Raw genomic sequence first — 72,089 nt, forward strand, 5'->3', positions numbered from 1 at the left:
CAGCACTATAATGTACAGCACATTACATTACAGCGCTATATACTGTACAGTACATTACAGAACAGCACTATACTGTACAGCACATTACAGAACAGCACTATATACTGTACAGTACATTACAGAACAGCACTATACTGTACAGCACATTACAGAACAGCACTATACTGTACAGGACATTACAGAGCAGCACTATAATGTACAGCACATTACATTACAGCGCTATATACTGTACAGTACATTACAGAACAGCACTATACTGTACAGTACATTACAGAACAGCACTATACTGTACAGCACATTACAGAACAGCACTATATACTGTACAGTACATTACAGAACAGCACTATATACTGTACAGGACATTACAGAACAGCACTATACTGTACAGCACATTACAGAACAGCACTATATACTGTACAGGACATTACAGAACAGCACTATACTGTACAGTACATTACAGAACAGCACTATATACTGTACAGTACATTACAGAACAGCACTATATACTGTACAGCACATTACAGAACAGCACTATACTGTACAGCACATTACAGAACAGCACTATATACTGTACAGGACATTACAGAGCAGCACTATACTGTACAGCACATTACATTACAGCACTATATACTGTACAGTACATTACAGAACAGCACTATATACTGTACAGGACATTACAGAGCAGCACTATACTGTACAGCACATTACAGAACAGCACTATATACTGTACAGGACATTACAGAGCAGCACTATACTGTACAGCACATTACATTACAGCACTATATACTGTACAGTACATTACAGAACAGCACTATACTGTACAGCACATTACAGAACAGCACTATTTACTGTACAGGACATTACAGAACAGCGCTATATACTGTACAGGACATTACAGAGCAGCACTATACTGTACAGCACATTACATTACAGCGCTATATACTGTACAGTACATTACAGAACAGCACTATATACTGTACAGTACATTACAGAACAGCACTATACTGTACAGGACATTACAAAGCAGCACTATATACTGTACAGTACATTACAGAGCAGCACTATATTGTACAGCACATTACATTACAGCACTATACTGTACAGGACATTATACAAAAGAAACATTCAACAAAACCAGCTGTCAGGGCTGTATTAAAAGCTGCTGCTGCCCTAGGCACTAAACCTGAAGACGCCCCATCTTCACGCACCTATTGGCGATACCAGACCTGACCACTACCACCATACCCCCCACCCCCCTGGAAAAGACACCAGATTTACTGGCAAGTCTGAACAGGATAAGGGAAACTAAAAAAATAAAACCAAAAAATTTTGTTTTTTCTGTCCCTCTGCTCCCTGGTGCTGCCCCCCTGCAAGGTGCTGCCCTAGGCACCGGACCACGGGTGCCTAGTGGTAAATACGGCCCTGACTACTGTACTATATATGCAGTTCAGCCGTCTTATACAGCACTGTATTGTATGTGAAGCCTCACCAGTGATAAACCCACCACGTACAACCCACCATCCACACTCACAAAAAGTTCAGATACTGAGCAAAGTTTGAACTCTGAATGTTACTTCCGGGTAAATTTTTGTTTGAATTCTGCGGTATTGCTGTACTTCAAGACTGGGAGCACGAAAAGTGTTTGAGAACCAAAGCAAACCTTCCTTGAAAATACAGTTTGAGTTCCAAGCAGTTAGCGAACCGAGGGACCACTGTATAATAGATAAACACTGGGACTCTGAGGGTCTACGGTTTCTCCATACAACTTCCTAGGACGTTCAGCTATAATTGTGAAGTGTGTCACTGCACACACAGGATGTATGACCACCCCTTGCTTCTTCCGGCACCTTCTAATGTCCATGAAGGTCTAAACCAGGGATGGGGAACCTTCAGCCCCCCAGCTGTTGCAAAACTACAATTCCCATCATGCCTGGACAGCCAGAGCTTTGACTCTTTTCTGCAATATGTCTAAATGTTTTTGCGTAATGACAGGGACACTTTAGGCTAAACTGGTGGTGGACCCCCGGAGTACTGAACCACTAATGTTTTACAGATGGTGTTCCCAAAATGTAGTACCTGAATTGTTGACATGGCTGGCAGACTTCATGCAGACACATACAGTAAGGACAGACAAGGGTCAAAGGCAGGGTCAGGGAAAAGTCCAGGTCAGATGCCTTCTGCCATGATTTCATGGTGATCCCTGGGTAAAACTTGATTTGACTGCAACATGTGAAAAGGCTGAGAAAAGTTTTCTTGAAGAAAGTTTTATGAGAGGGTTTAGTTGTCCAAGACATTGGTAGATCACAAGTTTCAAACATATTATTTTTGGTCAGTATTTTTTCCAAAACCAGGAATGGCCCCAAAACACAGAAAAAGGGGGCTAATGTTCCTATTAGGGTACATTCACACTGTGGAATCTACGCAGAGATTTTAAGCGGATTCCGCCTGGCAGCCTCCTCTTGAGGTCCTGCCCGTACCACAGATTCAATAATATTTGCCAGCGGATTCCGCCCAAAGAGTTAACATGTCAATTCTTTGGGTAGATGGCGGAATCTGCTTTCAAATATCATTGAGTCTACTGGTCCCCAAAGAGACTTCAATCGAATTCCGCCAGGGAGCCTCCGCTTGAAGTTCAGCCTGTTCCATAGACTCACTGATATTTGCCATTTGACATGTCAATTCTTTTGGCGGAATACGCCGGCAAATATCAATGAGTCTATGGCACGGGCAGGACTTCAAGCAGAGGCCGCCTGGTGGAATCCACTTGACGGCTCTGGGTGGATTCCGCAATGTGAACGTATCTATATGGTCTCTCTGTGAGTCCCACTCTTGGTTTTGGTTAAAAATACTGACAGACTATGTATGAATCCAAAGGTCTGGACTAAAGAGGTGCAAATCTCGAGCATGCTTGGGTTCATCTGAACCCGAAAGTTCAGCATTTTATTACCGGTGGCTGGAGAAGTTGGATGCAGCCCTAGGAAGACCTGGAAAACATGGATTCAGCCTATGGCCTTTGGCTGTATCTATATTTTCTAGGCAGCCTTAGGTCTGCATCTAATTTATCCAGCCACCGGCAGGCGCAGGTTCAGATAAACCCAAGGTTTGCTCATCTCTAGTTTGGACCAAAGAAGAAATTTTCAGTATATTCTCTGCTCGCCAACTTTATACTCCATTGCTTAATGTGGGTGAGGTGCATCGATAGTCATTGTGTGTGCTGCCACTCACCTTGAGAAGACTTTGTGTGTTTACACTTGTAACCTGATTTAGGATAATTGTGGAGCTCTTTAAATAAATACGTCAGAACAGGTTACTCAACTCTCCAAGTGGCATAAAATCAATATTTGATAATGTTGTGTTAAAGGGTTTCTTAGGCACCGTACAAATAACACAAGATGCACATGGTACAAGGATGCTTTTAATATATTGGCTCTTATTTACTATTCTCATTGTTTTTTTCAACTGCCAAATATTGTTTTTCCCAGATTCACTTTACAATGCATAAGCTGAGCTGTGATTCACTGGACAGATCCAGTGCTTCTTATTTAAGGGACAAGAATGAGGCCAATGCACATACTGCTGAAACCACCAGGCGCTAGGGACTTCAGCACTAGTGTTAAACAGTGTTGATTTACTGAACCAGGGCCGGCGTCAGCACCCGGCTAAGTAGGGCAAATGCCGGGGCCCCCAGCTCCTCTAGGGGCCCACTCCCGTTTGTTACTACATTTTTTTTGTTAGTAAAAAAGAAAAAAAAGTGTAGTAACAAAGGGGACTGGGCCCCTAGAGGCCGCATGTGACAGTTAGGGGCCCGCCGATCCATACTGGGGCCCCCGAGCACCTGTCTTCCATCACAAATCTTCCCTACAGCCGAGTAGGAAAGAGGACCTTTGAGTCTGAAGGACCTTTGATGATGTCACGGGTCATGTGATTGGACACATGACCTGATAGAGGGCAGCAGGTAGGCTCTGCAAACTAAGTGTCCTGTATGTGCTGGTTCTTCTACTTGTTTTGTGTATAGAGGTCCTGCTGTAATATATATATATCCTGCAGTAATAGATATAGATATATTACAGCAGGACCTCTATACACAAAACAACTAGATATCTGTATCTATCTATCTATCTATCTATCTATCTATCTATCTATTTCCCTATCTCCTATCTATCTATCTATCTATCTATCTATCTATCTATCTATCTATCTATCTAATCTATCTATCTATCTATCTATCTATCTATCTATCTATCTATCTATCTCCTATCTATCTATCTATCTATCTATCTATCTATCTATCTATCTATCTATCTATCTATCTATTTCCCTATCTCCTATCTATCATATGAACATGGTGAGACCTCTAGTTCTCCTATATTCAGGCCCTGCAGTGATATACAGTGTGTGTGTGTGTGTGTGTGTGTGTGTGTGTGTATATATATATATATATATATATATATATATATATATATATATATATATACACACACTGTATATCACTGCAGGGCCTGTATATAGGAGAACTAGAGGTCTCACCATGTTCATATTATAAATATATATATATATATATATATATATATATATATATATATATATATAATGCTGGTGCTGCTAGTTCTCTAGTATACAGCTCCTGCTCTGTGTGTGTGTATGTATATACACACACACACACACACACACACACAGAAGGAGCTGTATACTAGAGAACTAGCAGCACCAGCATGATATATATATATATAATCCTGTGACTGGGTCTGACTCCTCCAGAGTCCTGACTACTGCAGAGATCAGGAGATACAGGAGGAGAAAGATATGCAGCAGCCGCATGTTTCTTCTGCTGCAAATCTTTCCTCGCCTGTATCTCCATGATTTGCTCCTCAAAGGGGCCCGCCGAGGCTCTGTCGCCCAAGGGCCCACAAAAAGCTGGAGCCGGCCCTGTACTGAACTGTTCTGGTTCGGCAGTGCTGCCAAGAAAACATGGATGCAGCCTCTGGCCTATGGCTGTATCCATGTTTTCCAGGACTCCCTAGGATGGCATCATATTTCTCCAGCCACCGGGAGTCAAATGCTGAGCGGTCAGAGATTGCTTCTATACCCCGGCAGCCGGGGTGACAGGTCTCCTTTAAAGGGAACCAATCAGTAGTATAACGCATATAACTAATGGAGATGCTAAGGCGTTCTCCTACTATACTCGGTGTGGCATCCCAGGGGGTATATAGGAGTAGGGGTATATATAGAGAGGCTGAAACTGGGCCATAACTAGTCACAGCACTCTGCCTGTCTTGGCAGGGATGATTAAAAGCAAAGAGGCTTCTAAAAGGCCTCCTTGCCTGTCAATCATCCCTGCAGAGCATCACTTTTTTTTTTTTCCAGAAATAGCACCTCTCCTATCCTCAGTTTGCGTGTGAGTTTTGCAGCTCAGTTCCATTGAAGTGAATGAGGCTAAATTGCAATACCACACACAGCCTGTGGACAGGGTTGGTGTTTTTTTTTTTTTTTTTTGCAAAAAAGTAGCTTTATTTTATAAATCCTGGATAACCCCTTCAGAAGAATACAACAACCATGAAGGAAAAAAAACATTACGGCTGACAATGTGCTTTTAATTGTTCACAATCAGTGTATAGGCGGGTGATATAATGTAAAGCACTGAATAATAAAAATGTCTGACCGTATTGAGCATTATGCAATATTGGCTAAATTACTAAGAAAGCTGAACATATATAGTAGTGTCATAAGGTGAAAAGCATTGTTCCTGGTGTGCCAGACTACTTCATAATACTACTAAATGCATTGCTGACACCTTCATAGCAGAAGAGCGCTATACACAAAGGGGGTGGGCTCGGAATATTACTTTATAATAGGAAGTGTCAATCTCCCCTCTCCTTATATCACCACTATTATAATTGGGCCTTTGCTAATCACATTTTTTCTACCAGCTCTAGTCTTGCCTTGGCTCCTGATGAATTATGCATGAAATACGGAACATGGCAGGAATATACTAAACATATTTTGTGATACACTTGGAGAAAACTTGATAAACTGTTATTCATAGGCTACCTGGCATCTTAGAGAGCGTTATTGACTCACGGGGATGGCAGCGAATGCAATATTGCAAAGTGGAGGTTAAGAGGATATTGCACCTTGAAATAATATTGATAAATAATATAGAAACGCATTATACTTCCACGACTCAAGGTTCATAACAAATGCTGCAATAACCTGGGGAAAATTACCAAAAATATCTGCAATCACAATCTTTTCTTGAGATCCCAAAGTATGCAATTACAATGCTAAACCGGTATATTTGTGAAAGCAACCTCTTACTATACCAACAGCAACTGATGTTATATACCTATACAAGGTGGGCATTAGGATGGCTGGTACACTGTGCGGTATTCTCAGTGCATGCCCCCTACCATTATGGTGTACCCTAAATAGCACTACCCAATCAGTAACCTATTCTGGATAGTTGTCTTTCCATAAGCCTTGTGTCTGTGTCAGTACAGTAGCAGAAAGATTTAAACAGATTTGGAGCTCCATCATAATGATGCAAAAAACCTGTTGTGTGTGTTTCCAGCCTTACTTTGGGGTCTAAATGCAACCCCATTTACCTGCATTAGGTGTAAGGTATAGGGTTACCTGCATAGGGTAAGTCATAGCTCCCAACCGTCCCGGATCTGGCGGGACAGTCCAGGTTTTGGGGGGATGTCCCGCCATGGTGGTGAAGATCTAGTGATAATATTTCTTTCTTATGTAAGGTTAATATGTGATGTGGCTATGGAGGCGTAGCTATAGGTGTGCGGCTATAGGGGCATGGCACATTGCCGTGAATGTCCCTCTATACTCCCAGCAAAAGTTAGGAGGTATGGGGTACGTGCACACTATGGAATCCCTGCAGAAAACCCGATGCGGATTACGCAGCTTGCACGTTCATTGTTTGGATGGATGGCGGAATCCGCCCGTGCATAGAATGGAGTCTATGGCACGGGCAGAAATGCGCACAGCCGCCAGAGTCCGCGAGGGGATGTGAGTTGAGGAATCCGTGGCGGGTTTTCCATAGGGATTCCATAGTGTGCACGCACCCTTACCCAGAAATGCCATGTAATCCCAGCCTAGATCATTCCTCTTTATTTACCTTCCCTTTTGCATTTATTCTTGGATAAAAAAAAAACAAAATAAAACATCCACAAAACATTGTGAGTGATAGGACAAAGGGTGCGTTTACACAGAAAGATTTATCTGACAGATTTTGGAATCCAAAGCCAGGAATAGATTTGAAAAGAAGATAGATCCCAGTCTGGTTTTGGCTTCAAAGATCTGTCAGATAAATCTGTCTGTTTAAACGCACCATAAGGCTATGTTCACATTGCGTATGAGTCCGTCCGCATTTTGTACGCCGCCATACATGTGTGGCTGAAACTACGGGCGTGGGAAAAATCGACATGCGGCCGGATGCGTACGAACCGCGAACATACGCCCGTAGTACAGTTATGTTTCCCTAGCTTGTTTCGAAGCGATCTGAAACAGGTCATTTACTTGGAAATCTTCGCCCAGCCCCGTAAACCACACAGAATCTTTTGGATCGAAAAATCAAGTTCAATTTGGCTGAAATAAGTACTTCGTACGGGACCGCATGGAAATCCACGGCCGTGAGTTGAAACATTTCCGTCCTCAAACAATGTTCTTGTTCACTTTTCACGGCGCCGCATACAATCCGGCCGTAAGCTCATACGTAGTGTGCATTGTGCGGGCGTATATCGTATACTTTTAAGCGAACGCATCGACCTCAAAACTACGTGCGTATATTCGCGGTTCGCACTACGGCCGGATTCATACGCAGTGTGAACTTAGCCTAGGCTCACACACTGTTTAGTCTCTTTGTCAGCCTTAAAAAACTGTTTGACAGGCAAAAAACATCTGAAATTTTCAGACTATGTTCACATACAGTTCCTCTTGCCCTCTGCTGTTTTTTGAGGCCCATTTTAGGTATCATTTTTTTAATGAAATGTGAAATAGGGTATATATATGTAGGTTTAGGGAGGTGTACACAAGGTTTTGTGGTCATTGTTTTCAGTTTTTTTTGAGCCAGGGGTGAATTTAAGAAGAACAGGAGATATAAAGGAAGGGCTTATGCTGGGGCTACACTGTGAGTCTGGCCGCAGCGAATTTACAGTAAATAAAGAAGCGCTTCTTTATCTCTGAAATCCGCGCATCAGCCTGATTCCATTTAACTCACTGCGGCTCCTCCCCGGGTCCTGGGAAAAGCTGCGTCCAGTCATGGGAAACTGGCAGAGGTTTCCCAGGACTGGATCCAGCTTTTCCAGGCACCTGAGGAGGAGCGGCATGGAGTGGCAGTCAGTTAAATTTAAGCAGGCTGAAGCATTATAATGAAGCATTTCCTTATTACTACTCTTGAACCCAGGAACCTGTACAATTCTCTGTGCAAGATAAAGAAAGATTGGTCTTTGGGGCTTGTTCACACTCAGTTGTTTGAACTCCACTGTATATTAAAATCTGCATAAAATCCATTTCACATGGATTTGAATGGGAATATCAAGTCAAAGTAACTTGATAAATTGCTGTAGATTTCTCTCATTGTAGATAACTCTGCATGTTAATAACCTTATGGATTTCAGACACGGAAACCATGCAGATTTTGACGTGTAGTTTTCACCTCTTAAATGAGCAGTGTGAACATGCCCTAACTCGGCTCCTTAATAATTAATAAACAAGAATTGTTGTGAAAAAGGGGAATTTTATTTTACAAATGGCCAAAGTTTCCAACACCCTCAATTACAGCAATTCAGGGTTCCCCAGCCTGCGGCTTTCCTGTTGTTACAAAACTACAACTCCCAGCATGCCTCAAAATCTATAACTTAGCCTAACTATCCCCTCACCGTCCCACACTACATAGATAACATACACGCTCGTGCCCAATACAAAAATGGCGCGGGAGACCTGTCACGTCATCCGGCTCAGTCACGTGCCCATCGCCGCCTTCTCTAGAGCGCGGCTCTCAAGCAGGCTGCCTTTTTTTTTTTTTTTTTTTAAATAAACTTTATTCAATAGCGAACAATGGCGTCCCCGTTACCTTGGATATGGACGGAAGTAGTCCCGGGTCATGCTGTCATCCAGTGGATGGACTTCCTGTTATTGTGACCTTAACCTTGCATGTGGAGCGGAGGATTCCTGGCCATGTCTCTGGTTACAGACGCCTTTGTGTCGCAGATAGCAGGTAATATGCGCTGTGTGTGGCGGTCACATGGCGGTCACATGGCAGACAGGAGTGTAGCTCCCACCATCACAGCTCTCTGCGCTGCCTGTCACCAGAGGTGCACAGTATATGATTGGGAAGGCTTTCTATGGGCTCTCCATGCATGCTGGGAGTTGTAGTACCACAGGAGATCTGGTAAAGCTTATCACGTGTCAGTGACCACAGAAGCCAGTATAGCAGTGCTCCCCAACCTGTGGTGCTCCAGCTTTTGCAGACCTATATAAGTAGCACGATGGGAGTTGTAGTTTTGCAGCAGTTATAGCGATGCTGGTTGGAGAGCGCTGGACTATAATGTGGCCACCAGGGCTAATAGTATGAAAATCCTGGTTTTATGCTACAGAGCTGAAATCACAATTCTGCTGCCTGTCACTCTGTCACTCTGTGTGTTTCCTGTATATGATAAGACAGAGCGGTGTCATTGTGGCTGCTAGCTATTGGGGTTAACATGTATTTGCTTATGATATTGCACAAACTGCTGCTCTATCCTATGGAGAACGATGCAGAATAACATTTCAGTTAATTTATTTATCAATCTGCCTGACATTAAAACCCGCTGAGACCAGAAGTGGTTAACATGGATAACTAACTAATGCTGCGTTTACACGGAACGATTATCGTTCGAATTTTCGCATTAATGATTGCATTTGAGCGATAATCGTACTGTGCAAACGATCAAACGTCGAGCGAGAAATCGTTCATTTTGATCTTTCAACATGTTCTTAAATCGTCGTTCTCTGAAAATTCGCAGATCGCTTTGTGTAAACAGTCTTTCACCGATTTACCCTATGTAAAAGATGGGCTTAAGCAATCGCAATAACGATTTTTCTTACGAATTTTCAAACGATTTTTCTAACGATTTATTCGCCTAAACGCTGATCGTTATAAAAACTAAATCGTTGCTTTAAAATCGTTAAACGATCGATTGGGCGAATTATCGCTCCGTGTAAACGTAGCATAAGTGGTATCTATTAAAGCTATATAGTATGTCAGGGAGTTCTTTTGAGGGACAGTATGAAATGCTGGATGCTTAAAGGAGAAGTCAGGTGAAATTTTTTTATTAAAGTATTATATTGCCTCCCAAAATATTTATACAAATGACCAATATACACTTATTACGGGAAATGCTTATAAAGTGCTTTTTTCCCTGCACTTACTACTACATCAAGGCTTCACTTCCTGGATAAAATGGTGATGTCACTTCCTGGATAACATGGTGATGTCACTTCCTGGATAACATGGTGATGTTACGACCCGACTCCCAGAGCTGTGCGGGCTGTGGCTGCTGGAGAGGATGATGGCAGGGGGACACTGAGGGACACAGGGCACTGGAGGGACACTGAGCATCCCCCTGCAATCATCCTCTCCAGCAGCCACAGCCCGCACAGCTCTGGGAGTCGGGTCGTGACATCACCATGTTATCCAGGAAGTGAAGCCTTGATGCAGTAGTAAGTGCAGGGAAAAAGCACTTTATAAGCATTTCCCGTAATAAGTGTATATTGGTGATTTGTATAACTTTTAAGAGGCCAATACAATACTTTAATATAAATTTTCGCCAGACTTCAAGGCTTTGTTTACATGTGTCAGATGTGATGTACAGTCTGAGCCTTTAGTGTCCAATCTGATGACAGCCTGCATCCCATAAATCTGCCATGTGTGAATCCACCCTTACAGGTAGTAGTAGAGCTGGATAAAAGTGTTTACCATCTATCAATGTATACTCTAGATGAGCGAATTTGCAGTAATAATGAAGCAAAGTGCTTCTTCCTTATCTCTGCAATCCGCTCATCCACCGGCTGCTGTTTAATCCGCTCCTCCTCGGGTGCTGAGAAAAGCTGGATCCAGGACTGGGAAACTGGGAGAATTTTCCCAGGACTGGATCCAGCTTTTCCAGGCACCCGGAGCAGAGCGACATGAAGCGGCTGATGAGCGGATTGCAGAGATTATGAAGCACTTTGCTTCATTATTACTGTAAATTAGTTAATCCTATATATATATATACACCATGGATTTGCTGATGTCTGTCTATGTTTTCATGTATAAAGTAGCTTACATTTGATGTGTACATTGGCATACTGACAGAAAGTTTAGCTGATGTATATCACAGTGTATACATGCCGTGTCTATTGATTTCAGTTTTGTATACATAAAATAAAATAAATTAAATTAATAAAATTTGGCTGGGGAAGGGGGAAATTGATAATGAGTAGGCACTTACCTCTTCCTGTAACCGCTTTAAGCGGCAGAACCGGCCTCAGGACCCCCGCCAGAAGTAATTTTTCCCTGACTTGTGATGATGTCACGACTCATGCCTGTCCCAACTAATGGACTGGTCACTCAGCCAATCAGTGACTGGGGCGAAACACTGCTCCAGTCACTGCTTGGCTGAGCGGCCAGTCCATCAGCCGGGTCACAATGTGTGCAGCGCCGAGTTCCCAGAGGCCGGTCCTGCAGCTCACCGTGGCCACAGGAAGAGGTAGGTCTCTATCCTTTATCAATTTCCCCCCTTGCCCCTGCCGGCTGCCGGATTTTATAAATTGCTGGACTTCTACTTTAAATACAGGTTAGTTTAAAAGTTTAAATTTACTTACTTGTCTTCCTAGTTTCTGTAGGTCTATCCAGGGTCTTGCATTCCCTTATTTGTTTTGTATGCCTCCTATATTCCGTCATATTGAGAATCCATAATATGGCAACAAATATTGTATGGCAAAACTCAATGCGTGCTGGGAGGCAGTAGTGGATTATAATAGGGGCGTTTTTGGCGCCAGCCCGGGGCCCTGAGCTCCTGGGGGGCCCATGATCACCCAAAAAGACTTATACTTTCAATGGTGTACTGTCTCCTGGCTACACTTCCGCCATGATTTGCAAAAAATCACTGTTTTTTTTTATGGCAATTTTGCACAAATCAGGACATCATGACATTATCTATCCTGTACTATGAACGCCAGGCTAGTTACCGTGGGGTGGGGCCCAGGCTTGGTGAACAGACCGGGGCCTATGGTAAAGTTAATCCGCCCCTGCTGGGAGGTATTCTCCTATAGAAGTATTGCCTTTAGGAGCATACCAATGTATCCTGTCATTAAAAATAAAATTTTCTCATGTCACAGAGACATACCAAAAAGTTATGAAGAATGGGGTTCTTAGTGCTGCGGCCTTTATTGATCAGTGGAATGAGCTGGAAGAAGTGCGGCCTTCAGCGCTTTACTCCTTGGCTCACCACAATCTCCATCCAGCTCTGGGATCTGGATTTAGATTGTTGTGAGCTATGGGAGTAAAGCGCTTAAAGGGAATCTGTCAGCTGTAATTCATGTTCCAGGGGAGGAGGTGTTACAGCTTGCTGCACTTCAGGAGCTCAGGAAAGCCTCTTTGACTCTTCTTACCATATATTAAAAGCATTTTTTTTTTATATCCTAGAATCTCAGACATATAAATAAAAGGTACCATGTGTCTTCATGACGTAATAGCTACCTACCAGTGTCAGCAGTTTGGAATGTGAATTGGTCCCCGGTCGCTTCCTGGTGTCTGACGCGGGCCCGAGACAATACGTCTCACCTCCGCTCAGCCTGTCAGTGACGGAGGCCTTGTGTAATAGAAGGCAACGATCAGCTGACATGAACGATGTTGGCTGATTGTTGTCTTTCAGCATGTTGAAAGACAAATGACTAAGATAGCAACGATCTGCTGCCGTTGTTCCGTAGAATAGGAGTGGTGCCAGCAGACCTCTGCCATCTTCTATGGGCCACCCGGACGATCTATGCGGAGCGGATCTATGCGGGACCCGCCGCTGGAACCGGGGAGGTGAGTGGACGTCGTTACGCTCAGCCACCTCCTCCCTGGTCCCAGGAAAAAAATGCCCCCCCGCTGGAGTACCCCTTTAAGCATGTGCTTCTTCTCGCTTGTTCTATCGATCAGTGGGGAGCTCAGCACTTGGTAGTTTACTGGGTCCTACAGCAGATAGTTTGATCCACACAACTACCCACTTTTTTAATGACAGGGACACTTAAATGGGCACTATTGTTAAAAAAACAACAACCTTTGACGTGTCAGAGAGACATATCAAAAGTTTTGATTAGTCCGTGTCTGAGTGTTCAGACTGCAACCAATCAGGAGAACGAGCCAAGAGAGGTCTGTGCGCAGCGTATACAGTCCTCACTCCCAACCTAGACAGACTTTCAATGTACGTCTATAGGGTCCGTCTAGGTCGCAGACACAGAGTGGGGAGAGGAGTGTGCGGCAGCACGTACTTCTCCCTGCTTGTTCTACTGACCAGTCATGGTCTGAACACTCTGACCCCGACCAATCAAAACTTTTGACATGTCACAAGTACCTGACATACCCACACATCCTCTATAGCTGTTTCTCTCGACCCCATATACACATGCACACTTAGCTCAACCAAGTGTGCATCTGTTTTCATTAGGCATAGGGGAGTTTAGTAGCTATACACAATGCTTGTTCCGCAGGTATTTTTTTTTTAGGGTCATGAGGCTCCAGTACACTTTAGACAGTTGGCGAGTTCGGCTATCTTGTTCACATGTAATGTGGTCTTAACCAGTTGACTACCCCTTGAGTGGTGACAGGGAAAATACAAGGAGTCAGCATGGAGGTTCAGCATGTTTGACATCATCTACCAGGGGAGTGTCATAACAACCCCGTAACGTAGCTGGTCTCAAGGCCCTATTACACAAAACGATTATCGTCCGTATTCGGCCAATAATCGCCTTGTGTAATAGAAGGCAACAATCAGCTGACATGGAAGATGTTGGCTGATCGTTGTCTTTTAACATGTTGAAAGACAAATGACTAAGATAGCAACGATCTGCTGCCGTCGCTCCGTGGAATAGGAGTGGTGGCAGCAGACCTCTGCCATCTTCTATGGGCCACCCGGACAATCTAGCGTTCAACCAGGTAGCTCCCTGCCCCCCCCCCCCCCGTCTCTCACCTGCTCGCTGCGTGTAATAACTCCCGCAGCGAGCAGGGAACGAGTAGCAAGTGAGTGATGACATCGCTCGTTTGCTCCTCTACATCGCCCTGTGTGTATGGAAGCCTATAGGGAGTCAATGGTGCTATATAGAGACACGAGGGAGCATACAGCTCTAGAATATGGGACTTTTCTGTGCATGTACTTACTAAAACAAACCTGTCAGGAGAAGGCAGGGCGACAGATACTCTTATGTTAAAAGGGGTTATCCAGGCTTACAAAACACTCGGCTACTTTTTTCCAGAAACATCACCACTGGGGTGGTGCTGTTGAGTTTTTTTTTTTGATAACCTACTTTAATATCCTACTTTGTCGGTTGTCTGTAGTAACGTCTGCCCCCAGCATGTCCCCTTATGAGATCAGTGCCGGCGTTGGAAATATTTAACATGGATTGTGTGTTCTTGTAAATAGTTAACCTTTTTGGCTCGGCGCTGATGTCTGGAGTAGTTTGAGAATCAGCGGAGGAAATTGAGATTTGGAGTAATGTAATGGGGAGCAGTGAATGAGTCGGTTAAGCCTGGGCGCTATGAGAGTGGCTGGCATGTCCGGGCTAGCAAGTCAGCCAATCAAAACCCTCCTAATTGTGTTCTTTCTGGCTGCACGCTCTTATAATTTTAATGAGATATGGCTTTCTGGAGCCACTGAGTTCTCGACTGTGCGATCTGCTCTCTCGCTATTGATATTTTGCAGGAGCCCGTGCAGTAGTTAATCATCTCGGGGAAATTTCTCACAGTTTTACACATGGAGAAACAGAAATTTATGCTCAGGGAATAAAATACCCACCTCTGAAATTATCATCCTGCTCTTAAAAAGCCACATTAACAATTCCTGTTCTGGATTGAAATATTGAAAGCAGCTTCACCTGTGTTCATATTGAGCAAATCTCATTAGTAATTCTTATGGAGATGGACAGTGACACGATGTGATTGTGGCTAAGTAGACAGGTCTCTTTGGGTACTATCACACTGTGCCAAACCAGTTGCCAAACCAGCCTTATGACGTGTACGGCCTTTTATATGTGGTTGTCAGACAGAACATCCACGTAACATAGTCCAGTGTTCAGTATAAGGCTATGTTCACATAACGTAAGGGTCGTATTAATCACAGCCGTTGTTGCCCATTTGACCAACGGCCATGATTTATACGAACCTTACATCGTGCTGCCTTCTGAGGAATGCCGGCCGGAGTGTATACACATGGTATACACTCTGGCCTGCTCCCTAGCGGCACTGTGAAACACTGACATGTCAGTTTTCTGTGGCTACTATTCATTGTATAGCAGCCACAGAAAACCCTGTCAGTGCACACAGTGGAGCGAGCGGCCCCAACCGCACGCTCCATTTTGTGCAGTGGGGAGTTCTGATGCAGGCGCACACGGATACGACTGCATCAGAACTCAGCAGCGCTAAAGATCATCCGGCCGGGCCACGGAACATCCGCTCTCTTACAAGGTGTTAACATAGCCTAAAGCTGCATTCACAGATTCCGTGTTCTGCACGGAACACGGACGTGGAATGCCTGTAACGGACTCTCCCCCACCCGGGCAGCATCGGTGATAAGATGCCTGGAGCGGGGGTAACTGTACAGATATGTGCCGCGCTTTAATGATTCATTACAGAGTGGCGCATATCTGTACAGTTCCCCTGCTCCCAGCATCTTATCATGGATGCTGCCCGGGCGGGGGGAGAAGTCCGTTACAGGCTTTCCACGTTCCGTGGTCCATGCGGAACACAGTCTGAATGCAGCCTGACTTGTAGGTGCCCTGTGTGCCGCCATATGGTGCCTCCATGAACTACTGCAACATTCTGTAGTATTAAAACTTCTAGTGAACACTCTGTGGCTCCCCCATAGTCTCTTATATAGTAGCCAGCCCTCCCCCATAGTCTGTTATATAATAGCCAGCCCTGCTCCATGGTCTTTTATAGTAGCCAGCCCTCCCCAGTAGTCTTAAATAGTAGCCAGCCCTCCCCAGTAGTCTTAAATAGTAGCCAGCCCTCCCCAGTAGTCTTATATAGTAGCCAGCCCTCCCCATAGTCTCTTATATAGTAGCCAGCCCTCCCCATAGTCTCCTATATAGTAGCCAGCCCTCCCCAGTAGTCTTATATAGTAGCCAGCCCTCTCCAGTAGTCTCTTATATAGTTGCCATAGCGGGCCAGATGTAATTAAAACTCTGAATTCCCTGGCGGGCCAAAAATAATGGCACAGCGGGCCAGATTTGGCCGCGGGCCAGAGTTTGACATGACTGATATAGAACAATTTCTTTTTGTTGTTTTGCAGCCATATTGCCTCTCAGTTATGTGCAGGTGGATATGTCCAGTTCCAATGTTCTTGTTGTTAGTTGTTAAATGGTACTGTCTATATAAAACAACTCCTAGTGGACAGCCTACGTGTTAAAACCCATGATGGTCCGTTGTTTTCACCATGGGATAGCGTAAGCAGTGGACATGTACCATGAACAATTACCATTAAAACAGTACTTGCCGTTTAAGTTACCTTTTTAGTATGAACTGTCCTGTGTAAATGAGGACGAGCACTAAACCTGGCCATTATATTTATGCAATTTTCAAATGTTTTTCTCCTTTCATTTTCATTTGTCTATGACAGGCATGTCCAAACTTTTTTCGAAGAGTGCCAAATTTGATGAAGTGAACATGTGCGAGGGCCGACCATTTTACATGCTACATGCTATATGCTTTATAACACAGGCAGATAATAGCAAGCTGGATACCTTGGGGGCCGTAAAAGTTCGGAACGCGGGCCGCAAATGGACCTCCGGACGGACTTTGGACATGCCTGGTCTATGAGGAAGTGGGTGTAAACTAGCTGATACCATGTCTCACATACACTGCACAAACACCAAAAAACGCATCCCGCTCCCCGATATCTCTATAGCACACTCTTCGAAGCTGCAACAGCATGGAGGATATTATAGAGAAGTACAGAGCAGTGTAGGCTGTGAATCCAGCAGTGGTGTGAGATATGGCACTCGCTGTGTCTCTCTCTGCTTCTGCGTGTCTCTTTCTCTCTAGCTATTTACCTTTCTCTACCCCTACCCCCCTTACCCCTTAGACTTTTAATGACAGGAGGAGTTTGAATGTGGAGGTGATGTGTATTCTCTACAGCAAAGTCTGATGGAAACAACAGAGTGCTATACTATGATTGAGGCATCATAGTGATGGGGATTTGCTACGGCTTTGACAGTTCCTGACATGGACAGAGGTGGCAGCAGAAAGCACTGTGTCAGACTTAAAAAAAATACACCTCTTCCTGCAGGACATACAGCAGCTGATAAGTATTGGAAGACTTGAGATTCTTTAAAAGAAGTAAATTACAAATCTTAAGGTCTGAGTTTGACACCCATGCTTTAGATGATCTGTCTGTAATAGGTCATGTGATCTGCTTTATAGTCCTGTAAATCCACCTCCATCTTCCCCCGCCTCAGGAGATCCCTCCTTCTCTGGTTATTTTCTCAGCTTTCCAATTCTCCTTCTGATTAATTAGGAAAACATTAAGACGTAATAGATTCTGCTATAAAATAGTCTCGACTCCACGTTTTCCTCCCGGTCGGCGAGTGAACATTTAATCATCAATATATCTAACAAACATTCTTACTTCCAAACTTCTATTAAAATTGCTGAAGACTAATTTTCTCGGCCTTGTAAATCAATTTAATAAGTCCCAAAAACCGCAAGTTATTAGAAGACGTCTTCTACTTAGTGGGGTGAAGTATATAATGAATTTTCTATCCGTTAAATATCTAGGAACATGTATATTACCATCACTATGATGAATCGTCTTCGTCTCGGAAAAACAAATATTATCCTTAGGGTTTTTTTTTCTTTTAGTTTCTCACAAAGCGGCTTTGTATTTCTGTCGAGAGTTGAGAAGCCTTGACAGATCTCCTAATAATCCCGACCGCAGAACGTCTTCACCTCAGCCGAGCGGAGTTCATGTTTTTGGGTCATGAGTCCTATCTATCTGCATGCGGTGACCTCCGGTATTGTGATGTTTTACTCCATTGATTTTCGGTATCTCTTATAACATTGATCTGCCCTTTCACAGATGTGGGTGGACCTGACTGATGTTAGCCGGTGTATAATTACCGTCTTCCTATATGCTTCCCTTATTGATCACGACTAATGGAGAAGACACTTCATATCTGTTCTGTCTGATCAGACAGAAGCCGATAGCTATTGGACGTTGTTCACACGTCGTTTTCTGGGGTAGAAGTCTGGCGCTGATCCTTGAATTTTTATTTTAGGATTAGCACCGTTGTCTTTATGACCAAAATTCTGCACAGAAGTTTTTGCATGTGAACAGGGTTGTAGAATACTCATTCGCATTGGATGCACATTGTCATTGCCGCACATCGCTATTCCATGCAGTGATGCACGGCGGGTGCCCAATGATTTTAGGTTTGAACCTAAATAAACGATCAGCTGATGACGGCCGATTATCGCTCCGTGGAATAGGACCCTTAGACTATCCAGGCATGATAGAAGTTATAGCTTTGCAACAGTTGGCGGGCTGCAAGTTGGACACCCATGGTCTAGGGCACAGTTGTCAAACTTGTGGCCCTCCGGCTGTTGCAAAACTACAATTCCCATAATGCCCGGACGGCTTTGACGATAGATATTGTAGTTTTGCAACAGTTGAAGGGCCACAGGTGACACCCCAGTCTAGATAATCTCGGCAATATCACACGGTAGAAACCATATCCCCATGGTTTCTACCGTGTTCAGAATGTGCACCCATCCTTAGCAATCATCCTTCTATCTTCTACATCCTATATATGACATCTATATATTTGCTTTGTATGTTGAAAAGATAATGGGTAACAATATCTATCTATCTATTTATCTATCTATGTAGAATGGGTGGACTGCTATATTCCGAACATCCCAGTGATGATGGGGATAATCCTTTATAATGAAGTAATTGCTATTGTGTTGCCCCTAATATGTGATAAGATAACGCATAGGATGCTGGATAAGGCACCCGCTCTTTTATTTACCTGTGCAGAGGCCTAGAGGAGTCTCGTAGTCCGAGAATAAACCCGGGTTTGACTTCATTACAGCGTGAATGATAAGTTTATATGGAGTTATTATAACATTAATCAAGTTGATGGATTGGAAATATGACAGAGCTGTAGCAATGTGTAATTTCCATGCCTACTGTTCTGCAAATGTTGTTCACCTCTGCGCGCACAATTCAGAAGAGTGATGCTGCATGTTTTATGTGCCGCTTGTAACCCTTGCCGTGCCAGTCCAAAAGCAGAACGTTAGTCGCTTTAAGGCTGCATGTATACGTCTGGGGCAGGTCTATTTATTTCTTGCCTTATAATAGAAACCAAACCTATCAGATACATTTCTTGTTACAAAGAAGAATGTGTGCACCAATTTCCTAATTAATGTTTGATAGGTAAAGGGAACCTGCCATCAGATCCATACTGCCCAAACCACAAGCAGCATGAGACCAGGACTGTCTTATTCCAAGGATGTAATAGTCACTCTGAAATTCCTTTAAGGAGCAAAGCTTTAGTGGCTTCATGAAATTTACCTCCTTCTGTTTCTTTCACAGCTGTAGAGCCATGGCCAGAGAATGCCACCCTTTACCAGCCACTGAAAAGTGAGTATTTGTTTCAGTACATAAATGTATACTTGATGTTCTGCTTGTAGCAATTCTCAATGGGGTTTATTTAAGGCTTATAAACCATAGTGGCTGTTGGGAGAGACGTGGTCCATCCTGTGCAAGACTCCCCTTTCCTAAGCAAGCAAAGGAGTAAGGATTTGGCCCATGGTTTGTACAGACCATTCAGTTCTTGGTATATAGAAGTGAGTGGAGAGACCGAACAGTTTGGGATTGGTAGCGTTTTCCGAACCTGCACACTCAACATTTCACTCTCTGCGGCTGTAGAGGTTGGATGCCACCCTAGGGAGTCCAGGAAAACATGGATACAACCATAAGCCGGGGGTGGGGGGGGGGGGAGGGGGGGGTTTGGGGGGAGTCAGATGCTGAGTGTCCACAATCGGAGAATGTTGCTGAACCTGAACAGTTCGGCTTCTCCAGTCAACACTAGTAATAAACTTTAATTGACATTTGCCAGTCACATGGCCGGTAATGGTTACTGCATCGGTAACATCTAAAATGTCTGGTTAATGTTTGCTGTATAGGTAATTGGGGCCACATTCTGATCTTTGCCGAGACGCCCCCCTCTCCACTTTCTATGCCATGGCATGTATTTTCTGCACCATGTTTTTTTTTGGCTTATATGATTAAGAGCCCTAAAACATGGGGGAATTATTGACCGGACAGGCTTATATTGCCCTGTGTAATAGCACCAGCGATAAGCCAACAAATGGGCAAACACTTGTTCATTGGCTGATTTTGGTTTGGTTTTAACCCATCTAAAAACCATTGTTCTTTGGGTCAGTTTCTCCCTATGTAATAGACAATAGAGGACTGATGAATGATGGCAGCAAAGGGCCACATGAATAATCCAGTGATCACTTGTGGTCACTTTATAGTCAAATCTTGTTTTAGACTTGCTAAAGGAGCGCTGATCTATCCTGTTTATAGCTTGCATCATAGGGCCCCACAAAAAAAAAAAAAAAGATTCTTTCTTCAACACAACACGTGATGGGTCTGTTCGCATGTGTGGTCTGTGAGTCAGAACTAGAGAAGAGCAAACCTCGCGTGTGCTCAGGTTCTTCTGAACCCATACACTCTACATTTTATTACTGGTGGCTGAAGAAGTTGGATGCAGCCCTAAGACTGGAAAACATGGATACAGCCATTGGCCCTAGGTTGTATTCATGTTTTCCACAACTTCTTCAGCCACCAGTAATGAAATGCAGAGCATTCGGAGTGACCCTGAGAATGCTTGAGGTTTACTCATCTATAATATGTCCACACTATGGAATTCTCGCAGAGAACTCCCCGCGAATTCCGTTGCTCGCTCCCCGCGGTCCCATTTGAATTTACACTCTATTCTATGGTCGGATTCCGCTGTCCACCCAAAGAATTGACAGGTTCGGTGTAATCCGCCTGACCATAGAATGGAGTCTATGGGATGAGCGTAGAGCTGGGCGATATGGCCAAAAAAATAAAATCTCGATTTTTTAAAAAATTTTGGACGATTCTCGATTTAAATCTCGATTTTTTTTTTTTTCCTTTTTGCTAAATAAACAGAATAGTTTTGTCCTTGCAGCATCAGATACTATTTTAATGACATTTGAGACAACTGTATTGCTTCTCACTGTAACAGTGCTCCCCCTGTAGTAGACAAGCCCCCTGTGTGCCATTCTGGGCCCCCATATAGTATAGGAGATCTTCTTTGTGTGTTTAGTAGTGGAGGTATAGTGGATAAGGGGTGTAGTAGTAGTAGTACAGGTAAAGATGAGGGGTGTAGTAGTACAGGTACAGATGAGGGCTGTAGTAGTACAGGTATAGATGAGGGGTGTGGTAGTACAGGTATAGATGAGGGGTGTGGTAGTACAGGTATAGATGAGGGGTGTAGTAGTAGTACAGGTATAGATGAGGGGTGTAGTAGTAGTAGTACAGGTATAGATGAGGGGTGTAGTAGTAGCAGTACAGGTATAGATGAGGGGTGTAGTAGTAGTACAGGTATAGATGAGGGGTGTAGTAGTAGTAGTCCTGGTAGAGATGAGGGGTGTAGTAGTAGTAGTACAGGTAAAGATGATGAGTGTAGTAGTACAGGTATAGATGAGGGGTGTAGTAGTAGTACAGGTATAGATGAGGGGTGTAGTAGTAGTACAGGTACAGATGAGGGGTGTAGTAGTAGTACAGGTATAGATGAGGGGTGTAGTAGTAGTACAGGTATAGATGAGGGGTGTGGTAGTACAGGTACAGATGAGGAGTGTAGTAGTAGTACAGGTATAGATGAGGGGTGTGGTAGTACAGGTATAGATGAGGGGTGTAGTAGTAGTAGTAGTAGTACAGGTATAGATGAGGGGTGTAGTAGTAGTACAGGTATAGATGAGGGGTGTAGTAGTAGTACAGGTATAGATGAGGGGTGTGGTAGTACAGGTATAGATGAGGGGTGTGGTAGTACAGGTATAGATGATGGGTGTGGTAGTACAGGTATAGATGAGGGGTGTGGTAGTAGTACAGGTATAGATGAGGGGTGTGGTAGTAGTACAGGTATAGATGAGGGGTGTGGTAGTAGCAGTACAGGTATAGATGAGGGGTGTGGTAGTACAGGTATAGATGAGGGGTATAGTAGTAGTAGTAGTAGTACAGGTATAGATGAGGGGTGTAGTAGTAGTACAGGTATAGATGAGGGGTGTGGTAGTACAGGTACAGATGAGGGCTGTAGTAGTACAGGTATAGATGGGCAGCTAGGGGGGGATGGAGGGCGACTGGGGGTGACGGAGGGCGACTGGGGGTGACGGAGGGCGACTGGGGGTGACGGAGGGCGACTGGGGGTGACGGAGGGCGACTGAAGGAGGAGTGGGGGTGATGGAGGGCGACTGGGGGTGACTGAAGGAGGAGTGGGGGTGATGGAGGGCGACTGGGGGTGACTGAAGGAGGAGTGGGGGTGATGGAGGGCGACTGGGGGTGACTGGAGGGGGACTGGGGGTGACTGAAGGAGGAGTGGGGGTGATGGAGGGCGACTGGGGGTGACTGAAGGAGGAGTGGGGGTGATGGAGGGCGACTGGGGGTGACTGAAGGAGGAGTGGGGGTGATGGAGGGCGACTGGGGGTGACTGGAGGGGGACTGGGGGTGACTGAAGGAGGAGTGGGGGTGATGGAGGGCGACTGGGGGTGACTGAAGGAGGAGGGGGGGTGATGGAGGGCGACTGGGGGTGACTGAAGGAGGAGTGGGGGTGATGGAGGGCGACTGGGGGTGACTGAAGGAGGAGTGGGGGTGATGGAGGGCGACTGGGGGTGACTGAAGGAGGAGTGGGGGTGATGGAGGGCGACTGGGGGAGAGGGAGGGGGGCTGGGGCAGCTGGGAATGATTGGGAAAGGAGTACACATAGCCCTCCTCCCCTCACCCCGGCCACACATGCAGGTCCCGGTCTCTGCAGGAGGCTGCAGGGACTGTAGTGGTGATAGCGTCGCTGCCATTACTGGAGCTGTACAGCGGGATCAGGGGTGAAGATCCTGCTGTACAGCTCCAGTAATGGCAGCGACGCTATCACCACTACAGTCCCTGCAGAGACCGGGACCTGCATGTGTGGCCGGGGTGAGGGGAGGAGGGCTATGTGTACAGCTGGGGAAGGTCGGTCGCGGCTCTGGGGGACTGCCGACCGACCTGCACCTCGCCGCACTTCCCGCCCGCCCGGCACCTCCACGCAGCGCCGCCCCCTCACTTCCCGCCGGCCGTAACCTGCACCTCATGCCCGGCCGGCACCTCCACGCAGTGCTGCCCGCCCTCCATCTCCCGCCCTGCACCTCCCGTCCGCCCGCCAGACTGACTCTCCGCGCTTCTCTGCCCTTCTCTGCCCGCAATGATTTTTTGTGAAAATCGAATTTACGATTTTCACAAAAAATCAAATCGATTCTAACCTTCTGGGCGAATTAATCGAATTAATTCGATTAATCGCCCAGCCCTAGATGAGCGGAGAGTCAAGTGGGAGCGGCGGAATCCGCTGCAAGTTATCCGCATGATTTCTATGTGCATATACCCTTAGTTAGAACGGGAAGTGTTATGGTGGTCTTTCATGGCAAAAGCCATAGCGTTCTGTCTGATGTATTTTATGACTGATTCCACCGGCTATTGACAGACTCTTTTGACTCACTGTTGTGGGGTCTGTAGTTTTTTGAGTAAAAATACAATTGTAGAGAGCCCAAATTTTTAAGTAAAATCTGCAAATGTGAACAGCGTTTTAGTTATTTACTGTTAATATTGTCCCACATTGCTGTCTTATCATGACATGTTTGTAATGCAGGCTGAAAGAAAAGGTATCCTTTGTAATAAATAATATCGTAATCCACTCTCACATTACTGTATTGCCGGCTGTTTCGTAAACCGTTAATAGCAAACACAATATGGTGCGGAGATGAGTCGTGTTGTGCAGAGCTCTGTGTGCGACGCCTAATTACCAATCTACGGAGTTACGTCTGTGCACCGCCGCGCAAAATCTCCCCCAAACAGGCAGCGCTCTGTTATTGACTTGGTAATGTGGCTGCCGATGGCTATATAAAATAATACTGAAGCAGGTATAGTTGGCATGGTTACCGCAGGGGAGAGAAAAAAAAAAAAAAAAAGCTGAGCCAGCATATATTGGAAGTGTCATGGTTAATGGAAAAGGGGTGGAGGGGCTGATAAAGAAGGAGCTGCTAGAATACACAGGCTGGAGTGGTCCTTGCTCCCTTTAGCAGCTCTTCATATATCATCAGATTACATTATTGCACACATTTGGTGAACTGCAGCCCGGCTACTATTGTCAAAAGGCTGCAAAGTAATGAAGACTAATACATGGCAGCCTATAGACTTTTTTTAGGCAAGAAATTTTTATTGCAGTGATCCTGTCAGCCCTCTGTTGTCTGTAGGGCTTGAACTACAATGTGCAATATCAGCTGCAGGGATGCTATTAGATATTGCACTATGTATATACATATATATGCACTTGGAATAGGATGCACATATAGGGAAAGAGTCTATAGAATTGGTTCTATAGAAAAGCGTCTACATGTTCTAGAATATTCTGCTGTTATCCTAAGCGGAGATCAGCCGGTAAGCGTTCCCTGCCATTGTGTGCTGCAGAGAGCCTCATTTGCATACTCAGTTGCGTGTCGTGGGAGGGGCCTGCTTCCTAATTCTGCTCAAACGATTTGTACAGAATAGATATAGAAGGTGGGGGAATAAAGATCCAGAGGTTTTTGGTCTATTGCCCTCATATCATAGTGCAGTTATGTAAAAGCAAAGACAAAGGTAATGCAGTGAGATGTGATGGGCCTGTCTGTATATCTGCTGGAATGAGCCTTCTCCAGCTAAAGCTTTTGCTGTCCAGGCATGATGGGAGTTGTAGTTTTGCAGCAGCTGAAGAGCCAAGGTTCCCTACACCTGGTGTATAGTGTTAGTAGAGATATCTGGATTGCCTGCTTGCTTTGGCCACTTCAGTCCTGCTATATTGACTGCAGAATGTACCGTAATAACATAGTGGGCTATGAACATCAAGCCTGCATACACACTGTGGATATAAATTCTTCATTCTTAGTGTAGATATGTCCAATGTGGCGTGATGTAGTTATATATGGTGATAAATGTGCTGGTCTTTTGGTTGGTGGTAGAGATGAGCGAACCTGGAGCATGCTCGAGTCCATCCGAACCTGAGCGTTCGGCATTTGATTAGCGGTGGCTGCTGAAGTTGGATAAAGCCCTAAGGCTATGTGGAAAACATGGATAAAGTCATTGGCTGTATCCATGTTTTCCAGACAACCTTAGAGCTTTATCCAAGTTCAGCAGCCCCAGCTAATCAAATACCGAACGTTCGGGTTCGGATGGACTCGAACCCGAACCCGGTTTGCTCATCTCTAGTTGGTGGTGTTTCTAGGAGTAGATTGTGCATTGCAGCTCAGGAGTATTATCGGCTATGTACTGTGTAAGTCAAAGGCTGCGGTAGCTCCCTGACCAGCTGTGCCAGCTGGGCAACCTGTGCCCTGGATAGTGGGCTTTAGTAGGGCGGCATCACAAAGACCCTAATTTATGCTAAATGTCAATTTCATTTTGTGCATACATCTTATACAGCTTGTGCAGACTTATGTTTCTCATTGCAACAGATGACATACTCTCTATAGCCTGATTCCGCAGTCATACTTCATCTGTTACCGAATTTGTGCTAAGAGTGCAGTTCACATTACAGTTGTGGATACGTTGGCATGTTGTATCCAGGCATGGACTGGCAATGGCCTCAGTTACTTCAATGGCCCAAACAGTGATCATTCTTGGGTCTTAAAGGGGTACTCAGTTAACAATTTTTTTCTGTCAAATCAACTGGTTTCAGAGTTTTATATAGCTTTGTCATTTAAGTCTATTTAAAAATCTCAAGTCTTCCCAAATGTATCATTTGCTGCATGTCATGCAGGAAGTAGTGTATTCTTTCCAGTCTGACACCGTACTCTCTGCTGCCATCTCTGTCCGAGACAGGAACTGCATTGAGCAGCAGCAAATCCCCATGGAAAACCTTTTCTTCTCTCGACATTTCCTGTCTCGGACAGAGGTGGCAGCAGAGAGCACTGTGTCAGACTGGGAAGAATACACTTCCTGCAGGACATACAACAGCTAATAAGTATAGGAAGACTAGAGAATTTTAAATAGAAGTAAATTGTATAGGTTGATTTGATTTGAAAGAAAAAGATTTTCACAGAGTATTCCTTTAAGTGCACAATACAATGCTTTGGGGTCTGAGTAAAAATCTGAATGTAATCACTAGCTTTCAGGCATTTGAAGTAAATGAGGTAGGGTTGGTGCACGTATGTGTTGCTAGGTCATTTTGACAGGGTGCCGATGCATGATTGTAATAAGAACCTTCCCTCACCTACCTAATGTTAGCAGGAAGTAGGTGGCAGATATCAGTGTGTATGACTGTAACATCAGACTGCACAGTTTGGAAACACAAAAGGGTCATTTATTAAGACTTGTATGCCAGTCTTAAATCAAGCCCTGAACCCATTCAACCGCCTAGATTTACCAAGAGGCGCACACCTCTTAGTAAATCTGGCAATACTTGTGCTTTCTACCTGTTGGGCGCAGAAATCTATACCTGCTGTGGAGCAGGTGTAGAATTATGCCATGATTTATGCAGGTTTCCAGCCATGCCTCCCACCCCCCCGACCTTGCCCCCCCCCTTCCTTCCCCTGGCATCATCTAATCAGTGCACTAGAAATGCAGAGGGTTAACCTGGTGAGTATAGCTTGGGCTATGTCCACACAACACACTTTTTGGGTATAAACCCACACACCGTATACGCAGCGTATTTACTGCTGCAATACGCAGCAAATACGCAACAAATACGCAGCAGATTAGATCTAAATAACTGAACACAGCATCAAATCTGCACCATCAAATCTGCTGCAGATCTGCTGCGTATTTGCTGCGTATCTGCTGCGTATAAGGTGTGTGTGTTTGTACCCTTTATGAAAAGAAAAAACAACAAAAAAACGGCCATTGTGTTCAAATTACACAATGGCTGTTCTTTTCATGATGTAATGATTTGCATTGAAGTCAACGCTAACAACAACTGTTGTTTCACACAATGTATTGCACAACGGCTGTTGTTTCCTACGGCCATGGAAATAATGATCATGTCAATTATTTCCGGTTATGGTCCTTAGACTTCAATGCAATTTTCATTTAAAACAATGCCCATTGTTTTGAGTGCTAAATAACAACAACTTGTTTTTCTGTTGTGTGTGCCTTATTTTGTTATTCTAATACAATCCTAAATGGTTCCTTAATAGTAAGTTAAGTATAACAACTTTGTAATTATTATTATTTGTCCATTATGTTGTTATAATTGTACGTTTTTTTTAAGTTTACTCAGAATTTTACTATTTTCTAAATCCTCAATAAAATAATTGCTGTTCCAGGATACTCGGGCGCGCTCACATTGTTGTGTTTGTCTCTTCCTCAGGTGAACAGGTTCTGCTGTCTGACAATGCTTCTTGTCTCGCTGTCCAGGTAATGATTTATTCCTGAAATCAAAGTTCCCCTCCACTACCTTGTTAAAAATCTGCAGCTGTGACCTCCAGCCTCCACTTGTTTCAGACTTGCAGCCAAATCCAACCTCTCACTTCATGAGCTCAACAAAGACAATTTCATCTTGTAACCTAGGTCATCTGCCGGGGTGAAACCATTCACTACTCCTGACCTGACTACAAACGTTTCATCATCCTAGGTCCATACATTATTTCTAAAGATAGGCAATGCTGCAAGTCCAAGATCATCCATATTTAATATGAGAACATTTAACTATTTATGGTGTCCGCCATCCGCCGCTTATTGAGCCCTTGTCCTCGGTTTGCTGCTGAGCAGTCTGCGGCGCTTTCGTCAACTTCTGTTCAATCAAACTTGTAGTCTTAATGGTCTTCAGTCCTCCCAGACTCATGGGATGGCCATTAGCCTTACGTCCCCCCCATGTTCACGGCCTTATTTAGTTTAGTCTGAGTTCATTTTATCCTGAGGTCATCCTTTAACCGAGACGGTAGTGAGCGGAGCAGGCAAAATCCATAAGTGTATTTTAAGCAAAGGCCTAGGCTCTTACTTGTGATGGTCTTTTACCATAAATATTTCACGAGTGTCCATAACAATAAAACCACAGACTCTGGAGAAATTGCTATTAACCATGTCTGCTATGCTTTGGGGCCGCTGTTGGTCGGGCTATGTAATGCTGACCTGTAAGGGTTTGTTTAGTAGCAATTATTAATGTGAATGAAAATGACCAAATGTAAGAATAATCGCATTCGAGTAATTAGAGGAGGAAGGTCTGAACAAAGAATAGATTTGTATAATTAATTGATACTACTTGTCCTTTTTATTGTCATTTGACTTTTTACGACGGGTTCTGCTTTACTCCTGAAGCCAGCCATATGTACAAGGTAATATTGGTGAAATTTGGGGTGCAGGCAATGATTTTACAGGTATTTGGGCCTCCCACCTTCATCCACCTTTGATTCTGAGGTGTCTGGCAGAGGCACATTTCCCTATACTATATTACATAAAATTGCTGAATAAAGCTTGGATATGTTAAACTTGCAGTATTGCAAACCCTAAACCCCAACCAATTGCCAGAATTGCCCCCAAAGATAGGAGGAGGTTGAATGCAGCACAGGTCAAGCATATGCTTTGCTGCTCTATTGAAAGACTGTGGCACTAATGTAGCCCCTAGCCTCGATTACAACCATAAATGCTACTGGCTAAAATAAGCCTTTAAAGGGAGCTTCCATGCTGTCTGAACCACGAATAACTGGGGCTTCTTAGATGTCTTATCAGTCGAGGTTGGTGGGGCAGGGGGAAGCTGCCAGGAAAATTAAATGGCAATCCACTCCAGCTTTACAGTCTGCATGGACTCCCACTCCAATCATTGTCGATACCTGATCCAAAAAGGCCTGAGTTCACCAAGTTTAATATGCATCCTTATGGCCATGAGTAAGGGTGCATAATGGACTCGAAACACGTAGGAGTTATTCTGGGGTGATATCACTGTGTGTTCACGCTGATGGTCTTATTCAATAAACTGCAAATATGTGGAAGCTGTCAGGGACTGCCCCAATGACTCCTTGTTCTTGCAGCATGAAAGTAATGGCTTTTTTCTCTTTCTTTTACCCTCTCTCCCTGTTTCCTGGCATTCTGTGCTGTTAGCTTTTTCCCTCTATATGCTAATAAGGGCAACTGGCAACGGGGCAGTTATTACTGCTCAGTCTTTAATGGGGACCTTCATGCTCTAAACGGTAGTGACTGCCCTGAGCCATTGTGACTACCCCCTTGAGATTCTATAGACTGCAAAAATGTAAATTTTTTTGGGTACCTATATGCCCAGATTTATCAAACGGTGTAACGTAGATACTGGTGTATCCTTCCCATAACTACTGTGATTGGTTGCTGTGGGCAGTTTACACCAGTTTCTATTTTACCCCCTTTGATCATTCTGGGCCATAATGCTAACTCACTAGCCTTATTCCTGCCGAGGAATTAGTTTCATTGTAGCTCAGCTGCATTTGTTATATTGAGCTTTTCATTGTTTCAACTGGGTCATGTGATCACAACTAAATGATGTGCTCTTCTGGATAGCCAGGGAGTTGTATCTCCTGTGTAGCTGATTCTTGCGAACTCCAGGATTAGATCTTCTATTTTTGTTATCCAGCGCTACAAAAAATGACCACTTTTCCCCCTACTGTTGTCTCCAGTTCAGGTGCAGTTTGCAATTAAGCTCCATTTACTTTAATGGAACAGAGTTTCAAAACCCCACCCAAACTGGAGACAACAGTAGGGGGAAAGTGGCTATGTTTTTGTAGCGCTGGATAACCCCTTTAAATCCCATCTGGCAGCTCTCTGACCCTTTCCCTCACTGACCACTTCTGACCTCCTTGTTCATCTGTGTACATAGTATTCTGCTGAAGATACCATTTCTGCCACTGGAAAAGATAGTGGATGGTGGAAAAGATGGTGGTTGCATCTTATAGGGATACACTGAGACTTTATAGTGTGAGACAGAGGTTCAAAGTCACGTTCCGCACTTAGGACTCCACTCTCTTTGTCTCTACCAAGTCAGATGCATCATGAAAAATGTAGGCTACATTAGGAGGTATCAAGATGGCAGACATCCCATATTTGTCTTACATGTAATATGGTGATTTTGGTGATCTCCTTACAGGAGTCACCCCTTGGCTAGGTTCTTCCTTGAAAGGATATCTGGCTAGTCCTGTGTTTCAAGACTCTTAAATGAGGCTTTACAGACTCTTTTTGCATTTTTTCCCCCCAGGGGGCAATGCGTTTATCACAGTGTTGACTTATTTTACTAGAAGCCTTTAGTTTCTTCTTTAGTTGGTCTCCCTGAGATCAGTGATTGTTTTACCATGTTGGTCTACTAGGCATTGCTCCCATCTAGCCACAATTCTACTCCACGCTGATGAGGGGCAACACCCCAAAAAAGCTGTCTGTGGATGGATACCTGGCTTTGGTATTGTTATATCCTTAGACTCGTAAATTCAGTTGGATCTTGACTGAAAGGGCCACTTAATATTGTGGTTTTGGTGGTCCTCTGGCTGCAGCTTATTTCTCCCAGAACAAAGGGGTCGGAAGGTGGTTTTTCATCACACCCGACCCCCATCTCCACCGACATAATCCGTTTTTGGTTGGTCTGGAGAGCCTCTCACAAACTATACCGACAACTTAAGCTCCCATGAGCGTTGGCTATGGCTGGCAAAAGTATAAGAAGTATGGGGACCTTTATGGGGGGGGGGGGGATGTATAGGGATGCTGCCCTTAGTCCTGAAAATTCCCCCTCTATTGGGATACTTTATTGATGACCTAAGATAAAGGGGTCTGTCCCGTTCACAGATGTCCTTTCACTGTGTTCTAATCTTTTTTTTTCTTTTTTTTTTTTTCTTTTTATAAAGCGTATACCCGCAGGTACTATCTGTAGTAACCTGATATAGTTTCTTCCAACTACAGCTCTGGTACTTTATCTGTCAGTTCAATGATAAATTAAACTGTGTGTGTATTGAATTGGCGTTCTTTAGTTTAATAAGCCTGGCTGACAGCTGATAGTAGCCATGGTTATATGTGGTCACTTTATGAAAATATCAGATTCAAATAGCCTCAAAGGATTTTTATAGGAAGTTCATTAAATACAGATTCAGACTGTGGATTGTGCATATTTTTGATCTATAAAGATATCTAACAAATGACAGTCGTGCGGAGATATCGCTTTATAGTGCCGCTTGCCATAGAATACAAAGCAGCAGAGTCTTATCTGAAGCCGAAGCTTCCGAACTTTCAGTAAGAAAAACACGGATGGAATACTGGGCGGATGGTTTCTCTATTCAGGTTGATATTCTGAGATATATAAAGTGACTTAAAGGCACAACGTAGTGATGGGAGACACCGGTGGTTTCTATGACAATGCTGCATTCCATTTAATTCTTCTCTTAATGTTTTTAAGTGAAATATATAACAAACATTTTTTTTTCTTTCTGTGTCAATAATTATTTTCCTTAAACAGAATCTGTGAGCCGTATCGGATAGTTATTAGGTTATAAAGCAAACTCTACCTTTCCTGACGCTAATGGCAGCTGCTAAACTTATGAAATCTCCTATTCATCTCTCAGCCAAGTGTCAAAGAGGTGGAGCTAAACTGCTCAAGTGCCCTAACCTCCCAAGCCCTCCTTGACGGATGTGCAGGCCAAGTAAGGTAGTGTGGCAGGCTATAGTACTTCCTTCTCAACACTGACAAATAAAAATGTAATTTCATAGGCAGGGCTGTGGAGTCGGTAAGCCGCAGCTCCAACTCCGACTCCGACTCCTGAATTTTATCAGGACCGAGTCCAACTCCCGACTCCGACTCCTGCTTCTTCATAAATGGCCAGTCATATACCAGGGGAGTTATTTATCACACTGGCTCAGCAGCTTCTCCCTAATGTATTACATGATCCTGGGGCGACTTCTGAAACATACAAAGGAAGCTTCTCCTGTGTGTGCAGTGGATGCAGCCAGTCTCCAGCCTCCATGTCCTGAACATCTCAGAACTAGACTAGATGGAGCAGGTGATCTTTTCCTGCTGACAGTCTTCTATGTTTCTAACTAAATATTCACCATACTTAAAAAAAACACTGCTAACAATGCCAGATACCTGTGAAATAGAGGTCAGCCATAGTGATATACAGGGGGTCACACATAGTGATATAGAGAGGGGTCACACATAGTGATATAGAAGGTCACTGTGGGGGCATGCAATAGCACGCACACACACACAGCCTGCTGCAGCCATAGCATACACACACCCACACAGCCTGCTGCAGCCATAGCACACACACAGCCTACTGCAGCTATAGCACACACACAGCCTACTGCAGCCATAGCACGTGCGCGCACACGCACACACGCACACGCACACGCACACACACACATACACACACACACACACACAGCCTGCTGCAGCCATAGCGCACACACACACACAACTTGCTGCAGCCATAGTGCACACCACACACACATGCACACACAGCCTGCTGCGGCCATAGCACACATACACACAGCTTGCTGCAGCCATAGTGTGCACACACAGCTTGCTGCAGCCATAGCACACATACACACAGCCTGCTGCAGCCATAGCACACACACACACACACACTGCTGCAGCCATAGCACACACACACACAGCCTGCTGTAGTCATAGTACACACACAGCCTACTGCAGCCATAGAACACTGAAGAAAAACACACAATCTTCTCCCAGAGAGAAAACACCACACTGAGGACAGAAGTTACACCTACACTACTTATGTCTTCTCCTCCTCTATATTACACAGGATATTTTCATATTACACTGCTGCTCATATACAGTCATCCAGCATTCAGGAAGAGACCAGCACAGATCTCCCCCTACAGAATGGACTCTTCCAGCTCAGAAACAAACTGCCAAATAGTGACCGACAACTTTTTCATGACCCCCCATATGTAATAGGGCCAGGGTCCTATCAGAATGTTGCTCATAATATATATTCATGGGAGAAAAAGTAGCAGTTTGGGGAGTAGTAGTGTCAGGAGTGGGAGTTTTAGTTTCAATAGTAGTGGTAGTTGAAGTATCAGGAGGGTAGTTGTAGCAATAGTAATGGGAGTAGTAGTAGTATCAGGAGTGAGAGTAGTAGTAGTAGCAATAGTAGTGGGAGCAGTATTGGGAGTAATAGTATCAGTAGTAGGTGTATTAGTAGTGGCAGCTGTATTGGGAGTAGTAGTATGAGTAGTGGGGGCAGTAGTATTAGTTACCTGGTAGGAGGAGCATGGCACTGAGTCCTCACCCGCTCTCCAGTAATTGCTCTCTGGGTCTCTTCTGCCCCGGGGGCTGCCCAGTGCCCGGCTGCAACTGCTGCTCCCCGTTCTGTTGCGAGCGGGCACTGGCAGTCTCTTGAGAGCGGATGGGCGGCAATCTATTCAACTTGATGAGTCCTCCAAGTAGAACTATGTTAGTTGAGATGGGATGCATGGTATTGGCCTGTATTAAAAACAGATGCCTGGAAATAGTTAACATAGACTACTAGACATTCATAGTATTTGTTCCCAAGACGGCTATATGATAAGGTTTACACACATTCTGTATTCTGCCTCCCAGTGTAAGGAATAGCTGATGACATAACAGATCCTTGTTCCTAGCTGGAAAGCAATTTGGGTAGAAGAACCTTCACGTCTATGTCTGAATGTGATTAAGACAACTTGTGTTTTAGGTTTCGTGGCTCATCAATCACAAATCTCACCGAAAAAAAAAGTCACAGATGGTAAAACCCCCTGATTTCCCACATTAATATGGAGGTATGTATAATTTAGAGAGCAGTGTAGCGGACTGTGGATCGCACCTTGGCTTGTGTAGGACATCCTCTCTACCTGCGCTAGATTTCCAGCTAAGCAGTTTTACTCTGTGAGTGCCACCATCTCTCATAGAGGCCTCAGATGAAATTACAGCTAAATGAATAGAATCTTCATTTATCTTCTGTACCTCCCCTGTGCTACAAGTGAATTTACTCTTTCTAAATCCTGCACCAATTATATTAAATCATTACTGAAGTGTTCAGCGGTGCCACAAAATAAATTGTTTCTCAAACTTAACCTGACTTTCCTATAAATTCAGTTCACAGGTATAAAAGAAATTATTTTGCTGAAAATCGACACAAACATGATTAAGACCCCTCTTTGTGGTAAACTATAGATGCTACAATTACCTTAATGGGATTAAAGGCTTTGTACATCACAGAGAAAATAGCAACTTGATATGGATGTACAAGGTTTGACATCAAGTCGGTGACACCAGTTACTGTAGAGGTTTGTGTGTGTGTGTGTGTGTGTGTGTGTTTCCATGTGTGCATGGATTTTTTTAAAGGAAGAAAAGAGTAGGCTAGCTTTCCACAACGTTTTTCTCTTTTTTTGGCCATTTTACAGCTGCCCTTTTGAACAGCCATTAGAGATGAGCGAACCGGGATTGGGTTCGAGTCCATCCGAACCCGAACGATCGGCATTTGATTAGCTGGGGCTGCTGAACTTGGATAAAGCTCTAAGGTTGTCTGGAAAACATGGATACAGCCAATGACTATATCCATGTTTTCCACATAGCCTTAGGGCTTTATCCAACTTCAGCAGCCACCGCTAATCAAATGCCGAAAGTTCGGGTTCGGATGGACTCGAGCAAGCTCGAGGTTCGCTCATCTCTAACAGACATCCTTTTTGTCGAAAAAAATACGTACAAAAAGCATAGCCTCTTTATAGTTTGCAAAGCTAAAAAAGACACACAGTGGGGGACATTTATGAAACGTCTGCCCGAGGCGTACACCAGGGAGAAGGTGCAGATTCGCCCCTTCTCCCTGACGTATGCCTGCCGTATGCCCCGCTCACCCAATGGGTGGGCTGGGGGAGCTTGGGGGGGGGTTTACAAGGCGTGGCCTCCTTGTACGCCGGTCTTCATAAATTCCCCCCAGTATGTCTACCCAGTTCAGCCTATGACTCTGCAGTGTTGATCCAGCGTAACTGTCATATTTTTTTTATTGCAGAAATCAGTAGTATAAGTGATTTTAAGAAACTCTGTAATCGGTTTAATCAGCCAAAAAAGCCTCCTTCTGTACTCAAGAAGCAATTTCCCAGCCTCCCCCCCTGACTTCTTATCTGTGCATTATCAGGCAAACACGTCTTCATTACAGAGAAGCCAGTGAAGACGGGTTCTGCTCTCTCCATTCTATCCTTATGGAGGGGGGAGGGGCCGAGGGAGATGAGGGAGCAGGAAGAGGTGACATGAAGGTCAGCTGTTTGTAGACTGGGCACCTAAAACGCAGGATTCAGGGGTCAGAAAGGTCAGTGCTTATCTATGAACTGAGAGAAGATTGCAGGGTGTTGTGCTGTGCAGGACTGCTCCGTGCTCAGTCATTCCTAATAGCCCCTCCCCTATCCATAGCCACATAATGGACAGAGAAATCCTGCTTCTTCTGAAGGGAGGGGGGGGAGGCTGGGAGATTGCTTTTTCAGTCCAGAAGGAAACTCTTTTGGTTTATAAAACCTATTACAAAGTTTCTTAAAATTGCTTGAACTGTTGATATTTAAAGGGGTAGTCCACCCAAAAATGTTTTCCTTCAAATCAACTGGTGCCATAAAGTGCCAGAGATTTGTAATTCACTTCTATTAAAAAAAACTTAGGTCTTTCAGTACTTATCAGCTGCTGTGTGTCCAGCAGGAAGTGGTGTTTTCTTTCCTGTCTGACCCAGTGCTCTCTGTTGCCTCCTCTGTCCATGTCAGGAACTGTCCAAAGCAGGAGCAAATCCCCATAGAAAACCTCTCCTGCTCTCCAGACTGGAAATAATACAACTTCCTGTTGGGCATACAGCAGCTGATAAGTACTGGAAGGCTTGAGATTTTTTAATAGAAGTAAATTACAAATCTCTGGAACTTCATGGTAGCAGTTGATTTGAAAGAAAATTTTTTTTGGTGGACTACCCCTTTAATGTTTTAAAAAAAATAACTCTGAAATGACAGTTACGCTTTAAGGAAAAATAATTCTTCTTTGAATCCTTCTTGACTCTAAATCTGACAATGAGAATAAATCCCTGGATCAATGACCCTTCTCCAGAATCTATTACCGACAACCTTTAATAATAATATTCTCTAGAAGTGTGTATAGTCTCTTATTAAGTTCACCCCGACCACTTTGGCAAAAAATCCCCTTTCTTTCATGGTGTAGATACTTCATTTTTTCTGGGCATAGAGGACTTGGGTTTTGATGCTGCCATAGGCTGTATCCACTAGTAGAGGGTGTCCCGAAATGTAGTGGCTAAACAATTGGTCCAGAGCATCTCCAAAACTGCAGGTTTTAATGAGGTCCTATTGGAGCATATGGACAAGGGTGAAACATTGCCTTGGAAGTCACTACATCAGAAATTATTACTATAGGAGATTACTGGGGTCTTCCACCATTAGAATGATGGCATCTCCAGGGCTCAAGTTTGAGTTACAATGACTTTTATGACATAGTTCTAGTTTCCATATAAGCTATAGATTTTGTCACATCATTACCACTTACGTACAGTGACTATTCCCTGACTCCCATCTGTTTGTGAATAACCCAAACAAGGCGGCAATTAACATTGAATGTGTATGTGTTGGCATGAGTTCCTAATATCCGGAGCCATTTTAAGTAACACATTTAGAATCGTTCCTCTAGTTGGGATGTGGTCCAAATTTCAAGGATCCTTGCAGCTGTTTCAATATGGTATTAAGCAATGGATGAAGGATACTGATGCGGCAAAATGTGTTTTTTTTCCATGTTTTGCTCTTTCCCAGTTAACTTAGCTGGCTGTATGCCTAAAAGGTCCTGGATATTCTAAAAGTGACAAACACTAATGCCTGGCCCTATAGTGCACATAGAGGACATGTAGATTTCTATGCAAGCTCTGCGACAGGCTCAGGTCCTGCCGGCTTCACTAAGAGGCATGCGTCTCTTAGTAAATTCGTTCAAGTAAATGGGGACAGGCCTTTTTTTTAAGACTCGTACGACAGTTTTGTTTAATGGCTTTCTATAGTCCCCCATATGGCAGAAGTCATAGCTGCAGTGAGCTCCTTTGCATTATATCATTTGATGATGTCACTCAGGATGTGCATTGGATGCCATGAAGACGTTCAAGAGGTACGTGTTGACAGGGTTCTGTAAACAATTAGGGCCTTGAGGACCTGTGATATTTTCTTGAACCTTGAGCTGTTACCATCCATGTTTAGTAGTCCCTCCATTTTTTCCTATGTAAAAAAGATTTTCCGGTACTCACCCAATCTTCTGCACACAAAATCTTTTTTGCATAGACTGTTTTTTGTCCGTGCACCCCCTGCCCTGAGTGCCGTCCAAACTTGCTTTCTCCATATTTTCCTAACCCCCACAGTTCTGCAGTTATGATTGTTACAAGAGTCTCTAAAAGGAGAAATGCGTTTGTAAGGTCAGCACTCAGACGAATAGAAAAACATGTCTCCTGGCTCAATTGGCTGTTTTGTGCACGGAGAGACTTCCCCTGGACTCCGGGGTTGCATATACAAGAAAGAAGAAGAGATCCTCTCCAGCTCAAATATAGTTGAATGCTTTATTAGATGTGCATATAACACCGACGCGTTTCAGACCCCACTGGGTCCTTAGTCATGGTTTTCTGCAGTTATATCCTGCTGCATGCATAACATCCAAAATGCGGACAGATAAGAGTCTCTATGCATATTAGAGTCGATTTTAGTAGAACTGACCAGCCATCTGATATGTAAGGAAGCATGATAATATTTATGGTGGTGGGAAGAGAAGGATGTTGCAGAGAGAACTGTTGGCTGAATGAACATTTGACCAACAGATATTGAAGATGTATGGACCTCTTTAGTGTCAGCGTCCATTTTGCTAGTGAGGGCCTAGACTGGCAACTGGGTGGGTATAATTTAGCCGTTTACTTAATTGGGAGAGCGCTCAGATTAGGGGCCCTATTACATGGTGGATTAATTTATTTAGGCCCAGACCTAAAATCATCAGCCGCTGACTGCGCATTGCTACGTGTAATAACGATTTGCGGCTGATTGCCCAAACAGTTACTACACTCCCTCTCCCTGCTCCCGGTCATCTCCTGTGCTCCTGTGCGTCCCGGCACCACTGCAGCTTTAGATCATCCTGTCTGAGCCATGGGCAGTGATTGGCTGAGCGGCTTGTCAGCTTAGACAGGCCGCTCTGAAGCTGCAGCGCGTGGTGCTAAGTGGTAACTGTTTGGGCAAGCGTTGCATGGAAATTTCTAACAATGTTTGTGCCACCCTTGCTAAATGATTCTCGGGCCGTATAATAGGCCCAGTAAACTGTGCTCGTTTACAGTATCGATCGGACCTTCATGGGCCCGTGTAATAGGACCCTAACACTAACAATCGAACAGTGGTGACTATCCCTTGACTAGTGCGCTGGCACCTGAAGTTTTTTAAGACTCCATGAATTCCCATTAACATAAAATGGATACTTATGGCCATATTTTCCTATAGAAAGGCAGGCTCAAGCACCAGTTCCTGGCAGCATGGAACGTAGCATTAGGGGTATTATGGGATAGGATGGCGTCTAAATCTGTGTTCCTGGAATAAACCGTTAATTAAAAGAGTTTAACTAAGAATATATACAAATGTTTTCATGGTGCCATCACTGCCATGACTTTAGCAGTAAACTTCTAGGCGGTTTGTTATCTATAGGAAGCTCTCCTTGCAGCACACACCGCGTTGCCTCTTTAGCAGTCGCTGCCTTCTGTTCTCCAATGTTTGCTGATGACTAGACATTTCCATCAGTAACATTATCAGAGTTAAATCTAGTGTCAACAAACCATCTTCTCAGTATGAAAACAGCGGGAAGCCTCATTTTTTTTTGGGCGGGAAACATGTCGAGAAATAACTTCCACAATGTCAGATGAGGCACTTAATGATTCATAAGGCCCCGGTCAAGGTCACAGAGGTAAAACAATCCCGTAAGAGACACTCAAAGAGTACGAAGGGTACTTTTCCAATTAGCCTGACATCTCAATCCACGAGCATCTGTCAGCATCTAGTCCAAGTTCCACCATTTCCACATGTACTATATATCTCTGACATTCATACTGGATCCTGTTCTCTTTGATCACTGATATCATAATTCTGAAGGGATGATAAGGAATAAATAAATCCAGACTATTCTTAAGCTTTAAGCGTATCGTTTTCTTAGAAAAGTGACGATGTAGTTAATTCTGTAAGAGTTTAAAAAATATGCAACCAATATATATTTTTGGCATTCTAGAAGAAAAGGCAGCTAGATATACATGTGATGTTAAAATAAGTTAATTGGAGGGGGGTACAAAAGGGTACTGGCCTACCAGATTTCCTGCCATTGCAGAGGTGATTCTCCTGAGCTAGCATTTCCTGCCTGTTGAGATGGCACCATGAAGCAGTAAACAAGCACCATGTTAGTGGCAGCAATGTGGGATCAGGCAGGTGACCCCTTAAAAAAAAAATGTTGATTTCCACCCCCACCCCCCTGGACAGGCCCTTTAAATGGGAATTTCCATTTTGAGTAGTTAAGCCCTATACAGTGTATGCACAGGATAGGGCATAGCTAAAAGACTACAGGGGGTCTAACCAGTAGGGCCCTATCTTGAGAACAGGGACCCTGAAATCTCTGAAGAATAGAGCAGCAATAATGCATTAAGTGGCTTTGGCGGCTCCAAAGAGAATATTTTGTTGTCCCCATTCTTGAGGGGCCAAGCGTTTGTACCTCTCACAGTCTCTTACCCTATATAGGAATACTCTTTTAAGGTAACATGGAAAACATTAAAAAATTACGTCAACCATTTGGTCATGAAATTAACGTCCAGACGGAATCCAGCATCTACGTAGCCTCATGTTTCCTTCTTATTATAAATACCTTTTGTAGACTCGATTTTAAATTCTTTGACATTCAAACTGGAAGAGCAAATGTTAAATAACTAATGGCCATCGAGACATAGTGTTAAATCCGTTCCCAAGAATCTATTTTGCTTCACTTCCTTTTGGCTGCACAAGCAGAGGTTTGTCATTTCTATGCTGTCTGACTCTATTATCCATTGTTTGATAAGTAGAAGTCTGAAAGCCCTTAGATCATCCGCACAGACCCCACAGTAATGCAGACACAGTGTCTCCTGAGCCATCGCTAAAACACCACGTGATGCATATAAAATAATTCGGACACAGGCTAGACTTCATTTATAGGCCACGTATTAATTTTCCATTAATCATATCAAACAAGACAAAAGATTTGAAAGTGTGCGATTCAACTCTTCATCCAGATAGTGGAGGGGGGGGGGGACGTGTGATCTGGTATTCCGCTATTTAGAGCCGTTCAATAACATGTAAAATGTCTGGATTTTTATTATAAAATTATATTGATTTTTTTTTTTTTTTTTTTTGCTGAGAGATAAAAGAGCTTAGCATCAATTGGGTTTGATGTTGCCTCTGTGTTATAGCTACTTATAGGTAATTTGGATATTCGGGTGTTTAAGGTGGACGGGACTATTTGCTCTTCCAATCTAACCAGCGTAGAGATATCAAGGGATAACAAGGTCAGATGGGGATACCTGTTTCCATAAAAATTTTATTCGTCATGGGTAATGTGGGGGGGGCCTAATGGTTAACACAGTTCTTTCATAGTTTTGGGTTCAGAGCCAACCATGGCAACATCTACATGGAAATAAAGGTTGTATGGTCAATATCTGCATGGAGCTTATATGTTGTATGTCCAAAATCTGCATAGATATTGTGTGGCCAACATTAGCATGGAGCTTGTCTACTGTATGGGCAACATGTACGGTCAACTTCTACGTGGAGCTTTTATGCCGTACGGCCAACATCTACATGGAGCTTGTATGCTCTATGGCCAACATCTACATGGAGCTTGTACGCCCTAGGCCAACATCTACATAGAGATTGTCTGCCGTATGGCCAACATCTACATGGAGCTTGTATGCCCTAGGCCAACATCTACAGTACATGGAGCTTGTCTGCGGTATGGCCAACATCTACATGGAGCTTGTGTGTCGTATGGCCAGGAGGGAAGTGTTTTTAGAACAAAAACTGAACTCAAGAACAAGAGGACACAGTGAGAGGTTAGTTGAGGGAAAGATCAGAAGCAATGTGAGAAAATAATACTTTACTGAAAGAGTAGTAGATGCTTGGAACTTCCAGCAGATGTGGTTGCTAAATCTACAAAAACAGAACGTAAACCTGCCTAGGATATCTATCCTAAGATAATAAGAAGGTAAAAGGGCAGACTAGATGGACCAAGTGGTCTTTTTCTGCATACAGTCTTCCATGTTTAACATCTGCATGGTGCATGTACAGTATGCTGTATGGCCAACACCTACATGGAATTTGTACGCTGTATGGTCAACAAGGAGCTTGTTGTCATCTACAAGGAGCTTGTATTCCACTGCCCCATTGTCCCAGGTGTAGTCTTGTTCAGACCCTACCGGTGTGACATTGAGGACATATTTCATTTCCTTCAATAGTGGTCCCCTATATTCTACTTTCCTGATCTCCCACATTGGGGCCATCTTAATATGAAGCCACATAATGTATCAGTACTTGGAGTATATAGAGCTACAGCTTCTAGTACAGACCTCACAATGAGTGAAGCCTATAAACAGCACATATAATTATCACTAAGCCGGTGGAGCTAATTTTACTTCTTTTTCCTACTTTGTTTTTTTCCTCACTAAATATCTTGTCATTTCCTTCCATTTCTAGCAGCCCAATTTCCCCAAAATGAACAGCTTCCCCTCGGTTCCTGGAATTCTCTGGAGGACATTGAGCAAACAGCCTTGTCTGTACGTCCTCACGTCTCTCCTTGGTGGGCAGACATGTCTGTCAGGCCGTTACATTTTGTGCTTATAGTACAAATCTACCAAGAGCCCGAAATCTTAGTAAACATGTTTAATGATCCGCTGAATATTGTCTTTTGATATCTGTTTCTTTGCCATCAGCCGACAAATGGTTTATTTCTGTTTTCAATGTCTTTCAGGCCTTCTTACAAATGTGCAATCTGCCAGTCCAGGTGGTTTGTAGGGCAAACGCTGAATATATGTCTCCATCTGGTAAGCATGGTATTCACTGAAGACGCTGGATGGGAGATGGGGCTCGGGCTCCATAGCAACACCACGCAAGCCTTTCAGTCATAAATATATCCGCATTACTCTACACGCTTATTTTTCTTCCCACAACTTGTAACTCTTGCTGCTTGAAAGGGCTATAAAAATGATAAATCTAAGCGTGTTATGTTCACCTGTAAAAACAGCAAATTTCTGTATGCTACTAGAGGAGCAAAGTCGTTTCCCCCCCCCCCCCCCTCCTTGCTGCATAAGTCAGGAGCTCCTGGTGCAGAGAGCCTGCGGCCCCTGACTTGTGATGTAGACAGTGGTAAAGACACCTTCCCGGACAATTAAAGGGGTATTCCAGAGAAGAAATCAACTGGTTCAAGAAAGTTATACATATTCTTAACTTATATCTGTTTAAAAAACTCCAGTCTTCCAGTACTTATCAGCTGTTGGACGTGGAGTTTTCTGTGCAGTCTGACCCAGTGCTCTCTGCCGCCACAGACTTCCCAGAGCAGTAACATATCTGATAAGTACTGGAAGGCATGAGAAGTAATTTACAAATCTGTATACCTTTCTGACACCAGTTGAGTTGAATTTTTTTCCCTCCAGAGTACCCCTTTAAGGTTCAGGTTCTCTTACACACAGGCAGGAGAGGACTGTGCTAAGCGCAGAGTTCTCCTGCCTCTTTCTCACAATCGGTGTGGGTCTGAACACTCAGACCCAGACTGGTCAAAACTTTTGACATGTCTCTATTACGGCATCTGATTGGCTCAAACTTTTTATTCTACTGCAGAACAAGGAGACACTGTGTGGAGTCTACCTAGAGGAACTGATGCTGAAGGCATATTGATTGCATTTAGATTTGAACACACTCCATCAATAATGGGGTGGTGGGTCCATGGGGTGATGGGTTTGTAATTTGTCTTGAACCCTAAGGTGCAGCTTCTGTGATCAGGAAGACTAAACAAGATAACTGAGGTCTCCTCTGCCCTTTTGGGAAACAGCATTTAGACCAGACAGCAATTTGGGGTATCGGCCATAACTAACGTCATGTTTTATTGCTACTTTTAGGAAATGTATTGATCTAATGGGTAACTTTTTAATATTTCCCTATGGAGTAAAATGTTGAAGGTTGACCATGCCAGTAGTATTTTTACAGTATTCCTTGCAACTTTCCAATAGGGAAACATAAAAGTTGGCTGCAAGTTTCAGGCGACTCAAGTTAACTTGACGCCCCAAGATAAGTATGAAGTACTGAAAGTATCATGGAGCATAACATCCAGGCGCGATCTGAGCTCTGCTGAGCTGTGCACTACTGTCCGGAGAAGAAACACATTAGAAATAGAGCTTTGATGGCTCTGCATATCAAGGCTATATCTAAAAATAATAACCACTCCACGGCCATTGTAGGTGTTACAATAAAGAGAATATTGATCTCCAGGGGAAGGTGCTGAGCTGACTTTTCTCTACGCATCAATTGATAGAGAAACTAATGGAAAGTTAGAGCAAGAAAACGGAGGAAGAGTTATTAGGGCTGCTAAGGCCAAACGCTTCAAATATAGTATTGGAAAGCAGTTAGTGCAGCGGGAGACATTGGCCTTTGTGCCAATACTATGCAGCACAAACAGATTGGGGAAAACATACAAATGGTCACTCTCACGCCGGCTATTTGTTTCAATCTCTTGTCTCGATTTCATGCTCTGTTTTTCCTTTAATGTGCATAAGTCACAGTGGTATAAACCTGGATGTAGATGATGGTACGCCAGTGTGAACGGGAAATGTAGAATAAGTACGGAGTTACTTTTTTTTATATATAATATGTTCACATTTTTAAATTTTAACTCCATCCCCTAAAAAAATAAATAGAGTTTACTTTTATTATCACAGTATGGGGTATGTACAGAGCTAGATTGATGTATGGTATTCAGAAGTCTGGGGTGGACATGGATCAATAGGATTTGAAGAGAAGGAGGATTCCAGGCCTTATACTGGTGGTTCTTCTATGTAATTGATGGACAGCCACTGCATTCCTAACAAGTACTGTGTGTTTCGATGTTCCCTAACATGTGCCCTCTCCAGCTGCTGTAAACTACAGTTTCCATCATGTCCTGATGTACCACGGTTGTCAGGGCATGATGGGAGTTGTCACTATGCAGTGGCTGGGAACTCTGGTCTTCACTATAATTGTACTTTTTGTTCTTCCACCTCTATGATCTAGAGAAACTCTCACCTTAATAAATGTATTGCATGGATGGCCACCTGGGTGACTGAATTCTAGCCAACCAACCCTTCTCATGGCAAGACTATATGTTTGCTGGGGAGCCAAACCTGTGGTGATCCTCATATTATTGGGGTTGTCTGGTCACCTGTTGTTCAAAGGGATATCCAGATGGAGGACAATACACAGAGTGCTGACGCAATGGTCAGAACAAGTATGCTTGAAATTTCATATAAACATTTTTCAAATCTGCTCATTTATCAATCTTAACTTAACACAAATGTTCATGCCTGCCCTCATCATTTCCTGCCTGGATTACTGCACCTTTCTTCAAGGTGTTCTCCTTTCCCTCTAATCCATCCTCAATTCTGCTGTCTGGTTAATCCACTTCTGCCAGTGTCTTCCCTGGCTACCCATTGCCCTGCATGTATTAACAGTACCATACAAGGCTGTCTACAACCCGTCCCCTCTATATATCTCTAATGTGATCTCCTGATACCTCCACTCACATAATCTCCGTTCTTCATATGACTTCCTTCTGTGTCCTTCTCTCATCTGCTTCTTGCAGAACAATCACCAAGAATTCTCTGGTGCGTCCCCCCATCCTCTGGCGCTCGCTACCCCAGACCCTACCCCAACCAACCTGACAATATGCCTTTTCAGTGATGCCTATAAAAACCTTGCTACCTTTGCACAGCTATGAGGACCCTGCTTACACCACTTCAGTATTCTTACCCCTTCCATTGCAGTTAATTAGCCCTTATGTGCAGGGTTCTACCTCCCTTTGTACCAGTCTATCACTTGTTTCCTTTATTGTACTATTGGAAATAATGGAACTTTAAAATAATATTAATTGAAGTTATCAATTACTTTGGTTCTGGAAAAAAAAAAATCTCTGGCAGTGTTGTGCTGTCTCGTAATTCTTCCATGTTGGTTGGGGTTGAGAGTGGTTGTACCTCCCTCTCTAAAGCAGGACCATTAATAATACAACTGGATTGGTTGTCACCACTTTAGTTCTTGCCCTGCTGAGCCTAGTGCACACGGGGGAAGGAAAACTCTCCATCCAACTCCTTCGTCTGTTCCCTGCAGTATGATCACATGTTTCTTATTACAGTCGCTACAAAGTTCTTGACTAGAGTCGATCAGTTCATCAGTGAGGCACGCACAACCTCATACCCCATACCCCACACAGATGTCACTCCTCTTCCTTTAACTGATGGGCAGCTGTATGATAAATGTAAAGTAGAATGCTGACGCTACATTTTCATCAAACATCTTGCAGCTTTGCATGGACGAATTTGAGTTTATATACATTATCTCCGCTCAAGTGGATTCCTTTACCTTCCGTTCTGTTTATTTTCTCGGACGTGTTCAGCGTCATTGGCAGCAGGATTGTGCGTGGCCTGATGAGGGCGAGCGGATTTGATTGATAAAACAACACGCCAAAGATTGTCAGCCACTTTTCTGAGCCATACAATGTATTTTAGATACGCTATGTTTCTTCCCTCGAGTAGAAGAATGTATGGGCGGTTTCTGATGTTGAATATGGATGCCAGAATATGAAAAGATCTGTCCAGCAGCAACATGGCAGTACAGTGTGAATGAAACCTTTGACTCCTTGCAGTTCAAAAAGCCCTTCATTCCTTTTGTAATACACTTTAGAGTATGGATGCAGATGAGGTCTTTGTTGGTGCCATGCACCTCATCCATTACCCTTAGGCTGACTGTGAGCAAGAGAAGAGGGAATCTGTTGAAAAGGACCATGACAGAGCCTGCTGTTAGCATGAACTCTGTGTGAACCAGGTCTAACAGCAGGTTTCCTGCATGTGCTTGAGGGGAACATTTGGTGAAGAACACTCGAAAACCTCTAAGTATCATGTGAAGCCACAGGAAACTACACATTTTTCTACCAGCTTCGTATGGTAATCCTTCCTCCTCTAGCTGTGAAATCATTATGCTCCTCTAGTAAGATAGGGCGAAAAACTTCTCTCCAAGTTAAGTTTTCTGTGTCACCCTGTTACTATCACAGTATATAGAATATATCATGGCATGCATTCAGAATAATACATTGTCACTTTGAGCCTGCCATAGATCCACTCTTTCTATGCTCTTTCTGCTGCTGCCGATAGAGGGGTTTGCAGTCAGGGGACCACCTTCTATGACATTGATAGGGTTTGCCATACACATTAGATATTTGTCAGTGGACTGCCTGACTGCTACATTGTAGGACGTTACAGACAGATTAAAACAAAGTGGTGCTGGTGTGTTTTGCAGCCAGTTATTCCCTGTGATAGTGAGGAAACATAGAGTAGCTGATGGCTGAATGACTCTTAAAGTAGAAGTCCGGTGCTGGTCATTATTTATTTTTTTAAAGGGCAGGGGTGGTACATAAAAAACTCACCTGTCCCGTACCTCTCCAATGCCAGATCGCTGTTTTGTTTCAGGACCCCTGTGGGCTCAGGGATGTCACAATACGGTTGATGGACTGGCTGCGTAGCCACTCAATGACTAGGACAAGACATCGCTCCAGTCAGTAGTTGGCTAAGCAGTCTGTCCATCAGCCGAGTCGGCATTTCCCCCCCAGGTTGTGCATCATCATAAGGGGGGGGGGGGTTGGGGGGTTAATGCCTTCCAGCGGGGATGCTGGGGCCTGCCGCATGGCGCTTCGCGGACACCTGGAGAAGTGGCGGTTTGTTATTATAGCCCCCCCTTGCCCAGGTTTTTAAAATATCCAGGCCCACATACACTTAATACTACTGTTAGCCAGCGGGTTCGATTGACAGTATAAGGTATATTGGGGCCTCCCATCCATCTGCTGGGGAAGAGTCAGGAGGACCCCCATATACCTTATACTGTTGATAGGGGTCAGCAATGATTTGGCTTTAATCTTCCCATATGAAACACATGAATGTTTGGCTGTGCCAAATGTTCATTTTTATGGGGCTGCCAGGAGAGATCCAAAGGATCTTTCGTTCGACAGTTATTAAAGCTTTATAGGCAGAATAGAGCCAACAGTTATCTGGTTTATGAACGGCACAAGTCTTCGTATACTTCAGTATCATGTTTTTTATTTATAACCTACCATGTAGCTGTGCCGGATCCGTTGTATGATAAACCCAAACACCAATCAATAGACTGTATTGACTTAATGGCGTCCTTCAGTTCTCCATTAGGGTTTTAGTAAGTTTGACTGAAAAAAGGGTACTGTGAACAGAGCCTATGAAATACCTATTTGTAAAGTTGGGCCTGCAACAGTATATCTGGTGATTCAGTGATATGTTCCTCCATCCCATGTTGCTGCATTATTAAAGGGATTGTCCAGGCATACTAATCTGACATCAAGCACTAAGCGAGACACAACTGCTTGCTGGGCGTTACAGTTGCTGAAGTGTCTGCCTAACGCTCAGTGAGTATTTTGCTTGGATCCTACTATAACCAATAAGACCCATACACAATATATTTTGATGATGGTCTGATGCCAACTTTACTGCCCAGCATGCAGTTGCTTCCCTCCATGCCAGGTGTCTTTATGCCTGGACAACTAGTTAAGCAGCTGACTGGTTTCCTCTTATGGAAGATGTAATGGCAGCCATAGTTAATGCCACACAGCTCTTCTTAAAGCACTTCCAAGATGAAATATGCTTTTTAAAAAGTTAAGAAATAACTATATATTTTTTTATTTGATATATATACCCTAAATTAGTTTTCTTATTCTCTCCCAATCTCGGCCGTATATAACTCCCTTTATGTTCTACAGGTAAAGTTCCTTTTATTCATGTTGGAAATCAAGTAATATCGGAACTGGGACCAATAGTTCAATTTGTAAAAGCCAAGGTAAGAATTCTAACCAAAGATGCAAAACTGAAAAATGCACCGATATAATATTAATAAAGGGGGTGGCTGTAAAATTTGGATGGATTATTCTGAGTGTTAGGGTGGGTTGAGACTATGGAATTCTGGCGGATTAATTCCGACGAATTCCATCGCTAGAACGCGCTCACGGACGCAAGCCTTTCCGCCGGCTTCATAGACACCATTCTATGGGCCTACTGATTCCGCTATCCGCCCTTGCATAGAATGGTGCAGGAGCAGAGAGGCGCGCGGCTGTGAGGGCGTACAGGCAATGGAACAACGGAATTTGGTGGAATTTATCTGCGAGAATTCCGTAGTCTTAACCCACCCTTATGGGGCAGTAGTCTGCCATGTGAATGACCCTTGTTCATCGGGATCTGATGACTTCATTACTTTCTCTACGTTTTAAAGTTTTCTTCTTGTTCTAGTTGCTTGCTGGAGGCGAATAACCATAGTAAAACCCGTCCATATAAGCCTTTAGCATTAACACCTGTTTTTCACTATCCAGGGCCATTCACTTAGTGACGGACTAGATGAAGTCCAGAAGGCAGAGATGAAGGCATACATGGAACTTGTTAATAACATGCTTCTGACAGCAGAGGTACAGTATGTTACCGTATTCTAGCGCCAGGACTGTAGTCTGTGTGTAGTTTGATCTGTACAGATTTTTTAAAATTTCTGCTTTCTTTGCTCAGTATTTTACCAAAAACCGTATATTAATATTATTGCAAGTTTCAATCAATAAAAACATTCAATGGTTATAAAGACTGTTATTAGTACAGACTGTGTTAGACACGTGTGTGAGTTATATTAGAGAGGAATTGTATATGTATTGTGTTGCTTTCTGCATAGTCGGTCATCTGTTTCTCCATCCATTGTGTATCGATCCATAGTCAATACGCATAGTGAATAATTCTCCGTGGCTGTATACACATTTGCGCATTGTACTGTATATAACTCATTGTAGAAAATGTTCCAAGTCTTCAGTTTTCTTTGAGTAACCATTTATAGTTCTGTATGTACACTTGCTATAATTGTCTCGTTCCTCCACCCGCTGGGCCCCGGATTAGTATGATCCATAACACTAACAGTTCTCCGATTCTGAAGCCGATCATAGTCCATGCATGAAGCAATTCCGTATGTTGTCCTAGCTCAGCTGGAAATGACTAAATGCTCGTCCTCTACGTCTCACTCAACTATCAGGGCTGAAAGGATACCCACCACAGGAGAGCATTAAGGCAATTCAGTGCAACGCAATATGATCTGTAATATGTGACTTATGTGCTGCAAGAAGCTATTTGTTTTCATTTGTAATCACTATTATTATTACAATGATGATTCCTTTCTGCCATCAAAGCCCATGTAGTAGGCCCAGATCTGCTTATGGATTCTTTAGCTGTCTTGGTTTGTACAGTAGCTGATAACTACATGCAGCAACATAGAGCTTGTTTATTTCACTAGGATAATGTGCAGATTTGTCCTCTGTAATACTTCTTAAATTATATTATACGATTTTTCATTATAACGATCCAATACAATTTCATGCTATCCAGTAATGATAGAAGTACTTTTTTTTTTTTTTAAATATGGGAGCCAATGGCCTGTGAATGGCTCGACGGACGGCAAATTCCGTCATTCGAAAATTTTTACGATCGAACACCCTATATATTGGAATTAGAGATGGGCACAGTTCGAACATGCTCAAGTCAGATTGTTTGGCATTTGAATACCGGAGACTGAAGAAATTGGATGCATCCTTAGGGAGTCCGGGAAAACATGGATAGAGCCTATGGCTAGGGCTGCATCCAACTTATTTGGCCACTGGCATTTAAATGGTGAATGATTGGACTCAAGTTGTGCTCATCTCTACTCGGGATATATTGGGTTTGCAGACAAGGAAGGACACATACGTATACAGGATTATCTGTCAAGCAGATCATAGGTTTATACTTGATTTTCCGTGAAAAGTCAATCCTGGAACTCACCATAAATGCTTCATAATTTTACTTTTGAGAATATATATCCATAATAAGGACAACAGGATGTTTTGGCGTTAGTCTTTCTCAACTAGATGAGAAAGGCTAACGTCCTGTTTTGCTTATTATGGATATATATTCTCCAAAATAAAACTATGAAGTATTTATGGTGAGTGCCGGGATTGACTTTGTACAGTATTGCTGGGATCTTTTCCTGCTACGTGCACCACCCAGTCTAAAGACTTTTTCCTTTTAAACTTGATTTTCAGCATCTGATAACAAAATTACATTGACCTGATTAAATATGTTCCACCACTATTTACTGGAGTTCCTTCTGTTGGATCTTTAGGTCCAGTGCTTTGTAGGCCCCCACTGTGAACAAACGTCAAACCCAAACCCTGTCTCTCCCGACATCATCTGTTGGTGGACACTCGGGAGGCCCCCATACACTTTATACCAAGGGCCGAAACTCCTGTATTATCCATTAGTATAAAGTGTGTGGGGACCTTTTAGGCCATGTTCACATCTGCATCATATGCTTCTTGGGGCCTCTGTCTCGGATTCCAATCAAAATACTGGGGAAAAATTGGCAATCACTATTTTATTTTTGCCCCCTAAAGTCCACTAAATGAAGGAACTATATATACCTATATACATGATTATTATTGAATTCCAGACCAGTGAGTCCTGGAGTATAGGATTTCCGTGGTACATGTATACATAGCATAGACCTATCATTGTTCCATTCATTTGGGAAAAGCCATGCAGTCATTTTAATATGAAACTTCACTTATCGATATATATCCTGTGATATATGAGCAGAAAGTGCGGATCTTCTTAAAGGTTGAGCAAACACACACACATGTATTATGTATGTGTGGTGCTGCCTTTAATTGGTTAGTATTTGGAAGACAAAGAAAACCCCCCTTTATGTGTAAATGCAGATGCCCCCTCTTGCTTTGCTTCTTTATACATTATGTTTTTTTTATATCATTTATTTTCTTGCAGTTGTATATTCAGTGGTGTGATGAAGCTACACTAGAGGAGGTGAGTGACTCTGAAGCATTTATCTTGGTTAAATTTTAATGAGAAAACACTTTTGCTCACAATTGTCGGTCCCTTCTCATAAATGAAACATTGAGGTTTTATACCATTAGTTGATACAACGTATTTTTTTTTTTCTGCTGGCACATACATTTTGCAATACATCTGGCAAATTTTAATATAGCTGTTAGCTATTTTCTATGTCTTTATAAGAAGTAATGTTTAAAGAGAAAGATTTCCCGCTGCAAGCCATGCATTTACTTGTGAAAAATACAGACTGTGTCATGAAAACCTTTTCTCCTTGTGTGTGTTCTCTCTCCATTTAGATAACGCAGCCTCGGTATAGCTCGCCGTACTCTTGGCCTCTCAACAATATTTTAGTTCTTCAAAAGAAATGGGAAATCAAGAGGAAAATGAAAGCTATTGGCTGGGGTGGAAAGAAGCTGGAACAGGTAAGTACGTCTGTAGAGTTCAGGGGAATACTGTTTATATGGTATACTGCTTTTATTATTCCGATCTAAAAGTGTACCTAAAATTATGGGATTTCAGTTACCATGCAGAACTTTCTTTTATCTCTTTGATTTATTTTATTTATACTATTAATCCGATTTAAGTCAGTATGTAGTAGAAACATCCGCTTGTGTTTCCTCAGGTCTATGAAGATGTTGATCAATGCTGCCAGGCCCTTTCACAAAGGTTAGGAACTCAGCCCTATTTCTTCAATAAGCAGTAAGTATTTTCTATAACTGAAATAACTAATAAATTAAGCTTGACAGTGGATAGCTCAGTATATGTAATAGTATGGAATCTTAGCGCTATGGAATCAAGGGAACTTGAAATAATAAAAATTAATAATAAAGATGAACTGGAGCATATTCGAGTCAGATCATTCTACATTTAATTACGGGTGGATTAAGAAATTGGAGGCAGCCCTGGGGAGTGCGGGAAAACATGGATACAGCCGTAAGGGTCCTATTACACTGAGCGATTTTTAACGACTAACAACTAACGATAAACGATGATCGTTACTATGATCGTTTATTCCTTCTGATCCCAGGAAAACAATGAAAAATGTGCAATTACACTGAACGATTAGTGAAAAAACGCAGAACTTGAGCGAACGAACGTGGAATTACAGTGAACGATTAGCGAACAATTAACGATAATTTTAGGTGCAGATTTAAATAAACGGTCAACGACATACGAACGTTTTTTTGATCGTTGCCTGCAATTACACAGAACGATTGTCGTTTAAATACGAACGGTTTAACGATTTTTCACACGATAATCGTCCCGTGTAATAGGGCCCTAAGCCATAGGCTGTATCCAAGTTTTACCAAACTCCCTTGGGCTGCATCCAAGCTTCTTCAGCCACTGGTAATCAAATACTGATTGGTCGGGCATGCTCCAATTGCTTCGTCCCTGATAAATAATAATAGTCTGGAAGTTGTTCAATATACGCTCTATATACCATTCTGAAGGTCCACAACATCACACTGTTTAACCCCTTCCATGATGCAGTTGCTATGGCCTGATTGGCCTTGGCATCTGAGGGGTCAGGTGCCTAGGAGCACAGTTATCACCAATCCTGGCATCTATGTAGTAGGCTTATCTCTTACATTTTGAGCCCACTCCATCCATTCCGCATGCACAAATGCACCATACAACTACAAGTCTTTTTACCAAGGGTTAAACAAAGCAATATTGTAATAGGCAATAAATGTCCAAATGGCCTCAGTGTTTGAGATTGTGATTTTGCCCTTTTTTTTTTTTAAATAGCATTTGTTAGGAGAAGTGAACTATTAACCAAAAATACCCAATTGTTGCTAAAAGGGCTGAAACGCAAACACACACAAAGGCTCCTCATATTTTTTGGTGCTGTGATATATGTGGGGGGAACTAAAATGTGTTCATCTGGGGTCAGGGGAGAACACAAGCTTCTTGTATGTGTTCAGATTATTACTTCTTCTTTAGAATCACCCAAGGTGTAATGAGCAGGTGTATGAAGAATGGAAGGATACAAAAATCCCAGAACCCACTGGGTTCTTGTGGTTTGGATAGCTATAGCCTAAAGGGGGTAATAGCATTTCTTATGGTAGGAGTATCATGTATGTACATATATTTGCAGGTATATACAGTTCTTATAAATAACCTGCGGTGGAAGCACTTATTTCTATCACTACTCCCCCAACTGATTGTCTATCAGACTTTTTTTTTCTTTTATGTATATTATACTCACCCCCTGTCTTCTAATCAGACACCATCTTGAATTCTCTTCCAATGTGTCTATAATACCTCAGCACAACATCATGTGCGCAACTAGAGCCAGTACCATCAATGCCAAGATACATACACGTTTAGGGAGGCTGAAATATTAGCCCACACAGGGAAACTCTTAAAGAAACATGTGGGTAACTGTACTTTTGGCCAGAGTATCCCTTTAATCCCTTCCGTCATTCATTTTTCTCCTTGTAGAGTCCACCAGTGGCTCACATACCGCCTGATGGTAAATTAAAACACAGACACGACATGTCGGCTGCCCTCAGACTGTAATGAAAACTGTTCATATCAGGCCATTAAAATACATCTTGATGATCCTACCTTATCTCTTCATTCCATTAAGCCGGTTATACAGAGCCGGCCATATGGCAGCGATTCAACTCCAAACTCATCAGGAGGGAATTATTCCCATGGTATTTATCTCATTGATCATTTTAGCACAAAGTTAGAAAGTAGACTTCTGTGTCTAAATTTCTCCAAGAGTTTATGGGACAGATGTCGCCATGCATTGTAGTTAATCATAAGTATACAATGAGGGGGGGACAGGTCAGTTTGGTGCCATGATAGCACAACAAGTAACTTATGTGTAGCCTTTATGGAGAGTAGGATTTTCTTGCTTCCAGGTTTAAGTTGTTGTAATATTACAGAAGGAATATAATAAACACTTAAAATTAATATGAAAACTCATTAATTATAAACTTTCTTTCTGTAAGGGACAACAAGCAGCAAAAAGCCATGTTTTTTTTTTTTTTTTGATGGATCAAAATGGCCCGCTCAGCTAGTTTGCTAGTCACTGGCCATGTTACAGAAGGGGATATCATCTTATTTGGCCAATAATCATCCCATGTAATAGGCCTCTTTAGGTTCCTATCTGATGGGGTCAACTTGACAGGGTAGATGGGCACACCCAGGTTAAATATTTTTTTTTAAATTATATGTATTTTAAATATATATTCCGGTTATTTTACTGCCGTAATTTTTGTGTGTATTGGAGCAATTAGGATTGACTTTAAAGTGGTTGCCTGATCATAGACAACTATAGGCTGTGTTCCCACTATGTTTTTTCCTCATCTGTTTTTGAAAAGAAAAATAACGTCCTTCATTTTGCTGTGTGGCCGCCCGTCAGCGCAATGACGGCTGTTGGTACATTATTCAAGTTCAGGAGGACTAGTTGAGTCTTTAATTGAAAAGTCCATTAAATTTAATAATAAAAACCATCAAAGGACGGTGAAAAAAAGAAAAACAGTGTGTGAACAACTAAAAAATAATGTCCAGTGTTTGCAAAAGCCGTCCGAAAATAATTGTTGTGATCGTTATTATGACGTCCGCGCAGACAATGTCCGTTATTTTATACACTCTGTGCATTGGACGTCCATCCTCCAATTGACTGCAATGCATTGAACTCCATTAAAGCGTGGCAAAAACAGATGTCTTTTAAAATCACACATGGTCCCATGACAGCTGATTGCACCAGGAGACGTTTCTGTCACCTGATAATTACATGGTTTTACATGGCAATCATGCAGGTCAATGGCTGTCTATGTAATACTTTCAATTAAAGGACATGATAGCCCCATTTGGATGACCTGTACATTTACCTGCAAGGAAAACCTCCTGAAAAAATCTCATTTTGTTCTATAAAACAAAACAAAAAAAAATCTCAAGTCTTCCAGTACTTATCAGCTGCTATATGTCCTGCAGAAAGTGGTTTATTCTTTCCAGTCTGGAGAGCAGGAGAGTTTTTTTTTTTTTTTTATAGTGGTTTACGGCTGTTCTGGACATTTTCCGACATGGACAGAGGTGGCACTGTGTCAGACTGGAAAGATTACACCACTTCCTGTAGGACATATAGCAGCTGATAAGTACTGGAAGACTAGAGATTTTTTTAATAGAAGTAAATTACAAATCTGTGTAAATTTAGTAGTTAAAAAAAAAATCCTTTAAATCACCTAGTATAGTAATAAAGACAGCTGTATTAGGCTGCATTCACACGTTCAATGTTTTTCCCGGTCAGGGATTGTGGTCTGCTAGCTACCTCTGTGATTCGTGCAAAACAGTCAGTTTTGCATCCGTGTTCGTTTTTTTTTCCACGGATCTGTTTTAAAGCATTTTAAATTACATTGATTACATCACATCCGTGTACATCCGGGAAAAACACTGATCTCATTGATTTCTATGCAGAATCCGTGCCGTGTTTCCGTCTTGAGTTATGACATGTCCTATTTTTAAACGGAACGGATCACGGATCCTTGAAATCACGAGACATCTGAATAGCCCAATAGAAAGCAATGGGCTGTAAAATTGTCCGTGCGCACGGATTCGTGAGCACGGACAACTTCCTGTAACGTGTGAATGCAGCCTTCGCCTTGCTATAAACAGGTACGGCTAAATGAAGCCTGCATCAATATGGCCAAAAAGAGCAATTCAATGGCTTGTATCAGTAGGTACTTTCTTTATTTAATGGGAAATATAATGTGGAGTGTAGGGGTTAGCTACAGGTATCACCGCTGTCCTGACATCTGCACGGGTGACAAGGTTACAGCATTCACGGCTGTCAAGTGGAAGTGGTGCCTTTCACAGAACCTCTTCTCCCCTTTGATTTTGCTGTGATGCGTATTACCATTTGTTTAGACATTTACACAACAGAAATGGATCTCACGGCCACCACCATGTAGTTCCTATTCTCACTTAGTAGGAATTCCGAGACACATGAAAAGACTAGAAGAGCTGTCTGGAAGTGTTTGAAGTGCACTCTTCTTTTCTTATGCAGCAGAGCTGTAGGGGACATTGCAGAAGGATAGGCAATTCATGTAGTTTGTCCCGCCGGCTTAGAGGGTGTGAAACAGTTGTCACTTGTCACAGTGCTGGTCAGGCTAAGGACACGGGGCTGAAACTGGCAGCCAGTGTTACCTTGTGTAGAGCCATATGGACATACACAATCAGAACGGAATGAGAACATTGGGGGAGATTTATCAAACATGGTGTAAGGTGAAGCTGGCTCAGTTGCCCCTAGCAACCAATCAGATTCCACCTTTCATTTTCCAAAGAGTCTGTAAGGAATAAAAGGTGGAATCTGATTGGTTGCTAGGGGCAACTGAGCCAGTTTCACTTTACACCATGTTTGATAAATCTCCCCCCTATGATATATATATATATATATATATATATATATATATATATATATAATATATGGCTTTGAATGGTGTACATGATAATCATGAGTCATCCTCGCTGACATATTTACTGTAAGCACATCGTATCACATGCATAGGAGCCAAGAAAAGCAAGTCACTGGCTACTAGTGGGTCAGGGGTCTGTGTATTACACTGCATTGGTGTTGAAATACATATAATGCCTTGATTAATGGCCAGCTAAATGCGTTTTTCAGATATCCATAGCTTATATGTGCACGTGTTTCTATTTAATAATAAAATCTATAATGGTTTATATCACCAGTCTTCTATTGGCAGTGTCCAGAGTTTGTAACTTGCCCACGCAAAGTTTGTTTTGCACCTTTTCAATCACACCCCCCATTACTGGTGACATTTATGGGAACTTAAGGACAATAAATCTTTCTTTAGACTGACGGTAATTTGGCTAAATAACCCCATGACATTGTCTTGTTGAGAAATATTTATATGCATATGTAGCAGAGCTGATGATGTGATTTGTCACTAGTCTTTGTGTTTTTGTGGTGGGTTATCACGTTGAACAAAAGACAAAGTAAAAAGTGAGAAGTCTAGCTCTGCCACATGTGTATTATTGTACATTGTGATGGTAAGTGAAGTGTAGGAATCAGCACATTTACTGGTAATACAAATGTCTTTACCTATCACTATCCTTAAGCCTAAATAGTGGGGATCATGGCTGCATGGATCCTACTGAAGTCTATGAGGGGTGTGGGTGCATCACATATAGCGCTGTATGGATTAGAAAACAATGTCCCAGATTTCACAGTGCAGAATTAGGGTCCTATAAGACGAAGCAGTTTTTCCATAAGCATTTCCTACCATAAACAGGTGCAAATGAACGCTTTTGGAAACGACTAGGAATAATTCGCCATAATACACAGAATGATAGTCGTTAGCTATGATCGCAATTACAATCGTAATTATGATCGTTCATATACTCTAGTATACAAACTATTGTAATTACGAACGATGTGTACGTACACCAAAAGATTTGTGAATGATTAGTAAACGATTAATGATTATTTTATGGTCAGCTCAAAAGAGTTGGCCAACGACATAATGAAACATTATTGCTTCAATTTGAGTAATATAACAATTTTTCACACGATAACCTTTCCGTGTAATAGGGCCCTTATGGCTCCATTACATGTGCACATTAGAAAGAAGAAATGCACAAGGTATCTGCAGGTCACATTAGATCTCCGGTGGTATGCCAGCAATTGTCATAATACCGCCGGAGTTCTAATGTTTCTATCTAGAAATCCAAAAAAGTGGTAGCACTCCAATAGAATGAAAAAGGTGCACATGGATTGTGAATAAACCCTGCTGCAGCCAGGCAGCGGTTAGCTGCAGTTTAATTAAAAAACAAACAGTTAACTCATCTGGGGCCCGTTCCTGGCATCGGCCCCTCTCCTCTCCTGTTCCCTGCGCAGGCAGTGTGACATACATTGTCTGCGCTGGGGATCCCTGAAGCTCTCCCGAGCAGCTGAGCGTCTCATCGTAGTAGCTCGGAGGCACTTGGTTAGGCGCCAGGAGAGCTTTAGGAGAATCACAGAGGCTTCGGGTACTTCCAGAGCCTCTATCATTCTCCCGAAGCTCTCCTGGCAGCCGAGCTTCTCTGATGAGACGCTCGGCTGCTGAAGAGAGCTTTGGGGATCTCCAGTGCAGGCAGTGTACGGGACAGGAGACGCGCAGATGCCGGGAACGGGCCTCAGGTGAGTTACCTTTTTTTTTTTTTTTTTTTTTTTTTTTTTTTTTTTATAGTGGTCGCCCCATACAGTGGGGATGCCCGGCGTATAAGACAACCCCCGACTTCTAAGAAGATTTTTCGGGGTTAAAAAGTCATCTTATACGTCGGAAAATATGGTATTTCTGTATGGACTGATAACATTTGGCTTTTAGCACCTTGATTGGGCAGTTTGCTATTGTATCAGTGAGTTACCCCCTTGTCATGAAAGGAGTTAATCTGGAAGGAAAAATTTGCAGAATTTATTTTACATGTTTTGTCCTCATTAGGAAAAATCACAGATGGTTTTGACTTGAACACTGTTTCTGTTTCTTGTCCAACTCTTGTAGACCCACTGAGCTGGATGCTCTGGTATTCGGACATCTGTTCACAATCCTCACCACTCAGCTGACTAATGATGAACTCCGCGAAAAAGTGAAAAACTACAGCAACCTCATTGCCTTTTGCCGAAGGATCGAACAGAACTATTTTGAAGAACACGACAGGGATAGCTCTTTAAGATTGACCAAAGGCCCCACACTGTCATAGGATTTCCATATTTTTGTGCAACCTGTCAAGAGAATTGGCTGCGCTATATACAGTACATACAATAGATAACCCTTTGTATTGCACAAAAAGTATTCATAGTACTCTACTGTATCTGCATTATAATAAATCTAAAACAAATGCAAGAAGACTACACTTCCTTCTTTTTGATCTTACTCAAAGGCCCTGACCAAGACCTATACAGATGTAGCAAATAGTGGCTTCAGATCCTGACAGAGGATGAACAAAGGTCATTTGCATCACACACCAGGGATTATAGTGTTGCTTACATGAGGCAGCAAGACTTGGTATAACTACTGTTTTCAGGGCTTAACAAGTAAGCACTCAGAAAATCTGTGTGTTTACAAGGTGATTAGCCCCTGTTCAGATTAGCATTCCAAACATGGAAGTGTAGCGATAATCTGGGCAAAAAACAACTTTTGGACTTGGCCGTAACTTAGGTCCTTGTTTTTTTTGCGGGGAAAGTAGGAACCAGTGTGAAAAAGTTTTCCTGGGTCTTGCTGTGAAACTGCAAGGGTATGCCACATATTGGGCAAAACAATAAACGAATTGGCCACAATGGATGAGTGAATTATGAAGGAGTTGTCTAGCGATAGGTTCACACAATGGGGGAGATTTATCAAACCTGGTGTAATGTGAAACTGGCTCAGTTGCCCCTAGCAACCAATCAGATTCCACCTTTCATTTTCAAAAGTGTCTGTGAGGAATGAAAGGTGGAATCTGATTGGTTGCTAGGGGCAACTGAGCCAGTTTCACTTTACACCATGTTTGATAAATCTCCCCCAATGTCTTTTTTTGGATGTTTGCCGGCCGTCTTTGTAGACATCCATCATTTTGAAGTCAAATAACGTCCGTTATTTTAAAATAACATCTCTGATTTAAAAAAATGGACATATTTGACGTTCACAAAGACACTCGTCAAACGGCCAACAAAAAAACATGTGAACCTAGCCTAATAATGGCAACTCCTTTCCATGTACCTTCGTAGGGCATTTTAGTGTTGGTTTCAAGCTTAGGGCCTTTTCCATGAATAAGATCCAAGAACCACTTACAAAACTGCTTTTCAGCCAGTTGAGGCTACCCCCGTAAGAGCTGGTTCGTGAAGGATAGAGAAGATGAACCCAACGTAAACAACTGACTGCCAGGTTATCATCTACTTACACATGAGTTGTATTTGCCAGAAATCCCCCTTATGGCCCTATTCCGCGGGTCGTCATAGAGGAGCAAACGAGCGCTGTCAGCGCTCGTTTGCTCCTCGTTCCGTGCTCGCTGCTGCCGCTATTCAACGTGGCAGCAGGGAGCGGGTGAGTGCGGGAGGGGCGGCAGGGAGCTGCGGGGGAGCTGCCCGGGTGATTGCTGATCGTCCGGGCAAGCCCATAGGATATAGCAGCGTCTGCTGCCGATGCTCCTATTTAACGGAGCGATGGCAGCAGATTGCTGCTATATCAGTCGCTTGTTTTTCAACATGTTGAAAAACAAGCGACTGCAACGATCAGCCAACATGAACGATGTTGGCTGATCGTTGCACTCTATTCCACGGGACGACTATCGCCCTTAGCGGCCAATATCTGCCGAATACGGCCGATAGTCGTTTCGTGGAATAGGGCCTATAAAGGGGTTATCCAGCGCTACAAAAACATGGCCACTTTCTTCAAGAGACTACACAACTCTTGTCTCCAGCTTGGGTGGGGTTTTGCTACTCCTTTTCATTGAAATGAATAAAGCTTAATTGCAAACCACAACTGACCTGGAGACAAGAGTCGTATTGTCTCTGAAAGAAAGTGGCCGTGTTTTTGTGGCTCTGGATAACAACTTTAAATCCTAAATTCGGGAATTATTATTCTTTTCTTTTACTTTTGGTCCCCAACATGTTTCTTTGTTTTATTTTCTTTTAATAACGTAACCCTTTTGGTGTTGGTAAAATTACATCGGCCATACCGGTGAAATCATGAAATTATCCTATTATAAAGTCCTAGTTTATGCAGATGTCACAGCATAATGTATTACTGTACTCCATTGCTTGCTAGCATCTAACCCTGTGGATATTGACTTACATTCCTCATGTCTCAGAGTTGGTAAAGGTCGGTTGCTGGAAGCATGGCCGTGTCACAGAGGTCACAAGTAGCTTACCTTTTGACCTAGGATGTGATTACCTTATCAGCAAACAACATTGACTTATCATTTGTCAGTGTATGAGCAGTAAAATAAGGTGTTAGATCAATAGACTAACCAAACACTCAACTTAAAAAAATGTTATCTGGTCATATCAGTATATTGTGTGCTATAGAAACATAGCCTAAGGTATACACACCCAGCCAATGATACTGTTCTATTGTCTCTTAAAGTTGTCAACACAAAGTTAGACCTGTAGTATAGATTCTTTTAAAGAGATTGTTGTGAGGCTCTGAATTTCTTTTTAAACAGCGCCACATCTTTTTCACAGGCTGTTTCTGGTATTGCAGCTCCTCCTCATTCAGGAAATTGGGCTTGTGTACCAGATACAGCCCATGGACAACCGTGGGGCAGTTAATATATATTTTTTTTTAAATCCTGTTTTTTTTCCTTTTAAATCCCGGACAACCCCTTTAGATCATTTAAAAGTGGAAGCGTTTAGGAATCATGGCAGCTCAGCTTTGAAGTTCGGACCTCGTAAAATACAGAGTGTGGTATACAAATAAATATTATTATAGTGGTCAAAAAAGTGCGGAGGAGCATAGCGCATGGAAGCCGCCAGTAGCGGATGGAGTGGTGTAAAGCCACCACTGGAAAAGAGTTCTGTGGAGTAAAGAATTACACTTCTCTATCTGGTGTCTGATGGATTAGTGGATGCCAGGAGAGAACATCTGACTGCATTGTGCCAGCCAGAGGTCTCTTAGTGTCAGGACAATTGTATGCTTCCAACTTGGGTTTAGCTCTTTTCTGTTCCAGCTTACACAAAGCAAGGTTTATAAAAGTTTAGTTGGTGTTTGATGTGGAAGACCTGGACTGGCCGCACAGAGCCCTGACCTCAACCCAATCCCAATTGTTGTGCAATGTGGCCAATAATTCCAGCATTGCATGGCCGCTGGGGAAAACTGGGGGCATGGTTTGCAGGATTGCACCTGTTCGTATTGGATGCTGAATTTGTATGTGGAAGCATAGCCTTTTATAGTTCCCATTTAAAGAGTACCTGTCATCAAAAACTTTTGATATGTCAGGGACACCTATCAAAAGTTTTGATCTCTTAGACCTCAACCAATCAGGATGACCAGCCAAAAGAAGTATGTGCTTTGTATGTTCACTGCTGGCCCTGTCGTGACCTGGACGGAATCCTATTGCAAGTTTATGAGGCCAAGCAGGTCAGAGCAAGAAAAAGTGAGCGTGACAGCCTGGTCTTCACCCTGCTCATTCAAACGATTAGTCAGTCTGAACACTCAGTCAGTGACCAATAAAAACTTTTCACATGTCCATAAGACGTCAATTTTTTTTTTTTTTTTACTGAGCGGTCTGCTTTAAAATGTCACTGTCGTTTAATTTTTTTTAATGCAGAAATCAATAGTACAGGTGATTTTAAGAAACTTTGTAATTGGGTTTATTAGCTAAAAAAGGAAATTTTATCATGAAAAAGCAGTTTGAAGCTCTCCCCCCTGTCTTCATGGTTGTCTATGGGGAGGGGAGGGGTGGAGGGAGATGAGGCACCCAAACAGGTCAACAAGTTTAATTTACAGCTATATCATCGGGCTATCTCCTCTGAAGTCAGCACTGACCTCTCTGACCTCTGAATACTGGCTTTCACACAGCTCCCACTGTGTAATCCTTTGTTCTCTGCTGGCGACTAATCTCCCCCTCCCCCCTCCCTTCTCCATAGGTTAGACAGGGCTCAACTAATGTAAAAGAGTCGAGATTTCCTGATAATGAGCAGTGAATGAGAGTGGAGGGGGGGGGGGGACCTGGGGAAAGTCTTTTTGAATGTGGATAATGGCATATTTGCCTAATAAACCCAATTACGACGTTTCTCAAAATCGCCTGGACTATTGATTTCAGAAAAAAACAACAACACGGTGACACTTTAACTCAAACATATACAGTGATTTGTCGTATTTCAGGTGGCTAGAATTCTATAACTCCCTTCAAAGTTGTTACTTGGGTTATACATTTTAAATAAAAGTTCTAGACTGTAAAAAAAAAAAAATTGTACTCCCCTCAATGCACCCTGCTGCCGCTAATCCTTGCCAGGTCTCAGCTGATCTCCACTCTTTGGTCTCGAAAATTGAAAGAAATGCATGTTCAGCCAATCATTGCCCAGATAAGAGACCTTCCTCAGCCAGTGACCTAGTAGACATTTCCTGTGTGATGACAGAAGTGGTGGGGAGCTGGAGAGGTGAGTAGTGTGTTTTTTAAAAATACTTTTTAATCATATAAAAAAAGTATATGGATGCATCCCAATGGAATACTGACCTTTCCACACTGATAGTAGCCTTGCCATCTTTGCATTTTTACTACCTACTATACACTTGTTAAAATTTCTTATTAACAGGTATACCACAGCATTTAGAAACCCGCACCTTTAAATTTTTTGCTCTTGCAAAACTATTGAAATATTCAAGTCGAAAAGTTTATCAAGCTCCACTTTGTAACCACACTTGAGAAAGGACGAAGTGTTCTTGCAGACGGTTAAAGCTCTTGTCTTGTGGAGAAGGGATCACCTCTACAGTACAAATGGGTAGCAGAGAAGAGCTTAATGAGGCCTCTTAGGATCAGCTGGACGACTGATAAACGCTTCGTTTCCTGTGGATTTCTTTCCTTTAAAAGCTGCGCGGGGCTCCCACGGCTCTCACAATTATCACGCACACTTGTTCTGCAGGTTTCTAAGTTTTCCACATTAGTCAGGTTGAGAAATATGCGGTATTAATCATGACTGAAGTTATTATTTATCACCTGCTGGGTGAGGAATAATATTTTTGGTGCTAGTAGGGCAGCTGGCCAGAGGTGCCAAATTACGCTAAACATGGAAGCGTTACAAGGGATCATTTCTGTGATGAATGAGTCGATTTCACTTTTTTGACCTAAAATCAGGATAAGCACAAAATCATTTTTGTTTGGGATTTAATGCATTTTTTCCCCTGACATTGTTACATTGAGGTTTGATCTATTAACTTTACAGTAAAGTGTATCTGTCAGCCGGTCACTTACTATGTTTTATTTGCTTAGTATATAAAACCAAAAAAGAAGGGGGTTCCTGCGGAGTCTCATTCTTTTGGAAGGGAACGATTTTTCTTGAGCATATTGCCGACTCCCAGACAAGCAGCTGCTTCCTGCTGCAGAGACAGAGTAGTGATCAGAGCATAGATCTTGTAGTGCGACAGCTGCGGTCCATAGGAATGCATAGACAGCTCTATGTAGGTGCAAATTACATGCAACAAACTATCAACAAGACAGGGTAAAATAAAAATTTCAATAGTCGATTTTCTAACCGAAGTTAAAAAAAATCCTTGTGTTAAAAATATGTACTCACCTGCCGCCAATACTCGTCAGTGTCAATCCTACTGCTCGGAGTCTCCTCCATCCCAACACATAGGAAGTTCTTACTCACTGGTCCCAGTAGTGACCTGCCTTAGGAAATGCTCGTTAATCAATGGCTATGTGTAAGGATAGAGAACAGAAAGCTCTAAGAAGCGGAACTAGCACCATGGGAATCGGTGGCAGGTGAGTATGTATGTATTTGTATTACTGCCACCCTAATCACTTCAAAAAGTAAGAAGATTCTCTGGGTAATTTCTCTACATTTGTTGTCCAAGGAGCGGAAATGGTATTGCTTCTACCCTATGCTTGTTTCTTGTCTCAGAAGTAGACCTTCTAAAATGAGGGCAGGTACCATATCATGATGATAATTTTTTCTACGTATACCTAAAATCTAAATAAAGAGTTGAGAATTTTATAAAAAATATGTAAAAAAAAATATGTAAAAATATGTCCGCTTACTTTCAAAAATAGCACCACTCTTGTCTCCAGTTTGGGTGTAGTTTTGCAACTCGGTTCCACTTAAGCGAATGGTGCTTAATTGCAAAACCCCTGGAGACAAGTGGTGCTGTTTCTGGAAGAAAGTGGACATGTTTTCCTAATTCTAGATAAACCCTTTAAAATGGATTTAAAAAAAACACAGCAAATTTTGTCCTCAGATTGTGTGTGGTACTGCAGCACAGTTCCATTGAAGTAAAGTTGCCACACACAACCTGGGGACACGGATGCCATTGTTTTTTGAAGAAATTAGCTACATTTTTCTAGTCCTGGATAACGGCTTTAAGGGGTTATCCAGAATAAAGAAAAGCACAGCTACTTCTTGCAAAAACAGCGCCACCCCTGTCTCCAAGATGTGTGTAGTAATGCAGTTAAACTGGAATTGAGCTGCAAAATTACATCCAAGCCATATGCACACTTAGTATAACATCGGCCGTTCTGCGACCCGGCCGGATCTTTACATCTGCTGAATTCGGATGTGTGCCCGCATCCGAATTCACCGCTGCAGACAATGAGTGTGCAGCCGGAGCCGCATGCTCCATTCTGTGCACTGACAGGTTCTCTGCGGCCGCTTTTCACTCCTCCTGTGATTCCATAGATGCCAGCACAATGTAAGTTTCATATTAATTAAGGCCGTTGTTTCAAATCGGCAACAACGGCTGTGATTAATATGAAACTTACGTAGTGTGAACATAGCCTCAAACTAGAAGAAAGCGGACATGTTTTTCTAAGCCTAGAAAACCTTTTTTACTTTAGGAGTGCTGGGAGATTTTTGCTTTCAAGCCTTATGAATTCAGCTGTGGACTATATCTAAACATTTTATGGAGATTTATTTTATATGTATATTGCATAATGCTATCTAAGGGCAAATATACATTGTATTAGAGAACTACAAGAGGTAATATATAAGAAGGTCTTAGTGTGCAGAAAGGGGGCCTTAAAGGGGGTATCCAGCGCTACAAAAAAATGGTCACTTTCTTCCAGAGACAGCACCACTCTTGGCTCCAACTTGGGCGGGGTTTTGCTGCTCAGTTCCATTGAAGTGAATGGAGCCAAACCGCACCTGAACTGGAGACAAGAATCATGTTGTCTCTGAAAGAAAATGGCCATGTTATTGTAGCACTGGATAACCCCTTTAAGGCCATATCACACGTTCTGATCAGCAGAACAAGCAACTGTCAATCTCCTAAATCTACGCTTCATAGCTGGGCTATCGTGCGGCAAGGACTGCATGGGCTTTGTGTAATAGGGCCTTTATTTGCAGTCCATGGGGCATTACTATACCAACCAGAACGTCCCCTATTCTATCGTGCTGGAATCTGCTTCACTTCATTTTGCCAAGATATCAAAGCTTGAAGTTACATGCCTGAAGCCTGCAGCTGCTTTAACTCATAGAGTCTCATGTAAACCCTAATATCGACATTTTAAGTGGCCTGAATGTGTGATCAGCAATGTGTACGGTGATTTGGATCAGCATACTCTTTCTATTACAAGCCTAAATAGCTGCTTTTTCCAGTCTATCAGTGCTTGAAGTCACATCACAGCTTCAAAGCCTACAGCTGCTTATTCTCGTTCTCAGAAAACATCGAGAACAGAAGGGTTTTCAGGGAATACTGTATTTTTTAAGGCTTCGACGTGCCAGAAATACTCGGTCGAATCAATGATTTGTTGTGCAATGAATTACATGTCTGAGGCTATGCTCACATGCTGTGGAAACGGTGAATACTTATACGCTGATGTTTATTGCTGAAGAAAATTGCTGTGAAAGAATCCAGCGATACAAATACAGAAGATTTTATTTTCTTCTTTTCCGCAGGGATTTAGTAAGGTTTTGTAATTTACATGCATTATACCGAACCTTATAATTAATTTATATGGTGACGCCATATTCCACAGCGCTGTACAGATATTGTCATCTCTCATATGGGAAAACTGGAGTTCCTAGAATAAACCCTGGCCAACCTCAGGAGAACGTACAAACTATAACTACAGGAGCCCAGTGGTGCAAAGCAACAGTGCCAGCCAGTGGGCCACAATGCTGCCTGTATGCGCATGGCACCATTTCAGTGAGAAACCTGCAATGAGCAAGTCATGTGGTCAGCCATGACCCTTCAGCAATGACGCAGCCTCAGTACTGTAAATTTTAACTAAAAAAGAGCAAAAAAAAGCCCATTACATTATAGGAAACCAAAACCAAGGGTTGTTAGGAGAGGAGCCAACAACTAGTGTTGAGCGGACTGTTTGGGTCAACGTTCTCCGACCTGAACGCTGGGCATTTGACTGCCTGCGGCTGGAGAAGTTAGATGCCGCTCTACAGCTGCAAGACTGCCATAGCCTGTATCTATGTTTTCCAGGACTCCCTAAGGCAGTATCCAACTTCTCCAGCTGACAGGAGTCAAATTCCGAGCTTTCAAGTTCAGAGAATGTTGCTTAACCCAAAAAGTTTGACAAATCCTCTGGTCACTGCTAACAACCCTTGGTTTATCCCAAGATCCATCATATGCTGGGCTGTATAGCTAGGGGTATAACCAGTAGGAAGAGGGAGATTGTGATCCCGCTGTATAGAGCTCTGGTGAGGCCACATCTGGAATACTGTGTCCAGTTCTGGAGACCTCATCTAAAAAAGGACATTGATAAAATAGAACGGGTCCAAAGACGGGCTACAAAAATGGTGGAGGGTGTGAGGCATAAACCAGATCAGGAAAGACTTAAAGATTTGAATCTGTATAGTCTGGAGGAAAGTAGGGAATGGGGGGACATGATTGAAACCTTTAAGTATGTTACAGGACTAAATAAGGTTCAGGAGGGAAGTGTTTTTTTAGTAAGAACAAGAGGACACAGTGAGAGGTTATCTGGGGGGAAGATCAGAGTCAACATGAGAAAATATTACTTTACTTAAAGAGTAGTAGATGCTTGGAACAAACTTCCAGCAGATGTGGTAGGTTAATCTACAATAACAGAATTTATACCTGCCTGGGATAAACATATATATCCTAAGATAATAAGAAGGGAAATACTATAAGGGCAGACTAGATGGACCCAGTGGTCTTTTTCTGCCAAAAAGTTTCTATGTTTCTAGCCAACATTATTCCCTAGTATGGTGAATAAAAATATTTGGAAGCTTTATATAGAATGGATGGAGCACTGGCCCCATCCTCATGCTGTTACTCAATTTGTTGAGGAAACCATGTTCCTCTGTTCTATGGATCGAAGAAGGTTCCAGCAATTTGACCCCTCACCAACCAGCTAGTTGTCCCCTATCTACAGGATAGCTGTTTGGTAGGGGGTCCAAACACTTGGGATAACTCCTTGAACTAGTTAAATTGGAAGCAAACTAAATGTAACGCCTATCTATGACCATTTAAAGAAAATAATTTGGTCCAATGCCATGGTCTCATTCATCTCTTAGGGCGATCTCACAACAATTCGTAATGTAACCATGACACATTAATAGTGACCCTAAATTCTATACAAATAACATATATTAAGGAAAAGCACATTTACTTTACATCATTGCTGCTCTGGGAACATGTGAACAAATCCCACCGCTCCCCCCATAGTAATTTACGAGACCTTTCTATAGAACTAAGGGCCAATATTTCCAGTTCTGCACCCACCCACCTCCCCGAAATCTGTTTTGTTTTTCATATATTCCTTTCCCATCATGAAATCATTACCCATACTAATTCCTGCAGGTTGGATCATGACCCTAATCTTTTCGGTAGCTACAGTCAAATATTCACACTGGGATGCTATTTTCTTGCAGCATGTCACAAGGCATCTTGCAGCAAATGCTTCACACACCTCGGAGTGCAGCTTGTGGAACTGATGAGGTGAGGATCACTGCAAGACAGCTCTGTGCTGGTAATCACAGGACTGAGGAAACACATATATCATCTGCCACATAGGTTGGCATTTCGAGTAAAAACCTTCACATTGTGTAAGTTGTCGGACAAATGATGGGCCATATGCATGTGAGTCTCTGCAGATGGCTCAACATCTTCAGCAAGGGGGAAGAGCTGAGCTCGGCATTTTCCCGCAGACACAATTTAATATTAGTGACACAGTTTATGTCCTCTGCAAAAACAATAATAGAAGATAAGGTGACATAAATTATTTGCAAATCATTTGACATATGCTGGGTATTGTCCGTGCAATAATCTCCAGGAGTCTGTCAGTTTACGATATGAGCCATGCCACTGCCGCTCTGTATTATTTTCTTAAAGCCCTGACAATAGTGTAATTTTACATTTGGACTATTGAGAATAGGAAACAAAATAGATCAAATTTTTGTTATAGTCACTTCTGAGGGTAACAGTAAGGACTGGGTAAAAGATAGCCAGAAAAAATTAGCCATTATGTATAGATCATATATATGTATGTATAGGCAACTCTATCTATCTATCTATCTATCTATCTATCTATCTATCTATCTATCTATCTATCTATCTATCTATCTCCTATCTATCTATCTATCTATCTATCTATCCCCCCATCAGCCCGCATGCCTTATCACCCCATTTAGCTATGTTTATTCTGCTAACCATGTTCACCCTGTTTGGATCAATATTTTTGACATTTTGAAAGGATTATATCAGTTGATCACTCTGGGTATAGATCCTGATGCCCCCTGGCACACATCCGATCTTAAAGGGAACCAATCACCCAGAAAATCAATGTAAAGACAAGGATATGTGCTGATAGATCACCCAGCACACTTCCCAAATATGCCCCTGTAACCTCTGTGCTCCCCTCAATTAGACAGTAATCTTACTTTGTTCAGGTCACGCGCTGTATGTAAATTTTTGCTAACTAGTCCTGGTGGGCGTATGTAGTCCTGGTGGGCGTATGCAGTCACGGTCCGGGGGCGTATCTAGTCACGGTCCGGGGGCGTATGTAGTCACGGTCTGGGGCTGTAATCACGCCCAGAGGGGCGTGATTCGGAGGCTTGCGGTCCAGTGACGTCATCCGGCGGCTTGCGTTCCGCGTCGCGGCCGTGCTGACGTGTTCGGGAACCTGCGCATGCGCAGTACGTCAGCGTCGTCTCCCGCCGTACTGCGCATGCGCGGGTTCCCGAACACGTCGGCGCGGCCGCGACGCGGAACGCAAGCCGCCGGATGACGTCACTGGACCGCAAGCCTCCGAATCACGCCCCTCTGGGCGTGATTACAGCCCCGAACCGTGACTAGATACTCCCCAGGACCGTGACTAGATACGCCCCCGGACCGTGACTGCATACGCCCACCAGGACTACATACGCCCACCAGGACTACTTAGCAAAAATTTACATACAGCGCGTGACCTGAACAAAGTAAGATTACTGTCTAATTGAGGGGGGCACAGAGGTTACAGGGGCATATTTGGGAAGTGTGCTGGGTGATCTATCAGCACATATCCTTGTCTTTACATTGATTTTCTGGGTGATTGGTTCCCTTTAATGTTAGATGCCTTGTCTGACTAGACATGGCAGGCTATGTAGTATCTCATCACATCCATGACACATCGATGTCCATATGTCTTAACAGTAGGTGACTTGATAAAGAGGTTACATAATAAAACTTGTGGCATAGAAATAATAATACAGCAGAATAGCTTAAAGTCTCACTGTCATTATAACTTTCAAAATCTAAATCAACACTAGATGTGATATAAAACAAGTTTGCAATACACATTCATTATTATTTTTTTTGTTGTTATCATGCTGTAAAACAAAGCTGTACTTACCAGAAATCCAGGTCCAGTCTGCGGTAGGCAGATTTTCTGACTTGTGCTGGTTGTGGAAGTGGTGTATTCTATCCAGTCTGACACAGTGCTCTCTGCTGCCACCTCTGTCCAAGACAGGAACTGTCCAGAGCAAAAGCAAATCCCCATAGAAAACCTCTCCTGCTCTGGACCGTTCCTGACATGGACAGAGGTGTCAGCAGAGAGCAGTGTGTCAGGATGAATATAAAACACCACTTCCTGCAGGACATACAGCAGCTGATAAGTACTGGACGACTGCAGTTTTTTTAAAAAAAAAAATTGAAGTAATTTACAAATCTATATAACTTTCTGTAACCAGTTGATTTGAAAGAAAACGTCAGACCTTCTTCTGATGTAATAATGATTTTCGTCTATTATACTAAAAGTATGATCAGCAACATGGGGACTATTAAACTTGTTTCCTGTCATCTATATAACAATCTTAGCAGTTTTAGGGGGTCAAAACTGCTGACAAATCCCTTAAAGTCCATCATCCAATAAAGTGGGTAATATTATACCTAATTTGAACTATTAGGCGTCTCGATTATTTGTATGGCTTCCCAATCTTTATGTATTGTTATAAAGACTCTATAAAACCTTAAAAAAATATATATAAAAAGAAGCTCCAATAGGATATTTCTAGATCCTAACATTTCGTGTGTAATCTTAAGCCTCTCACAGCAAGTAAATATGTCAGTGGCTCATCATCCATCATAAATCATCATGATCTATACTATCAGCGGAGTTGATAATTCAGATGTATGATTCATTGGTGCCAACAAGGTTTCCTGGGCTCACATGACCTTATTCCATGAAATGGTGCAAGCCAACCATACGAGAAGCTGTTGCAATCCTTCAGGCGCGTCGATTTGTTGATATTTTCATTGTTCTAACATTTATATAGGATTTTAGCTGCAGCACAGCTGAGATATTAGAGTGCAGGTAA

At 42.9% G+C, this 72,089-nt stretch overlaps 1 protein-coding gene across 1 annotated transcript; it reads left to right on the forward strand.

The window, feature by feature from the left end:
• Positions 1–9,107: 9,107 nt before the first annotated feature.
• Positions 9,108–59,532, forward strand: MTX2 (metaxin 2). The gene is made up of 10 exons (XM_069982998.1): positions 9,108–9,226; positions 19,824–19,871; positions 27,847–27,893; positions 42,478–42,550; positions 48,526–48,602; positions 49,129–49,221; positions 51,605–51,643; positions 51,967–52,092; positions 52,293–52,369; positions 59,188–59,532. The coding sequence occupies exons 1-10, from the start codon at positions 9,163–9,165 to the stop codon at positions 59,384–59,386; spliced, it is 843 nt and encodes a 280-aa protein (XP_069839099.1). The 5' UTR covers positions 9,108–9,162; the 3' UTR covers positions 59,387–59,532.
• The last annotated feature ends 12,557 nt before the right edge of the window (positions 59,533–72,089 follow it).

The sequence above is a fragment of the Dendropsophus ebraccatus genome, chromosome 9, assembly GCF_027789765.1.
Source record: "Dendropsophus ebraccatus isolate aDenEbr1 chromosome 9, aDenEbr1.pat, whole genome shotgun sequence".
NCBI lineage: Eukaryota > Metazoa > Chordata > Amphibia > Anura > Hylidae > Dendropsophus > Dendropsophus ebraccatus.

Coding starts and splice junctions, on each gene's coding strand:
- MTX2 (XM_069982998.1), top strand. CDS start 9,163: ATGTGGAGCGGAGGATTCCTGGCCATGTCTCTGGTTACAGACGCCTTT. Junction 51,644..51,966: donor ATGAAGCTACACTAGAGGAG/GTGAGTGACTCT, acceptor CTCTCCATTTAG/ATAACGCAGCCTCGGTATAG. Junction 52,370..59,187: donor CCCTATTTCTTCAATAAGCA/GTAAGTATTTTC, acceptor CAACTCTTGTAG/ACCCACTGAGCTGGATGCTC.